Source organism: Tamandua tetradactyla, chromosome 21 (assembly GCF_023851605.1).
Source record: "Tamandua tetradactyla isolate mTamTet1 chromosome 21, mTamTet1.pri, whole genome shotgun sequence".
Taxonomy (NCBI): Eukaryota; Metazoa; Chordata; class Mammalia; order Pilosa; family Myrmecophagidae; genus Tamandua; species Tamandua tetradactyla.
The window spans coordinates 51645144-51717232 of record NC_135347.1 but is presented as its reverse complement, the minus strand read 5'-3'; the positions used below and the strand labels follow the sequence as shown (position 1 = coordinate 51717232).

General features: G+C 41.3%; 1 protein-coding gene across 2 annotated transcripts; it reads right to left on the bottom strand.

The window, feature by feature from the left end:
* Nucleotides 1–27163: 27163 nt before the first annotated feature.
* LOC143665379 (uncharacterized) lies at nt 27164–48590 on the bottom strand. Of its 2 annotated transcripts, XR_013166923.1 has the most exons (5): nt 48546–48590; nt 41491–41739; nt 38822–38906; nt 37576–37692; nt 27164–27244 (listed from the first exon to the last, which is right to left on the bottom strand). XR_013166923.1 is itself a non-coding variant. In XM_077138717.1 (4 exons), exons 2-4 carry the CDS (start codon nt 41635–41637, stop codon nt 38380–38382), a joined length of 375 nt encoding a protein of 124 aa, XP_076994832.1. In that variant the 5' UTR covers nt 41638–41739; nt 48546–48590; the 3' UTR covers nt 38262–38379. The 2 variants fall into 2 exon arrangements, 1 of the variants encoding a protein (XP_076994832.1); XM_077138717.1 differs by lacking the exons at nt 27164–27244; nt 37576–37692 and adding an exon at nt 38262–38522.
* Between the last annotated feature and the right edge of the window lie 23499 nt (nt 48591–72089).

Below are 72089 nucleotides of genomic sequence, written 5' to 3'. Positions count from 1 at the left end.
ACTGTCTGAAACCACTATCTTGAAACTTCAGAAGCCAGAAGAGCCCTGTACAGAATCCAGGGAAGAGTGTGAGGAAGAGGTTAATAAAACTAAGAGTTCCCTTACTTAGTTTTTCCTATTGTTAACATTTTGCATGAGTTTGGTACATTTGTTACAATTGATGAACCAATATTATTACCTAAAATTTTATTAACAAAATACTGAATGAAGCTGCATGTGAGGTATAGGTTTTTTGTTTTTGTTTTTGTTTTTTTTTTTCTTTCTATTATTGTTTTAATTCTTATTCTGTTGTCTTTTTATTTCTTTTTCTAAATCAATGCAAATGTACTAAGAAATGATGAATATGCAACTATGTGATGTTATTAAGAATTGCTGATTGTACATGTAGATTGGAATGATTTCTAATTGTTTTGTTGGTTCTTTTTTTAATTAATAAAAAAATTTTATTAACAAAATAGTTTATTGTGATAACATATTTACAACATAAGTTTTTCATCTTCATCACTTTCAAGTGTGCACTTCAGTGAAGTACATTCACAAAGTCGGGCTACCATTACCACCATCCATGGCCAAAAATTTTTTATCACCGCAAACAGAAACTCTGCCATCCCCCGTTCTCTTCTGTGGTCCTGATAACATATAATCCACTTTCTGTCTCTATATGATATTCGTATTCTAGTTATTTCATAAAAGTGAGATCATAAAATATTTGTTCTCTTGTGTCTGGCTTATTTCACTCAATGTGATATTTTCAGGGGTGGTTTCTTTTCACTGATTGGAACCTGACGGCTTCAAAGGAATATTATTTCATAAAGGAGAAATTGGTTTGTTGTATGAAATAATGCCAAGAGATCAAGCAATACAAGGACTGAAAAATGTCCATTGGAGTTGGAAATTTAGCTCATTGGTCGTCCTGGCAGTAACTTCTTGAAGCCTAAAGGAATGTGCACTCATCAAGTCTATCTCTCCACTTCAGTCAAGACCTCCAAGGAAGGTCCACTTCATCATGACACCCATGTTCTAGGCTTCATCTTGTTACTGTCGGGAGAAGTCAATGTGGTGCAGTTGCTTAGCCTCTCATCTCTTCAGCCAGGGGTCTCATTCCAGATCCTGCACCACTCTCACTCCCTCCTGATCCTTTCTCCCAGCTGGCACTGTAAATTCAACCAGGGCATAGCCAACAGCAGGCAATGGTGTTTAAGAAAATGTAAAAGGCTTAAGGACAAGATAAGGGAATTACAAGGTAGAAGAAGTAAACTTCTGTTTTCATCAGCTATGTCGCTTCAGAGAGGGTCTCCAATGGGTTTCCTCTTAACACCACCTACCAATTGCCCTGGGAAAGAATTCCTTTGACCCTGTCCCAACACTCTGGGTCCAGACTCCCAAATCCTTGTTTTCCTCAGGAAAAGAAGGAAATCCTCCCCTAGAGGATAATAAACTCTGCATCCACATACTTAACCACAAAGAAGACCATTCAATAAGATTTGGCAGAGCAGTCAATGTCTTCATTCTCTCCACTTTGCTATTCCAGAAAAGGTTTTATACTTTATTTTGCAATAATCAAAAAGCTCATGAATGGTTTGGTTCTTCAACCTCAAGGCAGTCTTCTCCTAAATTTGAATGCTGTCACCTCCCTAGAGAGGCAGTAGCCGTTTAGATCGTATTTCCCCCCATTACAAAGAAAAGATAGAGAATTCCTGCCATTGTAATTTCATTGGGATTATATTATAAGAATTAAAAATGGATTAGAACATAAGATCAAACTGCATAGAACTACACACACACACACACACACACACACACACACAAGTGCATGTGAAATGGAAAAACTAAATACAGCCTGTAGTGTGGTTATCAGTGTTATACCACATCAATTTCCTGGCTTTGATAATTGTACTAGAGTTACATAAGATGTCAACATTGGGGAAAGACAGGTGAAGAGTTCAAGAGACTCTGTGTACTATTTCTGCAATTTCCTGGGAGTCTATAATTATTTCAAAATTAAAAATTAAAAAAGGTGGATTAGAGGGAAAAAGTCTGAATTATATTCCCCCTTGATATGATGGCATATAATCTGTGTAATGTTAACAATCACGCATTCTTGCCAAAAACGTATGACCTGTAGTTGATCCTTTCAACTTATCTTCCAGTTCACATGAAATATCAACGAAAAGGAGGAAGTAGAACTGCATTGTGAAGAAATGATCAGGCAATTAAAGGATATGGAATATTATACAAGCCCTTCAAAAGCAGTCTTCAAAATAAGGAATAATAACAAAAGACATTTAAAAAAGGAGTGGGGAGATATTATAGATTTTAAAAAGCTAAAGGGTTGTAACCAAGTGCAATGTGATTCCAGTTCTAAAAACCAGTGGGTTGGCAGGAACCATCAAATTGTGCCTGTCTGCTTTAAAGATCTCAGAGCTAGTTGAGATGGTGTGACTTCACTCACTTAGATGCTGTAATCTTCAGGTCCCATTACACCATACTGAAGAGTTTCTATGTCATCTATGAGCAAAGGGAAGCCCTTGAAGAGTTTTAAACAGAAGAGTGGCACGCACATTTGCATATTGTAGAAAGATCATTCTGGCTGGGGAACGGTTGGGAAGATAGCAAGGTGGTGGTGGTGAGATCCCTCTCATGGTTGTTGATCAATCCTCTTGGCAAATGATAATGGGGCCTAAACTAGTCAGTGACAGTTGAGGTGGAAAGAAAGGGGAGAGATGCAGGAGACACTTAGCACTACGGAATAAAAACTTTAAGTCTCAAACTTCAATTAACCTCAGTTAAAACTGAATATATAGGCCACAGTGATATTTTATGAGAAGCTTTGTGAAGAGAAAAAAAATCATGGTGTTGACATAACTGGTGTTTTAGTTTCCTTGGCTCCTCAAGCAAATATCATACTTGTTAACAATCACGCACTGCAGCTGGCTTAAACAACGGGGATTTAATGTTTCACCGTTTTAAGGTTAGGAAAAAGTACAAATCAAGAAATCATCAAGGCAATGCTTTCTCCCCAAAGACTGAGGCATTCTGGAGATGGCTGCTGGAGATTTTAGGTCCTTAGCTTGTCAAATGGCAAGGCACATGGTCAAGTCTCCTAGTCCCTCCCTTTCCTTTCAGGTTCCATTAATATTCAGCTTCTGGCTGCTCCCCTTGTGGTTCTCTCTGTGTGTCTGAATTTCATTCCGCTTATGAAGGTATCCAGGAATAGGTCTAGGACGCTTTCTCACTGAGGTGGGCCACACCTCTTACCATGGTTTCACACCCATAGGAATGGATTAAGTTTAAGAAGATATTTTTCTGGGGTACATACAGCTTCACCAAACCACCACAAGTGCTTTAAGAAGCTAGGTGCTGTGTTATTTATTGCCCTCTTCAACAAAATAAGGAAGAGTTTATAGAATATTCCATATTTGCATCCTAATGACAATAGAATACAATGAAAAATAATCCATGTGAGGCAACGGTTTCCAATAAGATTAAAATATACTCGATCTGTACTTGAATCATGATTCCAGTTCCTCTCAGATTTTCAGTGAGAAGAAGTAAGGAGTTCTCCAATATAAACAAATGTTTGCAAAGTCTTTATTTATTTAATCTTTCAGAAATGTTACCTTTAAAGGTCTATGACAATCTCAGAGAAGGTAACACACATTCTTTGAGAAATTGTAAATGTGTTTGTTATGGGAAACAATTTACTTGCTTAAGCTGCAAGAGAACTTACTAATGGTTTTAATTAATCTACCACCTAACATGTTATTTTTGATAGCAAGCACCTGACTACTTAGGCTGTTTTTTTTTCTCTGAAAAGTACTTGAAGTTAAAGTACACCTTGGCCAATTCTGATCCAAACACAAGATAAAGTTTTATTCTTCTGTAGGTAGAAAAATAGTAAGGATTTGGTGATTAGCTTTAAAGATTGGGGAAGGAAGAAAGAATCTACCAGAATGATGCCCAGGTTAAAGTCCCTTAAAGGATGTGAGAAAATATATGGAACTATCCTGATACTATGTCAAACACCAGGGATACCCAAATCAATAGGCCAAGCCCTTGATCTTCAGGCTTACTCTTGTGAAGCTTATGTAGGTAGCAGAGAAGCTTAGTCTAACTACAGATACGCCTAAGAGTTACTTCTGGAGGACCTCTTTGGTTGCTCACATGTGGCCTCACTCTCTCTAAGCCCAACTCTGTAAGTGAAATCATTGCCCTCCCCCTACATGGGACATGACATCCAGGGGTGAAAGTCTCCCTGGTGGCATGGGAGATGACTTGCAGAGATGAGACAGGCCCTGGCACTGTGGGATCAACGATTCCATCCTGACCAAAAGGGGGAAAAGAAGTATAACTAATAAAGTATTAGTGGCTGAGAGAGTTCAAATAGAGTCTAGAGGCTACTCTGGAGGTCACTCTTATGCAAGTTTCAGTTAGACATTGCTACCTATCATACCTTGCCAAAAACCCAACTAAAACCATTCCAGTCACTCCTAAGGATACCTAGAGCAATATATAAGATTCTACAAAGTTTCCATGCACTAGTGTAACTTTCCTGAAATTTACAACTTCTCATGGGTTCCTGGACCACATAAGTCCTGAAACCTAGAGGGCCCAGCCTCTCCAGAACATCAACTAGTTCCATCTCCCTATCTCATATTAGCGACAGAACCTTCCAAAATGAAAAAGTTAGAATGGCCGTATCCCAAACACCCCTAAAAAGGGGGATAGAAAGATCAAAGGTAGTAGAGTTATACAGAGAAAATAGGATTTAACAAACGAATATGATTGCTGAATCATTAAACTGATTATTTCTTTTAGTCTCCAGTATCTTAGAACAGCTAGAAGTAAACCTAAAACTGTGGAATTGTAACCCATACCAAACTCTGAAATCTGAACTAATTGTGCTGTGCTTTGAAATTTATTGTTTTTGTGTATATATATATGTTAATTTTCACATACACACAAACTAGATTGTGATGATTAAAGAAACATTTATTCCTTCTAGCCTCCTATATTCTGCAGCAGCTACAAGGAAAAATCTAAGAGATGATGGTATGGTAGTCCATGACAAACTCTGGGATCTGTCCTGAAGAGTGGTTTGAAAACTACTGCTTTTTTCTTTCTTTGCTTTGTATATATGTTATATTACCCAATAAAAAAAGTTAAAAAAAACAAAAAACAAAAAAAGAATGATGCTCAGGTTGCTAGTTTGGGTAATCAGGCAGATGGAGAAGCTCTTCAGTAAGATAGGGGTATGGGAGGAGGAGCGTGTTTCCAGGAAAGACGATGAGTTTGACTTAGAGCGTGTAGAATTTGGGGTGCCTGTGGGACATCTGAGTAGAGATGAATAACTGGTAAATGGAGAAAAATGTATGGCACTCAAGAGAAAGAGCTGGTCTGGACATTTAGATTTGGGAGTCAGCTGCACGTGATAAAAGGTAGAGCCATTTTCAGCTAAGTTTGGGTCCCTGATTATATAACTTGACTCAGAAAGGGGCAGGTGTTCTTAGCACCCTAATGCATTTCTCATTGAGAACAGAATGTGAGCGTTTCAGAGAAAAACAAAACAAAACAAAACTATATTCACTATGGTGGGTATTGCCCTTGGGTAATTAGGAGAAGACAGCCTTAGCGTTGATAGCTGAGAGGCTTAAAGGGCCTGAGGAATCTTCCTATCTTGCTCCCACCAAGGTCCAGAACATAAAAAGTTCTCAAAAGGTATTTTTTGAATAAACAAATGTTTGAATATTCCTATTTCCCAGAGCCTGCCCAACAGCACGTACCCATCACCTAAAGACACTGAAAATGCAAAGGTTAGTGCTACTTTTTTTAAAAAAATTAAGGATTTTATTCCAAGTACTTTTGGGAGCAGTAACACAGCAACCATTAAAAGTCAAATGATTCGCCAGAAGAATAATTTCGGGAAAAAAAGGGAAGAGGAACAAATATGGGGTGAAATGGGGAAAGAGAGGTTGTCAGGAGAGAAAGATGCCAAGGAGTCAGGCTGCTTCCTTCACACATTTTCCTGGTGTTAATCTCTCGCCTGGAGGCTTGAGGTTCTCCACCCAGGCGCTCTTAATGGTACCAAAAAGTTCTTTCCAGCCTTTCCATTACTTATGATCAAATGTGTTTCTGTGAACCCCCTGGGACCATCAGCAGAGTCTGAAGGTCATCCTACCACCTACACATATTTTTTTTGTTACTTCACAGCATTGATCTTTGTGACTAAGTTGCAAGTTGAAAAGAAACAAAGAACAGAGTGCCTCCCCCAGGAGTAATTTTGGAGCCTTGCAGGGGATTATGGCCATCCCAGCCTTTGCCATGGGTGCCATGTCTTCTCAGGGTGGGAAGTGGTGTGGCAGCGGCAGAGATCTTTGCAAAGGCCCTCATTTCAGCTGGACTGAAAGGAGTTACAAATCTGGGTAGGAAAACTGCTCTCTCCACCCCCCACCCCCACCCCTGGCTCCAATTTTGACTCTTGCTTCTTATTATGTTTCAGCTTCTTCGCTCCTTAAGTCACTGTTGGCTTTCGTCTTGATGAGCAGCAGTTCAGAAAGAGTAAACCTGTCCCTGGAACAGCATCCTTTAGAGATTGAAATGGAATATTTCTGGAATAACCTTTCCCCTCATGTCTTCCCACAGCCCTAGGATCAGAAATTCTGCAATAGGGAATAGAGAATAATGCCACTACTCATCATTGAGGCCTCCAAAATGCTTTCCCCTTTTACAAAATGATGAATAACAAACATATTTGGGAAAAAGGGAGAGTCCTGAATAATCAGATTAACAACCTCAATTAGAGGTCACTCTCTCCCCAGCTGCTCTCTTTAGATAGGCAATGCTAGCACATACCTGCATTATGTACTGTGCATTCAGTTACATTCACAGGATCAACGTGAATTATTAGCCAATCCATCTCCTTGTCTGCTTTGTTCCAAGAGCTCAAGTGTCTTACCTTTCACAAGAGTTGTGAAGAAGCCTTCATGTTTCTTCTCCCCATTCTTCAAAATCCTAGTGAATTCATTACTTGAATTAAAATGATCATCCTTTTTGTCAAGCAGAACCCATGAAATTGGGACTCCCACTTTTTTTTACAACCAGAGCAAAGGGACTTGATTTAAATGGATGAGAGAGTGCTGGTGGTAAAACTCAATCACACTAAAATGATCAAAGGAAGATGTTTTAGTGTCCCAACTGCTAAAACAAATATTTTTTAAAAAGGTTGGCTTAACAACAGAAATTTATTGGTTTGTGGTTTCAAAAGCATCTTTTGGCTGACCAACAATCTTTGGGGTTCCTTGCCTTTTCCATCACATGGCAATGCATGTGGCATCTTTTCCTTTCTCTCAGAACAGCTAGAAGTAAAAACCTAAGACTGTGGATTTGTAACCATGCCACTGCTACTCTCCGAATAGTGCTTCTCAGAAAATGTAGTGCCTGGGGGGAGGGCGGTGATAGGTGTTAGCCATTCTAAGCAACACGCATTGTTTGGGAACCAAACTTTGTTTGCAGAAGTGTATCTGAGGAGTCTGATTTGATTTTTCTGCTTCCATTCCAGGCTCTGGTGCATGATTTTTTTGTGTGAGGCTCTCAAGGGGCAGGTGCTTCCCATCTGCTGACATGTCATTGGCTCTGAGGTGACATATTCTCGTTAAGACTCCTTCCATTTAAATGTGCTGTTTTTTTTGCTGTTGACATCTATACAACTTTCTCCTTTTCCGTTTTCTTTCCTTTCATTGGTCCTAATGGACTCAAATGGACTACTTGACATTCTCCTGCTTTCAATCCTCCACATGTATTCTATCAATAGAAATATGGCAATAATTTGATTTATCTTTTAATTCACTGGACTGTAACAGGAGCCAGGGAGAGCCAACAACTCCATTTTCCATTGGAAAAGGCCCAGGGACTGGTTAACAATAGAGATGCTCACAGGAAAGGAAATTAACAGTTTGATACAATTACAAGATATGAACTGCGGAGGATCAGCCAACAGGAAGCCTCTTACCTGATGCTGAGACTATGAGTGTACTCTATAGCAAGGCAGGATGTGAAGTGCAGAACCACATTTGTACCTCATATTTCCCTATAAAAACCATTTTAAAGCATTCTCTTAAAATATGGGCATTTAACTGTTAGGGAATTTTGTTCCTAAAGTGGCATGAGGTGGGTACAGGAGAAATTATGTCATTATCATCATCATCATCACCTCATTTTATTGAGTTCTTACCAAATGGCACTTTCTGTATGGAATGGGGATCCCAAATTTATACACTACACTCAACTACACAAAGAAAATTTTCCTCCTTCAATTGATTTATTATCTCATAATCTTTATCTTCTCTTTCAGTTGCAGGGTAGTGGGAGGAAAACAGAATTTAAACTTCACAATTTATATTCTATGTCTCTTTCGGTTTAAACTCTTTAGCTACTTCAGACCTCCGGGATGGCTAACTCTGAAGGTGGACGTTGTTCCAACCTATGTTGGTCAAAAGTGGCAGAGGAGACTTAAAGACAGTATTCTTCCTAAAATATGGAAAAGAGTAAAAGGACTGTGTTTTCTGGGCAAGTGTCAAAACAGAAAAAGATAGCCTCAAAGAGCTACAGGGGACTATCCTAGCTTATTAGCTGGTCCCTCCCTCACTTTCTTCTCAAGATAGTGTGGAACCAGTCGGCACCTCTGTTCCCAGCCTTGTTCCAGCTAGGAAAGATTAACCTGGGAATCTCCTCCCTGGAATTCCACCCCTCCCAGAATTTTACCTTTAGGCAGGAGAAGTTTAAGATGGCAAAAGTGGAGTAAGAAACAATTGAGTCAGGTGGCCCAGGGAAAAGGAATACTTGCTTTAAGTCCAGCAACAGGGCACTTAGGAGAGGAAGAAAGTCTGTTTCCTAGACAGTAGAGGACATTCAAATTCCTCTAAATAGGGGAAGTCCTAAGGCCACTAGCAAGCATAAGTGCAGAACAAAAAACAAGCCTAGAAAAGACAGGGAAGACTCTGAACTTTGTGTCTACCTTAGGCTAAACTTCTTGATAGGAGCACTGAACTCTGAAGAAGAGAACCAGCCAATACAAAGCCGAAATACAAAGACTGTGAAAGGTGTCTTTTTTGCATTGGTTTGTTTGTTTTGTTAGCTCCTGGCACTCAAGAAAACCTCTGTCATATCACTAGCTCAATACAACACAAGAAACAGACACCTCAGGAACTAAACACCAGCATTCTTAGTTACAGATTTTAAAATGTACAATGTACAGCAAAAGATTACAAGACAAACAAGGAAATAGGAAATGATGGCCCATTCAAAGAAAGAGGATAAAAATCCAGAAAACATTAACAAAGAAGACCAGGCTGTGAATATACCAGCAAAGACTTAAACAAACAAAAAAAGATCTCAGTATGCTCAAGGAGATGGAAGGAAATACAGGGGAAGAACTAAAGAATATCAGGAAAACAATGAATTAACACTATGAGAATCTCAATAAAGATAACTTTCTTTTTTAAACTTCCATGCACTACTTTCAATAATGAATGAGATACCTAGAAAGAAGATCAATAAGAACAGTGAAGACTTGGCTGATACAATCAACTAGAACTAATGGACATACATAGAGCATTTCACCCAACAGCTGCAGAATATACATTGTTCTCTAGTGCACATGGATCATTCTCCAATATAGACCACGTATTAGGTCATAAATTCAAAAATATTTAAGTCATACAATGTATCTCCTCTGACCAAAATGGAATGAAGTTAGAGATCAATAACAGAGGGAGAAATGGAAAATTTACAAATATGTGAAAATTAAACAAATCTTGAACAACCAATGGGTCAAAGAAGAAATCACAAGGAAAATTAGGAAATATATGGAGATGAATGAAAATTAAAACACAGCATATTAAAACTTAATGGATGCAGCAAGGGTAGTGCTGAGAGGGAAATTTAAAATTTAAAGGCTTACAATAAAAAGGAAGAAAGAACTCAAATAAGAAACCTACCCTAAAAACTGGAGGATCTAGAAAAAGAAGAGCAAACTAAACCCAAAGTGAGAAGAAGGAAGGAAATAACAAAGATTAGAGTAGAGATAAATTAAATTACAGAATTCAAAACAATAGAATCAATAAAACCAAAATTGCCTCAATGAAAAGACCAATAAAATTGACAAACCCTTTGCTAGACCGACAAAGAAAAAAAAAAGACAGAGGACACAAATAAGTAAAATCAGGGAGAAAAGGGGAGGGGGGAACATAACTATTGACCTACAGAAATGAAAAGGATCATAAGAGGATACTATGAGCAATAATACATCAACAAATTACCTACATTGACTCAAGAAGAAATAAAAGATCTCAACAAACCAATAACTAGTAAAAAGATAAATCAGTAATTAAAAACCTCCTGAAAAAAGAAAACCCAGGACCAGATGGCTTCACAGGTAAATTTATTTTACTGAACCACTTCTGCACAAACTCTTGCAAAAAACTGAAGAGGAAGGAATACTCTCTAACTCATTCTATGAGGCCAACATCCCCTCACACCAAAGTCAGATAGACATACCAGAAGAGAAGAAAATTACAGGCCAATTCCTCTTATGAACAAAGATGCAAAAATCTTCAACAAAATACTATAAAACAACATCTGTGCTGGTTTAGAGCTGTTATGAACCCCCAAAAGACCATGTTCTTTTAATCCATTCCTGTGGGTGCAGACCTGCTGTGGGTAGGATATTTTGGTTAGGTTATTTCAATTTGAGATGTGACCCACCTGTTCAAGGTGGGGTTTAATCCTTTCATTAGAGTCCTTTATAAAGGAAAAAGGACAGAAAAAGTCAAGAGAGCTTAGAAAGAAAAGTCCCTAAGAAGCTAAGAGAGGACCCACAGAAGCTCAGAAAGGAAGCCAGTAGACCCAGAAGCTAAAAGCATTGAAGCCTGGGAGTGAAGGACCAGAGACGTTGGCCATGTGCCTTGCTTTCTGACAGAGGAACCCCAGAAACAAGTAGTCTGTCTTCAGAGAAGGTATCATTCTGTTGATGCCTTCATTGAGATATTCCATGGCCTTAGAACTATAAATTTTGTAAGCTATAAATCCCAATTGTAAAAGCCAACTCATTTCTGGTATATTGTATTCTGGCAGCTTCAGCAAACCAAAATAACATTCAATAGCACATTAAATGAAATAATTTTACACCATGATCAAGTGGGATTTATCCCAGGTATGTAGGTTGTTTCAGCATGAGAAAATCAATTAATGTAATACATCCCTTTAATAGAATGAAGGAAAAAAAAAAAAAACATCATCACCTAAAATGATGCACAAAAGACATTTGATAAAATCCAGCACATTTTCTTGGTAAAAACACTTACAGTATTAAGAATAGAGGAAACTTCCTCAACATGATAAAGCGCATATACAAAAAACCCACAGCTAACATCAAACATAACAGTGAAATACTGAAAGCTTTCCTTCTAAGATCAGGAATAAGATAAGATGCCAATTTTCACCATTGTTATTCAACATTGTATTGGAAGTTCTAGCTAGGGAAATTCAGCAAAAAATAAACAACTAACAATTATCCAAATTGGAAAGGGAGAAGTAAAATGTACCCTATATGCAGAAGATATAATCCAATATGCCAAAACCCACAACAAAGCTACTGGACCTCATAAATAAGTTCAGCAAAGTGTTGGGGTACAAGATCAGTACCTCCAAATCAATAGTGTTTCTATAAACTAGTAATGAACAATCTGAAGAAGAAATAAATAAATAATTCCATTTATACTAACAACTAAAAGAATCAAATAAATGGGAATAAATCTAACCAAGGATATAAGGGACTTGTACATAGAAAACTAAAAAACATTGCTACAAAAAATCAAAAGAAGACCTAAATAAGTGGAAGACCATTCCATATTCATGGACTGAAAGACTAAATATTGTTAAGATGTGAATTCTACCCAAAGTGACTTGCAGATTCAATACAATCACAATCAAAATTGCAACAGCGGTCTTCACAGGAAAGGAAAAGGTAATAATCAAATTTATATAAAAGTGTAGAGGGCCCCAAATAGATAAAGCTATGTTGAAAAAGAAGAATAAAGTTGGAGGGCTTGCACTTTCCAATCTAAAAACTTATCACAAAGCCACAGTAATCAAAACACCATGGTACAGACACAAGGATAGAAATTTAGACCACTGGAATCAAATAAGAGCACAGAAATCAAAGGTCACATCTTATAGTCAACTGATTTTTGCACAAGTGCCAAGTCCACTCAATTGAAAAAGAATAGTCTCTTCAAAAGGTGCTCAGAAAAATGGATGTCCATATGCAAAATAATGAAGGTGGACCCCCCCTACCTCATACCACATACAGAAATCAACTCAAAATGGATCAAAGACCTAAAAACAAGAGCCAGAACTATAAAAGTACTAGAAGGTCAAAGGGAAGTATCTGCAGGCCCTTGTGTTAGCCTTGTGTTAGGCAATGGATGCTTAGACTTCACACCCAAAGCACAAAGCAACAAGAGAAAGAATTAGGTAAAGGGGACCTCATCAAAAATCTTAAATTTTTGTGCATCAAAGGACTTTGTCATGAATGTAGAGCAGCAATCTACATACTGGGAGAAAATATTTGGAAAATACATATCTGATAAGGCCTTAATACCCAGAAAAAATAAAGAAACCCTATAACTCAACAACAAAAAAAAGACAAACAGCCCAATTTTAAAAAATGGGCAAAAGACTTAAATAGACATTCCTCCAAAGAAGGTATAAAATGGCAAAAAGTGCATGGAAAGATGCTCAACATCATTAGCCAGTAGGGAAATGCAAATGCCATGAACAGGAATGAAGTTCTGATACATGTAACAACATGGTAAACCTTGAAGTCATCATGTTGAGTGAAATAAACCAGAAAGCAAAGGATAAATATTGCATGATTTATCTGACATGAAATTAGAATATGCAAATTCATGGAATCAGAAACTAAAGTATAGGTTGCCAGGGGCTGGAGTGGGGATAGGGAATGGGGAGTTTATGCTTAAATTATACATAGTTTCTATTTGGAATGATGGAAAAATTTAGATAGTGGGTAGTGGTGATAGTAGTGCAGCATTGTGAATGTAATTCACAGCAGTGAAATATATATTTCAATGTGGTTAAAAGAGGAAATTTTAGGTTATATAAATGTTACTAGAATAAATTTTTTTTTAAATATCCATAGTACTATACCACTCAAACTGTGAACGCTAAAGTAAATCATGGACTCTAGTCAATTGTACAATTATGAAAATGTTCTTCATATAACATACTAATGGAAATTGTTAATAACAGGGTAGTAAATGGGAAGTATGTATTTTATACATGATTTCTCTATAAATCTGTAACTTCTGTAATTTAGAATAATTTTTAAAGAAATAGCACAGCAACTAAAGAAAAAAATAGGTGAATTGTATTCTTCAAAATATAACACTTTTGTGTTGCAAATGATTCCCTAAAGAAATACAAGGCACTTATATCCAGAATATATAAAGAATCATATGACTCTGAAATAAAAAGACAAATGTCCCAATTACAAAAACAGAAAAGGAAGAATAGGGGACAAAAAATTTGAATAGGCATTTCTTAAAGAAGATCTAAAAATGACCAATAAGCACAAGAAAAGATGCTTAACACCATTACTCATTAGGGAAATGTAATTTAAAACTACAATGAGATATCACTTTACATCCACTAGGAATGACTATAATAAAAATAAGGATAGACAACAAGTGTTGCCAAGGATGTGGAACAACTGGAACTCTCAAACATTGCTGGTGATTATATAAAATGGTGTAGTCACTTTGGAATACAGCTTTGCAGTTGCTTGAGAAGTTAAACATAAAGTTAACATATGGCCTAGCAATTCCATTCCTCGATATTTACCCAAGAGAATTGAAAACACATTTTCATACAAAAATTTGTACATGACTATTCTGATAGCATTATTCATCATAGTCAAAAAGTGGAAGCTACCTGAAAGTTCATCAATTGATCAATTAATGAATGATTAAATAAACATAGTATATCCCTACCATGGAATATTTTTCACTCAGAGAAAAATAAAGTACTGATATATGCTATAATATGGATGACACTTGAACACATTATACTAAGTGGAAGAAACCAGACACAAAAGACCACATAGTATTTGATTCCATTTATATGAAATGTCATATAACAAACGTACCACACTGAGCCAATCTGAAACTGTCAAGCCCACCAAAAAAAGCTATGCTCCTTAACCCTCATTCAGTATTGCTGGATGGGATCTTTTTTGATTGTTCCCATGGAGATGTGACCCACCCAATTGTGGGTGGTAACTTTTGGTTCGATGATTTCCATGGAGGTGTGATTGCTTACTGACGCCCTCTAAGAGGGAAACATTTTGGAAAAAGCTCAATGCTGACAGAACCCACACAGCCTGAGCTCTTTGGAGATGCAGAAGGAAAACACGCCTGGGAAATGCTTCTGAAATGAAGAGAGAAAGCTAGCAGACATTGCTATGTGCTTTCCCAGCTAAGAGGGGTATCAAGAAGCCAGAGACTCCAGCAGACGCCAGCCATATGCCTTCCAGCTAACAGAGGTGTTCCGGATGGTATCAGCCTTTCTTGAATGAAGGTAACCTCTCATTGGTGCCTTAATTTGGACATTTTCATGGCCTTAGAACTGTAAACTTGCAACTTAAATTCCCTTTTTAAAAGCCATTCCGTGACTGGTATATTGCATTCCACAGCTTTAACAAACTAAAACACACACCAATACTAAGGGTTAATAATAGCGAGGGAAAAGAGGTGTGGTATGTTTTGGGTTTTCTTTTTTCTTTTTATTTCTTATTCTGGAGTAATGAAAATGTTCTAAAATTGATCATGGAGATGAATGCATAATCATGTGATGATACTGTAAGCCTTTGATTGTATACCTCAGATGGACTGTATGGTATGTGAATCTATCTCAATAAAATTATATTAAAAATTAATGTAAAAAACACTCAACTGTACACTTAAAATATATAAATAAACAAAATTTTGAGTTTTTATGTAATACATAAGTAACTAATTTAAAAAAAACAGAAAATACTTATAAACAGTGAAGTTAATTATCCATTACTCTACTACTCAGAGCTATGCACTGTTAATACTTTGGTTTACATTCTTCCAGATTGTTTTAAAATTTGCTTTTAGTATGTTAAAGTAGTTGTGATGGTTTATGTCATGTGTCAACTTGGCTAGGTTATGGTGTCCAGTTGTTTGGTCAAGCACTGGCCTGGTTGTTTCTATGAGGGTATTTCACAGATGGGATTTGCATCAACAATTAAAAAAAAGAGAGAGACTGCTGTTAACAATATGGGAAATCTCCTCATCTAATCCATTGGAAGTCTTAAAAGCTAGAATTGAGGATTTCAGAGATCAGAGGAATAATTTCTGCCTCACTTTCAGCATTGGCCTTGGTGAGAATTTCTTTAGCCATGCAGCTTCTCCTGGGGAATTTGGACAAAGGACTTACGTCAGCATCATCTTGATCAGAGTTTCCATCTTGTGGCCGGCCCTGTAGAGTTTAGGGCATGACCACATGAGCCAATTTCTTATAAGTCTAGATAAGTAGATTATATATATTCTGTTGGTTCTAGTTCTCTAGAGAATTCTGACTAACATAGCAATAAGCACAGAGTTCTAAATGTCAAATATTTAAATATTTTTAGATGGCTTATGTTTGAAATAAAATATCTTTAGACCTCTGCTCAGCTGTCATCTCAGACTTCTCTCCACTATCATCCTTGGAATTCCTTCTGCTGGTCTCATGGTTGTATTCCCTGCTTCCTAAATCTTATGTCTTTCTCTTTCTTGCTTTAACCCCTTGCTTCTTTCAGGAGCTTACCTTCACCACAAATCAAAGTTTCCCCAGTTGAGATCTATGTTGGATTTTATTATTGGGTATTTTTGTGAGTGCCTGTATCTTTGAAAAGCCACAGTGTGACGGGATCAAAGAGTAGCATTTGGATCAATATGATTTGGTCAAAACAGATTTCTACTTATGCTTGCCATTTCATATTTTATTCTAAAAATCAAAAGCATTTCTAAATCTTTCCAGCAAGATCACCAAAAACTTTTTAAAAGCTTGTTTCAATGATTGAAACAAAATATAAATTCCAAGTTTGTTTTTATAAGAGAAAAAAATGTTATTTCCCCCCTTGTATTAGAAGAAAAATAAGTATATTTACAAATACGAATTCTGATACTAAACCAATACAGGCAAAAATGTGACCATTGCAAAGTTATTTTACTGTTTTAATAGTGTTGTACTATACACAGGGCAAGTTATCTTCATTAGTTGGAAGAACAAACTTAAAATCATATGCAGAGTTTCTTAGCAATTCATTTAATTTCCTGTTTTCTATCTTTTTTGGTGACTTCTGTAAAAGGGCTGGTTTAGAAGTTTCCTCTTTGAAAATGGCCCAAGAAGCAAAGGAAATTTCTATTTTAATGTTTTGTGAGTTGGTGAGAGGAATGTGCTCCACCAAGACTGTTATTCCAAATAGTGACCTGAGTGAGAGAACAGAGTGAGGCAGGGCAGGCGGTGGGAAGTGACATTAGCTCCCATCTGCTTTATAAAAAATAAGTGATGATGTGCTTTCCATGTTTTAAAGGCTAGAAGGAGTGATGTGAAGTCCCGTCGTGTTAACAGTCAGAAAAAATAACTGACTTCAGCAACTAAGTCATAGGTAGTTTGTACACAGCAGAAAAGAAAACGTAGCACAGCAAAATGCACTCTCAAAAATAAGATATCTCTTCCCCTCGTTTGAAAAAGAAAATCTGGACTGGGCACAGAAACAGACTTCAACCCTGTGACCCTTCCCTTCCAGCCCCCTCAGCATCCCTGTACTGTGCCTGTAGGTTAGGGAAGCTGTTGGCTTTGGTCATGAGGACTGTTGAGATGAATAAACCAGCTTCATCCTGGATACCTGTGCAATGCAGTACGAGAAGAAGCTGCGCTTTCCAGCTGCAGGATCCACCCCTTTCCCCTTACTTTCCTCCAGGAAAAATAGGAGGGAACTAGGGAAAGAAACCATGGGCTGCTGGGAACACTCTGTCTCCACTAACAAAGCAGAACCTTTCAAAAGGTGAACTTCATTGATCTTATTAAATATATGCTATCCTGTGAGACGCACGGGCTTGTCAGGCTTTGAAGTCTGAAAGTTGATTTCAAGAGGAGTGGCATCTTGGCCAAGAATAGAACAAAAAGGTATATGCGCCTCTCACCCTCAACCTCACTCCTTTAGAAAAGAACCGGAACGCAAGTAAAGGGCACATGTCAGAACATCTGATTTGGAGTCTATGTGATGAAGTTTTAGCCTCACGAAAAGAAAATGTTCTGTTTTTCCCATTATAAATGCCTTGGTTCCTGCCAAACCTCTGCATTTTCCACATGACTTAGAATAACTTAATATAACAGTACAAGATAGGGCAGCAGAAACACTGTCATATTTTAATTCAACCATACACTCATTCTATTTATCCTAAGCACACCTTCTAGAAATCCCTTCCTCTACCACCAGTAAAATAGTATTTGATATTAGGAATCTATTTTTTAAATTTCCCCATTAAAGGAGACAATGCTGTTTCCATTTGGACTTTGCCATAGGTGCACCGGGCTGGTCGTGGAAAACGTGGTCATCCTTGCTTACCATGGGGCAAATTCTCATGGCTCAGGCCTGGCCACACCAGTTTGGGGATGTGGGTAGTGTTAGGGAATATACGGCAGAGCTGCCTGCCCACATTCGTTCCCAAATCATGTGGTTGTAGAAAACGTAGATGGCAGGGGCTACCAGTGCCGGCCATAGAGTAAGCCGTTGATACATATTGAATATTGACATAAGCACCACAGGATCTGAAATCAAGATGTGAATTGTCAACACCCTCTTTATTGGTTAAAAAAAAAAAAGATGCATCCTTTCATGGACTAGCTCAGCGTCTGAGGACTTGAGTATTTATATAATAGAGGAGGTTGTTTAAGATAGGCCAAGTTCTCTTCCTTTTCAAACATGCCGGTTCTTTTATCCTATTGCTCTTCTTCTCTTTAAAAGAATAAGAAAGAATAGAAGGGCTCCTGTGTGAGGCTCAGAGCCTTGGGGAGAAGGCTCTGCCCAGCTCCCCTGCTTTGCACGGGCCCCAGGCCACGGCGCCCATTCCCAGGGCGTATATCTGGGTCCAAAACTCTCTGGTGCCACCTCCACACCAGCTCATGCACAATTTTTATGTATCTACTAGTGGCACCCAAGGAGGGATTTGCACTTTGTATTCAAACTTATTTTTCTTCTTCCATTTTTCTTTATTAACTTTTTATTTTGAAATACTTTCAAACTTACAGTTACGAAAGGAATGAAACCGCATACAGAGAAATCTAACATACCCCTATTCCCCAAGATCCCCAGATCCACCAATTTTAACATTTTGCCACATTTGATACATCATTCTGTCTATGCATCTATCAATCCATGTATCTCTCTAACCATCTATCGATCTGATTTATTATCTACTGTGGAGAGCCGCCTCCCGGGTCGGGCCTAGTGGACACGCCGCAGCCTGCTCTAGAGTTCCCCCTGCCCATCGAGTGAGCCAAGATGGCGCCCGCATCCTGCCTCCGCGTATGACGTACGCGCCCGCCAACCCTGTCTACCAATCACCCTTGTATACGTGGCGTTAGCCCATTGGGTTTGGATTTTGTATATAAAGGCGTTACCCGGACGGGGAAAGCGAGACGACCCGCAGGGAGCCGTACCTGACGGCCGCATAGAGGTTGCTCCCCCGTGGGGTATTTTAGCCCGCGCGGAACCTGTTACAAAGAATGCAAGCTTAGCTCCAGTAAAGGTCTGTGCTCACAACCGCCGCGTGTTACGGATTCGTGTCTGCCATTCAAGTCGGTTTGTCTGCGTCTGTCTCTCTCTCCTCTGTCCCCTTCGCCGGCCGGGGGCTTGACGCTGAGCGAGAAGTCCCGGACAAGTGGTGGCCCGTACGGGGAACCTTCTTCTGCTGCCTCTCCCCGAGCTGGTGAGGACGTGCTTCTCGGGTTCACGGCGGAACCTCCGCGCCTGATCAACGTGAGAGGGTAAGTGCTTTCTGCTACGTGAGAGTTAAGGGCTGTGGGCGTTCAGGTAGCCCCAGTGAGTCGGGAGAGCTCCCCGATTGGTTAAGGTCCAGTGCCGACTGCAAGCATGGGGCAGTCAGGAAGTTCACCTTTGTTAGCTCCCTTAAAGACCCTTTTAGCGGACGGCTCCTGTGAAAGTGAGCCGCCCACTTGTAAGCCGCCAGAGTCAAGCACTAGTTCAGACACCTCTGACTCAGAGTCAGATGGTGATGAGACCGAGGGTGCAGACGCGCCTCCGCTGATCGATTGGGGGAGGCCCCCTGTCTCACCCACGCAGCCTTCCGCCCCGCCAGCGCCTGCTGCAGGGGCGCGGCGGTTTCCGGTGAATGGTTTTGGTGATCTCGCCAAAAACCCTCACCACGGGCTCCCTCTGGTGGCCGAATCAGGTAATTACAGTGGCCCTCCTTTGCGAGACCCGGAACCCCCTACAGGCTGGTCTAGGGAGGGGCAGTTACAGCTGTGCCCCCCGCCTGCGTACGCAGGCCCTCAGGGTCCCACGTCATCAAACAATAGAGGGAGGCATTTCTGGAATTGGATTCCTTTTTCAACCTTTAGACCTTTCGGTGTGCTGGGCGGTTACCAACCGCTTAAGCCAGAACCAGCTTCAGAAATGTACCCGGTTATTATCAATCCCCAAGGTAATAATCAGTATGAGTCATATGATTACAAAGTCTTAAAGGAGTTGAGGCAGGCCGTCCATCAGTATGGCCCCAATGCCCCTTTTACATTGAATATGGTTGAAAACCTTTCCGCCCTGAATCACACACCCGCAGATATATATCAGTTGGCCCGTGCTTCTTTGCCACCAGGCCGATACATAGATTGGAAAGCATGGTTTGAGGAATTGGCTGAGGAACAAGCTGCAAAAAACACAGCGGGGAGACGCGGCGGTTGGAGTGCAGATATGCTACTAGGGAAAGGTGCCCACTCACAAAACCAAACAGGGTTCCCTACAGAAGTCTATGGACAGATCTTTCGTTGCTTCATAGGCGCCTGGAAAAAGTTAGCAGGTCAGGGAGAAGCTCAAGCTTCACTTAGCAGCATACACCAGGGCCCCACTGAACCATTCGTAGACTTTGTAGCCAGGATGCAAACTGCAGCTGAGAGAATTTTCACAGACCCAGGAATAGCAGAGACTGTAGTTAAACAAATGATATTTGAGCAGTGCAATAAAGAATGCAAAGTAATTCTAGTACAAAATAAGGGAAAGAGCTTGACGGACTGGGTTCGGCTGTGCAGGGACGCTGGCAGCCCGTTAACTAGTGCAGGCCTAGCTGCCATGCTGGCCAGCTCCTTACGAATAAATGCAGTGCAAACCGAAAACCCAGGAGCAAAGCCTAAAGGATGCTACCAATGTGGCCGATCGGGACACATAAAAAGAAATTGCCCTAATAAGGACCAACCAACCACCGCCCAACAATCTAATAAGCCTCATGCGACAGCCAGACTCTGTGGCCGTTGCCATAAGGGACCCCATCGCGCAGAAGACTGTAGATCAGCCTTCGATGCGCAAGGTAAGCGCCTTTCTGGCCGTCCTGAGCAAATTCCAAAAAACGGGCAGAGGGGGTCCGCCTTTCCGGTGGGCCCCCTTACTGGCAGTGTGGCGACGCAGCACCCATCCAGCTCCGCGCCTCCCATGGATCAGCAGGACTGGACCTCTGTGCCACCTCCAGGCTCGTACTGACCCCATCTATGGGAGTCCAATCAGTGAGAACCTCCTTTAAAGGGCCCTTACCAACAGGTACTGTGGGGCTCCTATTAGGGAGAGCATCCACAGCCTTGAAAGGATTAACAGTTATACCAGGTATTGTAGACTCAGATTTCACAGGTTATGTCCAGATTATGGTACAATCTCAGCAAGGTACTCTGGTCATTGCAGAGGGTGATAAGCTGGCACAGCTCCTGCTCTTGCCCAGCTTACATCCGCTCTTTCCGAGTAAAGCCAGACAAAGAGGAGATAAGGGATTTGGGTCTACTGGAGAAGTTTTTGAGGGCCTCCATATGTCTCTGGAGTCTCGACCCATGTTGACTATTAAGGTACAAGGCAGACCCTTCCTGGGCCTGCTAGATACCGGGGCCGATCGGTCGATTATAAGACAACAAGAATGGCCCTCCGCCTGGCCGACGTGCAAGGCGGAGGACACCATTAGAGGAATAGGCCAGGTCTCAGCACCCATGCTGAGTGCAACTGCCCTTCATTGGGCAGATGAAGAAGGACATCAAGGTAGCTTTCAGCCTTATGTGTTAGCCCTGCCCGTGTCCTTATGGGGAAGAGACATTCTAGCCCAGATGGACGTTACTTTGACCAGTAACTGTTCTCCAACTTCTAAGCATCTGTTAAAAGGAATGGGATATGTCCCTGGCAAAGGCTTAGGAGCCTCATTGCAGGGGCGCACAACACCTATACAGGCTGTCTCCAATTCTGATAAACGAGGCCTGGGTTTTTCCTAGGGGCCACTGAGGGGAGATTCCCATCCACACCTATAAGACTAAGGTGGAAAACCGAAACCCCGGTTTGGGTGCCTCAGTGGCCCTTACCAAAGGAAAAACTCTCAGCGTTACACACTCTTGTGTCAGCACAACTAAAAAAGGGCCACATCATTCCTTCCACATCACCTTGGAACACCCCCGTATTTGTCATAAAAAAGAAATCAGGTAAATGGAGACTGTTACATGACTTAAGGGCTATTAATAACTGCATGGAGCCCTTAGGACCTGTTCAGATTGGGCTGCCCCTCCTCTCAGCTCTACCAAAACATTGGCCTGTTGTCATCTTGGATCTCAAGGACTGCTTCTTTTCCATTCCACTTCACCCTGAAGATACCCCAAAATTTGCTTTTGCTGTGCCCTCTCTTAACCAAGAGAAGCCCTGTCACCGCTTCGAGTGGACAGTCCTGCCCCAGGGCATGACTAACAGCCCTACCATGTGCCAGTTGTATGTTGCTGCAAAACTGGCCGATACCCGGCAGCACTTCCCCCAAGTAAAAATCCTTCATTATATGGATGACATTTTGCTGACTCATAAAGACACAGATCTCCTTAAGACAGCGCTGTCACATTTAGTCCTTACACTTAGAAAAGCCAACCTAGAAGTAGCCCCTGAAAAAGTCCAGATAGCAGAGATTACCACCTTCCTGGGGGCAAAAATTACACCTACTCATGTATCCCCCCAAAAGGTGTCTCTTAGGCTAGACAACATACATACCCTCAATGACTTGCAAAAACTCATGGGAGATATCAATTGGATTCGCCCGTACCTGAAATTACCTAATGCCAAATTAGCGCCTTTATTTGACTTGCTAAAAGGGGATTCGAACATAACTTCGCCCCGGCACCTCACTCCCGAAGCGAGGCAAGCACTATATCAAGTAGAACAGGCACTCAGTAGCGCTGCTTTAAAAAGAATAAACCCCCATGAGCCCTTTGAGGCCTGCTTACTGCCAACAGAGCTATAGCCCACGGCGGTGCTGTGGCAACAGGGACCATTACTCTGGGTCCACCCCGGAGTTTCTCCCAAGAAGAGTTTAGAGCATTATCCTACGGCGATTGCAGAGTTGGCCTTAGAAGCCATAAAAAGGGCCATACAACATTTTGGCCAACAACCTAAAAACCTCAGAGTACCTTACTCTTCCCAGCAACTTGAGACACTTACTGGATGTATAGATCAATGGGCCATTCTCCGGTGTATCTTTTTAGGAAGTATTGACAACCAATACCCAAAAGATCCCCTCTTGCAATTCGTTACCCGACACCCAGTAATCTTTCCTAGAGTGACTTCACCCAAGCCACTAGTGAACGCCCTCACCGTGTACACGGACGGTTCCAGCTCCGGTTCAGGAGCATACTGTGTGGAAGGGAGTACTCCCAAAACAGTGTTCTTCCAACCACAGAGACCTCAATGGGTAGAATTACAGGTCATTATTACAGTCCTGAAAGAAATTACCGATCCCCTAAATATTATATCTGATTCGATTTATGTCGTAAATTCTGTAAATATTTTAGAGACGGTGGGCATTATAAAATATTCCTCCTCAGTAAGACCATTCTTTATCAAACTTCAAGAGACAATATGTGCCAGACAACATCCTTTCTACATAACTCACATTAGAGCGCATACAGGCCTGCCTGGCCCCATGGCACAAGGAAATCACATAGTAGATGTAGCCACTCGACAGCCACACATCTTCCCTGCACTGACACCATATCAGCAAGCCCGAGAATTCCATGACAGATTTCACATCAATGCAGGTACCCTAGCTAGGCGGTTTAATATACCACGTGCGACAGCTAGAGATATAGTCCGAGCGTGCGGAAATTGTGTAGAACAAAGAGCAGTCCCTTCAGTTGGGGTTAACCCTAAAGGTCTCATCCCGGGAGACATTTGGCAAATGGATGTCACCCATCACTCAGAGTATGGTAAAGTTAAATACCTGCATGTGTCAGTGGATACTTGTTCTCAAGTTTTATTTGCCTCTGCCGAATCAGGAGAAAGAGTCCACCAAGTAATTGCACACTGCCTTGCCGCTTGGGCAGCTTGGGGTAAGCCGAAAATATTAAAAACAGACAACGGACCCGCTTACACCAGCAAAGCCTTCCAAAGATTTTGTGCAAATATGGAAGTGCAATTAAAACATGGTATCCCCTACAACCCTCAAGGGCAAGGAATCATTGAAAGAGCACACAGGTCTCTTAAAGACTTGCTCAAAAAACAGAAAGGGGGAATAGGCCACGGCCTGTCCCCGAAGGCTCAACTGTCTGTAGCCTTATTTACATATAATTTTTTAAATGAAAATTCACTAGGAATGACACCTGCTCTTCAGCACACTACTCCGAGTCCTCCACATAGAGGTCTAGTCCGTTGGAAGGATGTCCTGTCAGGACAATGGCAAGGCCCTGACCCAGTGCTCAGCTGGGCCAGAGGCTCTGTTTGTGTTTTTCCCCAGGAACCAGGACGTCAACCTGTGTGGGTTCCGGAAAGACTGGTGAGAACCGTGACGTCGCCCGAGGACGCCAAGGAACTGTTGCCCAGAAAATTGATAAGCCTCCAACCAGAGCCACCAGATCCGGTCTCCAACTCTGCTGATGATGGCGACGAACGACAAGATGACAACAGGAGCGCTAGTCACCCTTCTATCGTATAGAAAGGGGACCAGCTTTAAAACCTCCCTACCTTTACTAACCTCTCCCAACAGGTGGATTCAGACCTTCGAGTGCTTGGGGATATCAAGTTGACCCCCGTTGATTTCGACCTTTCCAAACTGGGCGAGACTGTACAAAGTCTGTGGAACCGAGTCACCTCATGGTTCTCTTGGCCCAATTTGACTACTTGGATCCTCGTGGCAGTGGGACTATTAGTGGGTTTAGTCACTGTTAAATGTTTGTTAGAACGCTTGCTCCAGACACAGCAGCAATTACGTGTCACTACCATGTTGGCTATGTCACTCGCCCCTGATGCTCCTGGCAACGACCGTCCCGCTACCCAGTCCTTCCCCTCACTGTATGACCCGTCCCGGCCACTCAGGGCGGGACGCTCGAAAACAGGATCTGCTGCAAAGCCCATGGCCGTGTCCCGGGTGTAAAAGGCGGCACCAGAAGTCACAATTTTTGTCTAAAGGATGATCTCTACGGCGGAGTCACGGTCCTGGCCAGACTAGACTCCGGCCATTGCACAGAGACACCTAATGACGCTCTCGGCTCTGGTTGCCGCTCTCCTGCCCCCCTACATAACCCAGTTGCGAGGCGAAGCACTGCAGGGAGAGTCACGTTGTTTCCAGTTCACGGGCTCTCCGGTCTCTATATGAGGAGGCATTCTGGTTGGTGCCTAGCAAGCCTAGTCCAGACTCCCCAAAGCACCAAAACATGTAGTGGGCCTGAGTGGCCCACGGGAGCTCACTCATCAATGGAGACACTGAGTCAAAATGAATAAAAAAGGGGGAGATGTGGAGAGCCGCCTCCCGGGTCGGGCCTAGTGGACACGCCGCAGCCTGCTCTAGAGTTCCCCCCGCCCATCGAGTGAGCCAAGATGGCGCCCGCATCCTGCCTCCGCGTATGACGTACGCGCCCGCCAACCCTGTCTACCAATCACCCTTGTATACGTGGCGTTAGCCCATTGGGTTTGGATTTTGTATATAAAGGCGTTACCCGGACGGGGAAAGCGAGACGACCCGCAGGGAGCCGTACCTGACGGCCGCATAGAGGTTGCTCCCCCGTGGGGTATTTTAGCCCGCGCGGAACCTGTTACAAAGAATGCAAGCTTAGCTCCAGTAAAGGTCTGTGCTCACAACCGCCGCGTGTTACGGATTCGTGTCTGCCATTCAAGTCGGTTTGTCTGCGTCTGTCTCTCTCTCCTCTGTCCCCTTCGCCGGCCGGGGGCTTGACGCTGAGCGAGAAGTCCCGGACAATCTGCTATCTATCTATCAACCCATTTTCTGAACGCTCACATGTAGGCTGTACACATCAGTCTCCTTCAACACTTAATAGTCCCATGTATTTTCGTAAGATCAAGGACACTCACTTATGGAACCACCTTAAGTGCAGTTACCAAGTTTAAGAAAGTTAACATTATTTTAAAGCTTATAGTCTATATTCCAAATTTTTCATATGTGCCAAAAATGTCCTTTTCAGCCTTTTCTCCTCCATTAAAAACGTGGCCAGGGTCACATACTGCACCTAATTGTCTTGACTCTTTAGTTGCTTTTTCTTTCTTTCTTTTTTTTAATCATGGGAACATATATACAACACAAATTTTTCCATCTCAGTCACACCCAAGCATACCATTCATGGAATACTTCACATTCTCCAAGTTACAGCACCCTCACCACCTTCCATTACTAAAACCTTCCTATTTCCCCAAATAGAGACTCTGCACCCATTATGCATTCCTCATACCTCCTGTTCCCTGCCCCTGGCAACCTGTATTGAACTTTCTGTCTCTACGATCTTGCATATTCTTCAGTATATTCCTTGTAGTTACTGTACCAGTTTGAATCTATTATGTGCCCCAGAAAAGCCATGCTTCAATCCTGATTCAACACAGTAGGTTGGAAACTTTGATTAGATTATCTACGCAGATGTGACATGCCCAGTTATGGGAGTGACCTGTCCATTCCATGTGGGTCTTGATTGGTTTACTGGAGTCTTTAAAAGGGGAAACATTTGGAGAAACCTCAGAAATGACAGAGCTGACAGAAATTTCAAAGCAGAGCTGACACAGATGCTGACATTTGGAGAACAGAGACATAGATTCATGAAGATGCTTGGAGCCCAGCAGACATTGCCATAAGATGTTAAGCAAGCCAGAACCTGGAGAGAGCCAAGGGGAGCCAAGAGATGAAAGCAAGCCCCAGAGAAGCAAAGTGAGGAACCCCCACAGAAACAGAGGCTGAAAGCAATGGAGCCTAGGAACAAGGACCCTGCAGATGCCAGCTACATGACTTTCCAGCTGACAGAAGAGTTCAAGATCCATCAGTCTTTCTTGAATTAAGGTATCCTTTCCTGGATGCCGTAGTTTGGACATTTTTATAGGCTAAGAACTGTAAACTTATAACTTATTTAATCCCCCTTTTTAAAAGTCATTCCAGTTCTGGTATATTGCATTCTGGCAGCTTATAAACTAAAACAGTTACCATAGGGCTAGCATTTAACATCCTAAAATATAGCAATCTGGTTTCCTTTAATATCACCTTAACTTCACTAGTATATACAATGTTCCCATACCCTCTGTCCTCCCACCTTTATGTAGTTCTTGTCATAAATTAGGTGCTTATACATCATGAATCCCAAACCACTGATCTATCATTACATTTTATGCATTTGCCTTTTAGATCCTGTGGGAAGTAAAAAGTGGAGTTACAAACCAAAAACACAATAGTACTGGGGCATTTATACTTACCCATGTCATTACGCTTACCTGAGATCTTTTTTCTTCATGATGACTTGATTTATTATCTAGTGTCCTTTACTTTCAACCCATAAAACTCTCTTTAGTGTCTCTTATAGGGCTGATATAATAGTGATGAACTCCCTCAGCTTTTGTTTATCTAAGAATGTCTTCATCTCTCCCTCATTTCTGAAAGACAGTATTGTTGAATATAGAATTCTTGGTTGGCAATTTCTTGTTTTTAGCACTTTAAATATATCACCCACTGCATCTTACCTCCATGGTTTCCAATGAGAAATCAGGTCTTAATTGGACCAAGTTTCCCTTACATGTGACACATTGCTTCTCTCTTGCAGCTTTTAGACTTCTCTTTATCTTTGGTATTTGACAGTTTGATTATAATATTTGGGCTATTTGGGCTTATTCTGTTTGGAATTTGTTCAGCAACTTAAATGTGTATATTCATGTCTTTTGTTAAATTTGGGACATTTTTAGCCATTATTTCTTTGAATATTGTCTCTGTCCCACATTGTCTTCTCCTGAGGGACTCTCACAGTGAATGCACTGTTGTATTTGTTGGTGTTTCATAGGTTCCACAGGCATTGTCCACCTTTCTTCATTCTTTCTTTCATATGCTCTTCAGTCTGGAGAATTTCAATGGCCTTGTCTTCAGTTTCACTGATTCTTTATTCTGCCAGCCCCAATCTGCTGTTAAACCCCTCTAGGGAATTTTAAATTTCTGTTATTGTGGTCCTCAGCTCCATTTGATTCCTTTTCATAATTTCCACCTCTCTATTGATATTCTCTTTTGTGCTCATCTATCATTTTCTTGACTTTGTTCAGTTCTTTGTCTATGTTTTCCTTTAGCTCTTTGAACATATTTGGAAGCGATTTTTAAAAAGTCTTTATCTGGTATATCCCAGGTCTGACCCTCTTCATTAATGGTTTCTAGTGCGTTAATCATCTCCTTTGCCTGGGCCATAACTTCCTGTTTGTTTGTCTGTTTTGTAATCTTTCATTGAAACCTGGACATTTTGATATTTTAATGTGTTATTGCTGCAATTTAGACTGTGAGGTGTCTGTTCCTTAAGGTTGTATCCAATTATTGTAATGACAGAGATTTCCTTGAATGTCAGGAACTAACAAAAAAGAAACCACCTTTCTCAGTCTTCGCAGATTGACCAGTATGAGTATACTCCTTCAGCGCTCATCCCTATAATGAGTTTAGAGAACAGCTCAAGGCCAAAGTGTAGGGACCTCCCTGATCCTCTCTGCATTTGTCTTTTCTTGGGCATGAACATCTGGCCCTAGGAATTCTCCCATTTACACAGATACAAATGTCTTCTCTATAAAAGTTTTCTCATGGTTCTTGGCACTACACTGTATACCCTACAGTCACCAATTCTTTTCCCTAGGCAGCCACTTGGCTGTTATTCCACAGTGATCTGCAGGAGAGTTCTGTGAGCTGCCTTGTACATGCAAGGCAAATTCTAGGACAGTGCCTCAGTCACCACCAGAAGATTGGGTCAGATATACATGTAAGTACACAAAGGTTACTCTGCTTCCTTTGGAACCAGGAGCAGGGATCTGTCCCTGGGAATGTGCACTGACTCTGAACCAAGCCATTGAGCAAAAAGGGAAGTGTCAGTCAGGGCACCAGGAGATTCTACTGCTTTTAGGTAGACTTTTTCTTGATTCTGTGCTTCTTCTATTACTGCAATTCTTTAACTGTTTTCTGGGACTTCAAGAAAGATATTTGCACCAATTCTTTCTGGTTGTTCAAAGCTTCTGTTGGGGGATGGAACCCTGAAGCTTCTTACTCTGTCGTGTTCGTCAGGGTGGGGCTTAAATTAATTTATCTTAATGTTTATACTGTATCTAGTGCTTTTAGCATTTTTGTGCATAGCCTCTCATCTCAGGGCCCTCTTATTGTAGGAAGTTTCTTCCATTTCTTTTACATCATTAGGAATGATTCCATTAAATTCTAAGATCATGTAAGAATAAAGTCTGAACTTTAAAAAATGAATTTCAATATAATTAATAGAGCTTACATTATAACAGAGTTTATATTGAGCATATAAACTGTTTCTTCATCATAGAATTCAAAAGCTAAAGCCTTCCTCCCCCACTGTCCCCAGTGGGTAGCACTGTTTTTCATAGGAAGAATTATATTTCTTACAATCATTAGATTCTAGCCATTAAAAAGAAACAGTCTCCAAGTGGCATATAACACAGATGAGTTACAGAGACTGAGGTGAGGAGTAAGACAACAAGGAGTGGTGCAGACCAGTAAAATTGATACAAGCCCCATCTAGAGGTATTCAGATTCCAATTAAAACAAACAAATGACCATGTAGGGCCAACACAATCCATGTGAAAGGACCCCGTGCTAATTGGTACCCAGTGCTAATTAGCCTAAAGTACCAGTCAGGGCAATGTTCCGCTCACTGTATAGTAGGTAACAGAGAGAATGAATCATTTGTTCAAGGTCATCTAACTACCTGTTAAAAAGCCAAGACTAATTTGATTGAACACCATAAGTACTTGGAATCTCAGGTAGGACATGAGATTTTGTTGGTTTGTCCACAGTGATGCCCCAATGAATCCCAGAGTGATTCCATCAGTGAGTGGAAAAGTATTTGCAAAGCCCCCTTCGGGGAATGGTGAGAACGGGGAGAAATTCAACTTCCCCAAGTTGAATTCTTGATATTCTCACAAGCAGTGGGGACAACCAAAGCTATAGGCTGAGCCCCCACTCTTGGGGTTTGTTCATATGAAACGTAACCCTACAAAGGATAGGTCAAGTCTACTTAAAACTTAGGTCTAAGAGTCACCCCCAAGAGAGCCTCTTTTGTTGCTCAGATATGGCTTCTCTCTCCAGCCAACACAACAAGCAATCTTACCACCCTCCCCCTGTCTACATGGGACATGACTCCCAGGGGTGTGGACCTTCCTGGCAATGTGGGACAAATATCCTAGAATGAGCTGAGACTCAGCATCAAGGGATTGAGAAAAACCCTAGAATGAGTTGAGACTTAGCATCAAGGGATTGAGAAAACCTTCTCGTCCAAAAGGGGGAAGAGTGAAATGAGACAGAGTATCAATGGCTGAGAGATTCCAAACAGAGGGGAGAGGTTATCCTGGAGGTTATTCTTACGCATTAAGTAGGTATCACCTTGTTATCCAAGATGTAATGGATAGGCTGGAGGGAACTGCCTGAAAACGTAGAGCTGTGTTCCAGTAGTCATGTTTCTTGAGGATGATTGAATAATGATATAACTTTCACAATGTGACTGTGTGATTGTGAAAACCTTGTGTCTGGTGCTCCTTTTATCTACCTTTTCAACAAACAAGTACAACATATGGAATAAAAATAAATAATAGGGGAAATAAATGCTAAAATAAATATCGTTTGAAATGCTAGTGATCAATGAAAGCGAGTGGTAAGGGGTATGGTAGGTATAATCTTTTTTTTTTCTTTTCTGTTTTCATTTTCTTTCTTTTTCTATTGTCTTTTTATTTCTTTTTCTGAATTGATGCAAATGTTCTAAGAAATGATGAATATGCAACTAAGTGATGATATTGTGAATTACTGATTATGTATGTTGATGTTTTATTTTGTGTCTTAATTTTTAAATTAATATATAAATTTTTTTTAAATATTAAAAAAAAAAAAAACCCTTACCTCTGCCCTCATCCTGGTTCTGGCTATTTAAAATTCCCCTTTAAAAATAATGAAGGAAAAAAAAATAATGAAGGGCCCAGGTACATGTTGTCCTCATTAAATTAAATGTGGCCAAACTCCTTTTCCCCAGATTTCCTTAGACAACAAATTCTGAATAGCAGCAGAATATGTATAAGGTGGTAAAGAGCCTGAGCAGTCAGGCAGACGCGGGCCTGTTTTAACGAAAATGCCTGATGACAATTCCGTAAGTGTGCAGCTCAGGTTTCCCCACCTCAGCAGTGAACCCTAAACAACCACAGAAGGTCTTATAAATCACTGAGCAAGTTAAAAACTCACACCTGTCTCACTCAGGCAAGGCTCCAGAAGCCCTGACACCATCACTTTCCAGTCACTGGGGGGCTAAAGGCCAGATTTTTGCCTACCAAGCACCCCAAGAAATGCTTTGGCCCAGCTAACAAGTCCCAGCTGGAATGACTTCTGACACGTAGAGTCCAGCCACACTGGAGTAGTCCCATGCAGGGCCAAGATTTGCTTTTTGGCTTTGCTGGCATTGGGTCTGTCTTGAAGGAGTTAGATTACACACACAAAAAATGTGTTGTGGTGTGGAGGCAAGAACATACTTTTGGAACCTGACAGACCTGCTTCTGAATACCCTCTCTACTGCTCCACTCATTCAGTCAACAAATATTTGCTGAATGTCTATCATGTGCCAAGCACCGTCCTAGGTCCCATGGAGACAATGGTGAACAAAACAGAAAAATCCCTGCCTTCATGTGATTACATTTTAGTGGGAGGAGACAGATAATAAATAAAATGATCAAACCACCTAGTATGTTAGAAGGTGGTAGGTGCTAGAGATAAAATTAAGAAGAGGGGGCATGGAGAATGCAATTTAAATAGTGTGGTCAGGAGAGCCAAACTGAGCAGGTGTGTTTGCTTGCTAAAGTTGCCAAAAATGGGTTGGTTTTTACAGTGGGGTTTTTTTTTTTTTGCATGGGCAGGCACCGGCATGACAGGCGAGAACTGTGCCTGAAGAGCCACCGTGGCCCACCCTGCAGTGGGGGCTTATTAACATATAAGCTTACAGTTCTAAGGCCATGAAAATGTCCAAATCAAGGCTTCAACAGGCAATGCTTTCTTCCCAAGACCAGCTAAGAGATCTTCAGTTTCTCTGACACATGGCAAGGTAAATGGCAGAGTTCTGCTGGTCTCTTCCTTCTCCCCTGGGTTTTGTTGCTTTCTGCTTCTGGCTTCTCCATCTGTGGGTTTCTTTCTTGGCTTCTGTGTGCGTCCTCTCTCAGCTTTTGTGCTTTCTCTCTATTTCATCCTCTTATAAAGGACGCCAGTAAGAGGATTAAGACCCTCTGGGATACAACTCAACTGAAATAACCTAATCAAAAGGTCCCACCCATGATAGGTTTATACCCGCAGGAATGGATTAGCTTTAAGAACATGATTTTTTGGGGTCCGTACAGCCTAAACCATCATAGCAGGTGACATCTGAGCAAAGATTTTAGAAAGTACCACTTCAAAAGAAAGGAGACTGTGTAGAAAGATGATTGTCCCAGAATTTCTAAGATTACATAAAACTTATTTTTAATAAAATAGGGAATTCTATGTGTATATATATATATGTAAATATATAAATTCTGTGTGTGTGTATATATATAGGTAAATATATTTATCAACAAGCTAAAAATGTGAAACTATTATCAGTATTCTGTATTTGCAATTGCGAGGTGGGCTATTATAATTTTCCTTGTAATTTTCTGTATATTTTAAAGGGCCAGGAAAAAAGTACATTCATTTGAGAAGAGTCCTCTGTAATACAGATATATGATGACCTGCTTAATCATCCCTTTTTGATGAATACTTAGGTGGTTTCTAGTTCCAGTTCAAACCTTTAGAAATGAGGGGGAAAGTTCACTTATTAACCTCATTATCAAGAAATATTGCTCCCCTTATTTTTACATGTCAAACTACTTTCAAGTTCAACCTCCCATCTTTCCAAAAGTCAAGAAATGCGGAGAAGTTCCTCTAAAATCTGTTCTCTTCACTTGCATCTGGGATAGCTCTTGTTTTGTCCAGACTGCTGATGGCATGATGACTGAAGAGAAGAGGGCGTAATTGTCGTGAAAATGCTTTCATATCAAGGATTCAGCAAATGTACCCACTACCTGGTGCTTGTGATGCTTTCAGAGGCAGGATGGAGGTTCCAATGGATCCCTTACTGCCCAGAAGATGAGGCAAACACCTCCATTTTGTTCCAAAGTGGTTTACTCTTGTGTCTGAATCAGTCTGCGTTCTGAGCGTGATGTCCTCAATGTTCATCATCTTTAAATCTTGCAGATTCTACACCAAAGGAAAGGAGGTCTGGCCTAGAGACATGAGAAGGACACCTGTCTCCTAAAATTGAGCCCCTGGTGAGTTTTGCAGCATGTGGAACAGTACTGAAATTCTGCATCACTGAGAGGTGGCTGGGGTTGACATGACCCTCTTCCTGAGTATCTGGATTTATAAGAGATTGTAACTGCTAACTGAAAATATGTAGATGAAGGGTTCATCCCAAAGCCTTGAGGTGTCCACATACTGCTGGTGCTGTTGGTCAAGCCGATGGTATGACTGCTGAGTTGATTAGGCTACAGGGCTGCGTCAGAGTGTCCGACCTGCTCCAATGTCCCGTTGGGAGGTTCCCATTCTGCAATCAGAACCAGGCGTGCCTCATCTCACCATTGCATAACGTAAAATATGAAAGGCATCTGCTCTTTTTCAGGCTCAAGCTTCAGGCTGAGAGGAGTCCTTTAACAGCTCTCCTTGCCAGTGTGCTTATTGTGATTCTGGCACGTCCCTTGGTACTGGGGCCAAAAAGAAGTCTGTGGATCTGAGATGTTCCTGCCCAGAGTCGGTGGAATTGTCAAGTGATTCACAGGCGATAAGGGAGTGTCAGAGTTCTCCCTTCCCTGTAAAGCCTTTGTGGGCTGAACCATGGTGATACATGATTCTCAGCCCTCACAGACCCCACCTGGTTGCCAAGTAACAAAGGACGCATCGGTTGGAGGAATAGTAATGAGAAATGTTTGGTTCTTGCAGAAGGGGGAAGAAAATGATGAGACCCGCTTGGGAGAGTGGACAGGTCCATGCGGTGCTGCTGAAGAGTCAACTCTGGCCTCCCACTTGGGCTATCTCCCAAGGAATTTATGGGTTCCCTTTGGCTCTGCCCTGAGTACTGATCTCTTCGGTTCAGAAAACATTTTTGAATTCTTGGTTGTGGAGTGTCTGTTGGTTTAGTCAGTTCTTCTGTGGTAGCAATATCAGAGATTTGGTTCCTCTCAGAGGGTTGGCCTAAGATACTTGTGTGAGATCTCATGGTTGGTGTCTGGAGCCTTCTGGCTTCTATGGGTAGATATGGTTGAGTGAAAGGCTGAGGCCTGCTCTGTTTCTGGTTTTAACCTTTTTGTAAGGAGCATCCAAATCCCCATCTTCTCTGTTTCACTCTGTGGTTTTTGAACCAAATCTTTTTTGCCAGATTCTGGCTTTCAGGGTCTTGGCCATGCAGAGATAGAATTCAAGGGAACAGCACAACATAGAATAAGCAGGCAGAAAATTTACTAGATACATATGTCAGAGGACATGCAGGCACTCTTGCAAAGATAGAGTTGGGGGAGGCAAGAGTCCAACTCCAACGTTTCTGGCTGGAGCAACTGGAAGAATAGAGGTGCCATTAACAGGGATGGGAATGCTGTATGAGGAACTGGTTTTGTGGGGAGGGTATGGATCAGGCGTTCATTTTTTGGACACACGAAGTGGAGATGATAAATTTACAGTTACATATGAGCCTACAGCACATGAGAGGGGGCTGGACTGAGGATATAAATTTGGAATCATGTAAGTGGTATTTAAAACCATGAGATGCAATGATTTCACCAAAGAATGATGATAGAGAAAAGGAGTGGTCAAGGAAACTTGAACATTGGAAGTGGACGCTGCCATTTAAGAGCCGTGAGGCTACAGCGGAAGTTGTGTCAGGACAACTCATTCACCCGGCGATAATGGTTAACAACCAAGCCCCTTTCCAGAGATTACACTCAGATGAAGGGAGCTGCTACCTCACTGAAGATTATACCCCCATCCCAGGATCAGCCCATATCCCGTGACTGGTTGATTTGGGGGCATAAACTCCAACCCTGTTGCCCCAACTCAAGACAACTCTGAGAGACCGTGCCAGCTCCGGAGCCATTCATGCTATCAGCTGAGGCTACTGCTGCACCTGCTTCACTGTTCAACTAGTCCTTCAACTGAATCTGGCTTTCCTCACTCCATCACAGGTATTGTTTTTGAGAACACCCCCTAGTAAAACCACCTGGACACAAATCTCCACCTCACAATCCACTTCCCAGGGAATCTATGCCTAAACAGTAGCTTTGGGCATAGAACTTAGTTCTCTAGTTCCTCATTTGTAGCCTGGTAATAGTCATACCTTGCTGGCAGGTTTGTTGTAAGGATAAGAGAGATCGTATGTAAAATACATAGGACAAAGACCTGGTTGATAGTCAGTGCTCAAAAAATGGTAGTTACTCTTGTCAGAATCAGATTTTCATGATTCCACCTTCTAGAACCCTAAAGAAGATCTGAAAAAGTGCCATCGTAGTGTCAGAAGGGCTGCCTGTCCTCTCTGTCAACTCCCTAGACTACATGCAGATGTTCTTTTATGTGCTCTGACAGCACCTTCCAAGTCTCTTTTATAATTATATCTCACACTGTTGTAATTGCATATTTAATTTTTTCCCTCCCATCTTTACTGTAGCTCCTTGTCTGTCTTAGCCATCATTTATCTTTAGGGACTAGCACATGGTAGGCACTCCATAAATATTTACCAAATTGAATTGTACTGGACTGATTTGAGGTCCACCTGAGTTTATGAGTGGCCTTTACAAGAAATTGTCTGGTCCTGTGAAGCCCAAGAAGATGATCCATCTATTAAAGCACCCATCTCTGAGTTAGCTCACAAATTATCTGTAGAGCATCACTTTGTGCCAGGCGCTAGGAACATATAACGAACAAGAGCTTATAGCAAATGGTGAGATAGGCAATGAACAAGGAATAAAGCAAATAATTAAAAGCTGCTGTGAAAGAAACAAACTAGGAAGACAGAAGGCTGGGGCAATCCCATTTAGATAGAGTGATCAGGGACTTCATTGAGAAGAGGAGATTTTGGATGTGACCTGGAAAATGAGAGGTCAGTTATGTGAAAGGTAGGGCTATTTCAGACCAAGAAAGATCCTGAGAGGGGGCAGTGTGTGGAGGAGAGGAGAGGCATGCAGTGCGAGTGGACCAGAGTGAAGGTTGCAGAGATAGAGCTGGAGAGAAGGGTCAGCTCACGCAGAGGCTTAGACATTTCGTGCAGAGCAGTACACAGTTTTAAGAGAATCATTCTTGCTACTGTCTAAGAGAATGGACTGTAGAGGAGAAAGTGGGGTTGGTAGGGTGAACTTGCTAGAGGTTGAAAGAGATGGCAGTGACTGTGGGGATGGAAAATAGGCAATCTCATCCAGATATTTTTGAAGGGAGAATTGACAGGACTTGTTGAAGCGGGAGGTGAGGAAAAGGAAACAAGGGTTCGGGGCTTGATCAACAGAGCAGATGGTGACGCCACTGACAGAAATGGAAAAGGATGAGGTAAGGGGACAGGATTTTAGAAGTGAACCAAGTCTCCCCTTTTGGAAATGCTAAGTTCTGGAAGCTCAAGAGCTAGGAGCAGGACAGGCAGCTTTCTCCCTGAGCCTTCCCTGGACAAGAACAAAGCTGAGAGTCTATTGGGATTTCCTGAAGTTCTTGGGGACTTAGGAAAGCCTGGGCAAGAAAGAGCCCACAGTGCTGGGGGTGAGAAACCAGCGAGAGAACAAAGCACTTTTCTCCAGCAAAGGGTAACACTCAATGTTCTTGGAAACCAAAACACATGAGCTCGAATGCCTGCTGCTAATGACCAGAAGGAGAGGTGTTACCCAATCAGGAAAATAGCTCCAGTCGTGCTCTCGGCATGTTGCCCTCGATTCCATGGAAAAGGGTCCCCTCATCTCACACACCACTGGAATGGAAACCGCATTTGAAAGCAAGAACAGGCCTGCCAGCTGGGTGCCATTCAGACATCTGCCGACAATCAGGAGCCTCCCTGTGCATTTGGTCCTGCTCACAACTGGCTTCACGCTAAGAAAAGCTAATTTCCCCTGTGATCACTGGTCTCTGAAATCCATGAAGAGTGCTTTGTGGCTTGGGGAGCATCTGAGGGTCTGAGATGGATGAGAAGGGTGCTCTGGGGCCTTGCTTCCTAGCTCAAGCCCAGGAGATTTGAGAGAGTGCTGAGTCCAGGAGCTACTTTTTTAAAGCAAAGTGTCAGCATAGCTCAAGTTCTTCGGCTGTAAAGCACTCAGAAATCCTGTCACTGGCTGGGCTGCTACACAGCCTGGGTCACAAGAGTTCTCCTTCCTTAGCCCTGGGGGCCTCCCTTTTTGCCACTGTGTTTTGGCCAGTTCTCAGTGCAGCCCAAGAGTGCATTCTCTACATCCATCAGGGATGAATGAAATCTTCTATTTACTTCCACTGTAGTGGGCCAGTGAGGTTTAAAACACTACCCCACCACCACCACTTCCCTTCTATTATAGGGTCGTTCCCATTCGCTATTTATTCACTTTTTCTTCAGGAATTTCAAAAAATAACATAGTAGAACATGTGGGCATTGAGTGCCAGTGAATAGTTAGAGTACAAGTTAAATAGCTGTAATAGAGACCCCAAAATACTGTGACCCAAAATATAATAGAAGTTCATTTCTTTCCCATACCTGTCTGGAAATACAGGGTGGTCCAAGCTAGGTGGGCAGCTCTGTTCCTTGAGGTCTCTCAAGGATGTAGTTCCCTTTCACTTGCTGCTCTACTGTTCCTTGGAGTATCGGCATCACCTATAGGATCGAAGTTGGCTCAGTCCCACTACATCTGTGTTCTGGCCACAAGAAGGAAGAGAAGAAGGTGAGCAGCTTCCCTTGCAAGGATCTGACCTGGACATTCCTCTCACAACTGGCCATGACTAGCTGCATGGCCACCACTAGTTGGCAAGGAGGCTAGGAAATGTAGTCTCCAGCTGGGTGCCCAGGTGCGTGGTGGAAATTTGGTCCCGTTAATGAAAGAGAGAGTGGAAGAGAGTGGCTACTGAAAGATAATTGACAGTCTCCACATACCCACATTATGCTGGGATAATACCCATATTATGAGGGATGCAAAAGGTGCACAGCTTTTGTCTTCAAAGAGTAAGAGTATGTAATGATTCACTTATCAGGCAAAGACTAGATCCTCTAGCCATGTGCCCTTAAAGCCCACCACACTCTGACTCTGACCTCTTTCTCCAAAAGATCTTTCCTTTCCCTTCCCTTGTCTTCCACCTCCTGTTATTCCACTCCTTACCCAGGTTTTTGGGGACAAGAACCTCTTCCGAACTCAAATCCAATTCATTTAAACATTCATTCCAGGTGGAGGGTGGCACAGCTGCTGCTGTCCATAGAGTATGTCCCGTGTCATAGCACCTACCGCACGGCATGGTCATGAACTCTTTACCTCCCTGCTCCTTGCCTGATGTGAACTCAAGGACCGAGTCATCCCAGCTCAGGCAATCGGGCGTTGTTGGGTGAGCAGGATGGTGCTTTGTCATCGAGGAAACCTTTGCAGGGACTGCGGACTACCGTTACCCGGCGCCACCCTCCTCCTGGGGCCAGGCCCTGGGGGTCCAGACAGAGCTCTGGGGAGGAATAACGAAGAGTTTCAGGCTCGGTCTACCAGAATCTACTTTAGCTAACAGGAACATCACAGTCTTGGAGGAATTGTGCCCACGCATGGGTTAAAGACCTGGGAATGCGTCTCCCTGCCGAAAGGGGAGTCTCAGGCCCGTGTGGTCTGGACATGGGCACGCGGCTCTGATCTGGTAGTCTGCTCCTCTGCCCCCGGGACTGCTGTTCCTTTCCTGTGTCCGGGGGCTCGTTCTGACGTGGCACAGTCCCTTACCCTCCCTTCAACTCAACAGCCAGCCCAGGGACTCACCCATCACCAGGCTGGGCCTCGCAGCCCTGTGGGTGTCCTGAGAAGTTCGGAATCTCTTCACGCCAGTGAGGGATGTATTCAACACCTGTTTGAGGACGAGGAGGAATTAGCAGCTGCATGCGGCAGGGGTGATGTGGAGGCTCTGGGCGCCCAGCACCTGGGCGCCTCCTAAACAGGAATGGAGCCCCGGGCATGGAACATCAGCTTCACCAGGACAAAGGTCAAGAAAGAAAACAACTTCCCTGGAGGGAAAAGAATGTGGTCACGGAGGTAAAACAGTGCTGATGGTATCTTAGTCTTCAACATTAATCTTCGCAAAGCGCCAGTATAATCTCTATGTATAGAGATTATACTATGAAGCCCCTTTAATGATTATACTAGAGGCCTGATGTCCTCATACCATACGGAATGTCTTCATTCTAAAATCACGTATATATTGCCCCCTGTACTCCCTGCCCCTCTGTGGGGCACTGTCTCTCCAGACCACTACCACTGGAGAAATTCTCTTCCTAAGTCCTTATAAATGTATGTCTGCTTCTGCGCCAGGCGTGTTTTTCGGTCTCATAGCAGCACCAGTTTGTGCTTTGAACGAACTCGGTTTGGGACTGAATAGAGGCATTCTGTCTCTCCTCTAAGGCAGTTCTGACCCCAACTCCCATCCTTTGCTCAAGCAGACAGCGGTCCCACATAACATTTACTTTAACAAGCCTAATAGCTCTCAAAGCCTTCCCTGTCCCCCTAAGCAATTTATCAAATGAACTTTCCCCAATCACTTCGTGAAAGGAGTTCTGGTAAATATGGTTTTCTCCATCTTGCTATATTTTCAGGAATATTTCAGCATTTCTGAAAGATCACTGGTATCTTACCTAACCCAGACCTCGCCTCAAGCAGCTCAACATCCACTGCTGCCTGACCAACCTGGCAACGCAGTTCTGTCCCCTCCAGTGCCAGCCAGAGACCCCTAATGCTCATCTCTCACACTCAGCCCCAGCCCCCAGGCCTGGATTTGGGATTATGTTCCTTGCATCACATGGTACCTTGGAATAGTGATGGGGAAACTCAAAAAGTGATTTGCATTCATGCCTCCTGGCCTCTAAAGAAGCAAACTGGGTTTTAAAACAACAAACTGGGCCTGAGTGGGACGGGAAAGACTGCCAATTATGTTACTTTAATTTGAGGTTGCTGGTAAAAAGACTTAAAGTGTTTCCATTTTTAAAGGAAGTGAACCTTTGGTGTTAATTTTGATGGAAGGGAGGGAGAGAGGGATGGAGGAAGGAAGGAAGGGAGGGAGGGAGGGAGGAAGGGAGGAAGGAAGGAAGGAAAGAAGGAAGGAAGGAAATGAGGAAGGTAGGAGGGGAGGGAGGGAGGAAAGAAGAGTTTATCCCCAAGAGTTGTGTTAAATTAAGCTCACTAAAGTGCTGAGGAGGCTATCTTTTTATTCAAATTGGACCCCAAACTGCTCTCCTGGACAAACCTAAGCGAGCTTGCATTGCCTTCCACAGACAAACCAAACCTCCCAGACTCCCTCCAGCTACAGCTTAGAGGAAGCTTTCCCAGCTTTCTCCACTCAGCCCTGGAGCAGAAGTTATTTAGCAGTTTCTTTACATTTAAATGATTACATTGTTCACATTTCAACACCTGCAAATATCAGTGAGCGTCCCAATCTATTCCAATTATCTCTCTATTAGCATTTTCAGCTTCTCCCATCTGCTAATAAGAACTGAGCTATGGGTTGAAGTAATCCCTTCAGAGGCTAAATTATTTTGTGTTTGCAGCACCCATTCTGGGGTTAGGACTGCACCGCATAACAGAAGCATGAAGATGATGAATAGAAGTTGCATGCTCTGCAACCACAGAAAATACTTTTGGCTTATCCTTCTCTCCAAAAAGGTTATACATTCCTTAATGTCTGAATTTAAATCAAGGACCAAGATGGTGGAGGATTTTTTAAAAATCACTATGTGTTTGGCATGAGTCCTGTTCTATGAATCATCGTGCTGATAGGAGCAGGAAGAAGAGGGGAGACGGTTAAGAGAAAATTGGGGAGTAGGTGGGATAGAAAAGAGCAACGTGTGGGCTGTATTAGGCTGTTTCAGGCAAGCACCCAGGATGAGCTACCTCTCAACCACACCCTGATACTTCATCATGGCAGGTGGAGCTTCCAGCATTTCCCTCTTGCCCACTTCCCTCACTGCTCCACCCACCACCGCATAATGATGTCAGGCTCCATTTGGGATGGGGGAGTAGTCTGCCTTTTGGCTCTTCAAGGAACCCTGGAAATAGTCTATCTTTTATCACTAGTCTGGCAGCAGTGTGCACCTCGCAAGAGGGAAGGTGGGTGTGGTGACTCATTCATGATGAAATTTTCACCAGTCTAAAGTGAAATGGGAAAAATAAGGACAATTATTTATACATGTATTGATGGTGTGAGATTGCCAACTAATTTTGGGAAGGGAGGAGACTGTTCTTTATACTGAGCTTATGCTCTTGTTTCTTATTTCCGGTAAAAACTCCTTTAATGAAAAGTAATGATGATAGAAAATATGATTTTTTTTAGTTAATCTGCCATTTTACAAGATTAAAAATTGACAACATGTATTAGTTAGGGTTCTATAGAACCAAAAGGAAATGTATATATTATTATTTTGTAAAAATAAGAATTGACTTACACAACTGTGAGGATGGGCAAGTCCAAATTCCTCCGGGCAGGCTGCAAGCCGGGAACAACTCTGGTGGAGGTTCTTGATGAATTCCCCAGGAGAAGCTGACTGGCTGAAGTAGTGATGGGAATTCTTTCTGACTGCTGAAATCATCATTTCTCCTTTTAAGGCCTTCAACTGATTGGATAAGACTTCCCTTATCCAATCAGCCTGCTCAGTGGATTGTGGATGTAATCCGCTCTGGATGCAGTCGATTTGCTGTTGGTTTAGAACCATGAAATATCCTCACAGTAACAATCAGGCCAGTGCTTGCTTGACCAAACAGCAGGACCCCCAAACCTGGCCAAGTTGACACATGAACTTAACCATCGCATTATCCTATGTAGGTCCCATCCCCCTTTCAAAAATTTTACTAATTTGGAAAATTAGATATGTGAGAAACTGCTGGTCTGGAGTTCCATTTCTCAAAACTCCCAACCCTGGAAGCCATGTGGTGGGTGCAGCACCCAGAAAACCTCAGCTTGCTGGACAGACACACTCCAATCCTGCCTTGGAGTAGGTCCCATCAGTCTGGAACTAGATGGTGTGATTGTGGAGTCTAGTCCCTCCTACTCTTTGTGCTTTTCTCACTCAATGTGAATCTCTTCTTCAGGGTCCTCTCGAACTCTACTAAGGTTTCCTCCCAACATGGACACAGCATTATAAACTCTTGGTGATCCCTTTGGGACAAGGGAAATTTCTATGCTCTGAGCTTACCTTTTCAGGATTCTGACACATTATCTAGCCTTGCTCAGGAACCCTTGCCTCCAGGACCTGGAAAAGTTTGTGTACTGGGAGAGCAGCCTTCCTTCTCCCTCTCCTCCATGCCCCCTTACCCTCCCTCCTGCTCTCAATAGCTGTCCTCTGCAGAAAGCTATGCAGTTAACCTTGTACACAACCAGACCTGGAGGAAATGGCCAGGCCACCAGCAGGTTACTGCAGACGACTGCCAGAGTGGCCATGGCCGAGTCTCAGGTACATAAGGACTCTCTTCAATGATGATGCCATCAAAAGAGCCCCTTTTCAACCCTAAATGTATATCTCGGCTTTCACCACATAATTTTAAACTCATTAATCAGATAGCCATGCAAGAACGTATGAGGAAATTAGGCCTAAGAGTCATCCCCAAGAGAAACTCTTTCGTTGCTCAGATGTGGCCTCTTTCTCCAGCCAACACAACAAACAAACTCACCACCTTCCCCTGTCTACGTGGGACATGACTCCCAGGGGGGTGGATTTTCCTGGCAACGTGGGACAGAAATCCTAGAATGAGCTGAGACTCAGCATCAACGGATTGAGAAAACCTTCTCGACCAAAGGGGGGAAGAGTGAAATGAGACAAAGTGTCAATGGCTGAGAGATTCCAAACAGAGTTGAGAGGTTACCCTGGAGGTTATTCTTACGCATTAAGTAGATATCACCTTGTTATTCAAGATGTAACGGAGAGGCTGAAGGGAACTGCCTGAAAATGTAGAGCTGTGTTCCAGTAGCCATGTTTCTTGAAGATGATTGTATAATGATAGAGCTTTCACAATGTGACTGTGTGATTGTAAAATCTGGTGTCTGATGCTCCTTTTATCTATCTTGTCAACAGATGAGTAGAACATATGGAATAAAAAATAAATAATAGAGGGAACAAATGTTAAAATAAAATTAGTTTGAAATGCTAGTGATCAATGAAAGGGAGGGGTAAGGGGTGTGGTATGTATAATTTTTTTTCTGTTTTTGTTTTATTTCTTTTTCTGAATAGATGCAATTGTTCCAAGAAATGATCATGATGATGAATATGCAACGATGTGATGATATTGTGAATTACTGATTATATATGTAGAATGGAATGATCAAAATAGGAATGTTTGTGTTTATTGGTGTTTTTTTGGTATTTAAAAAAATAAAATAAAATAAAAACATATGCGGAAGGTAGTAGTAGGGAGCTCCAGGACTCACTTCTGCCTCCAAAACAGCTAGGAAACAGGCATAAACTGAAACAACTGTTCTGGGGTTCTGGAGGCCAGAAGAACACTATGCAATATCCAGAGAAGCAAGGAGTAAGAAGCTGAGAGAAGGCGGTAAAGAAATGTGGATAGCTCACTCTGCAATGGCTGCAGTGCCCATTCCCCAGTCTTGCTTTGGACTGCCTTGGGGGTCCTGCCCCTGGCTTGCTGTGGCAGACAGAAAGGGACATAAAAATCCTCTTCCCTAAGAACAGGGATAGGCACAGCCAAGCACTGATCTTGGCTTTTAATTAGTAATTTGGATGGCTGGTTCCCAGCTCTGAGCTACTGTTTCAATCCTCCATTGAAAAATGGCCACAGCCATTTTTCAACCCTGCCCCCTAACAGGGGTGGAGGCAGTGGAGGTTAAAAGACATAGAACCTCCTTAAAGTACAGGGAACAGTTTACTGAAGGGCACCATCTACTGGGCAGTCCAAGAAAGCACAGCTTCAGGGAGCCATCAAAAGACTTTTTTTTTGCGTGTGTGCAGATTTTGTACAAATATAAGAAAGTTTTTTGTTTGTTTGTTTTATATGCTGTATGGCAGGGTCACAGTTCTTTATTTTTCCATGTGAGTATCTGTTATTGCAGCACCATTTGTTGAATTTTGTTTGTTTGTTTTTGCTTGTTTTTTGGGAAGTGCGTGGATTAGGTATAAGAAAGTTTTAAATGAACTAGAACAAATATATGTCACTATTGCAAGGTGTTAAAAATGGTTTTGTATGTGGGAAAAATATGATTAACATAAACTAAGATCTATAGTTAACAGTAACATTATAATATTATTTCATTAATTACAACAAAGACTGTATACTAAAGCTAAATGTTACTAATAGAGGGAGGGATATGGGCTTTTTTCTTTCTTTTTTGGAAGAAATGGGGATTTCTCATATAGATTGTGTTGGTGAATGCATAACTATTTGGCTATACCAGAAGCCACTATATACTTAGGATGGATTGTATGATGTGTGAGTAAAACTGTTCAAAAAAAAAAAACAACAGAAAACTACAAATGTTGGAGATGTGGAGAAAGAAGAATACTTATTCACTATTGGTGGTGATGTAGAATTGTTCAGTGGCTCTGGAGGGTAATGTGGCAGTCCCTCAGGAAGCTAAGTATAAAATTGCCATATGATTTGGCAATCCCATTACTATACTTAACATATACTTGGAAGAACAGGAAGCAGGGACATAAATAGACATTTGCACACCGATGTTTATGGTGGCATAAATTATGATTGCCAATGAATGGAGGCATACCAACTACCCATTGAATAATGAATGGAAGGACAAACTGTGGTATATACATAAGATGGAATATAGTAGCATATGATATAGGAAATAATGAAGTCATGAGGCATGCAACAACATGAATGAAACTTCAGGACACTAGGCTGAGAGAAATAAGCCAGAAACAAAAGGACAGATATTGTATGGTTTCACTAATATGAACTAACTATAAATGCTCTACTGCAAAACACATATTAATCAAAATATCAAATGCCAAATATACAGAGAGAATCCTGAAAGTAGCAAGAGAAATATAATTTGTTGCATGCAAGGTAACCACAATAAGAATAAGTGCCAATTTCTCATCAGACACTGTGCTGGTTTTAAAGTATTATGTACCCCAGAAAAGCCATGTTTTAATCCTGGTCCAAACTTGAGAGAGCAGTCATTTATTTTAATCCATATTCAATACTGTAGGTGGAAATTTTTTATTAGGTTATCTCTAGGGAGATGTGGCATGCCGAACTGTGGATGTGAACTTTTCATTAGATGGAGATGTGACTCCACCCTTTCCAGGTGGGTCTTGACTGGTTTACTGAAGTCCTTTAGAAAAGGAAACGTTTTGGAGAGAGCAGAGCTAACACAGATACCGACACTTGTAGAACAGAGACACAGATGTTTGGAGATGCTTGGAGCCCAGCCGATGTCACCATGAGATGTTAAGCAAGCCAGTGGAGAGCCAAGGGAAGCCGAGAGGTGAAAGCCAGCCCCAGAGAAGCAAACTGAGGAACCCCCACAGAAACAGGCTGAAAGCAATGGAGCCTAGGAACAAGGGACCAGCAGATGCCAGCCATGTGGCTTCCCAGCTGACAGAGCTATTCCTGACCCATCAGCCTTTCTTGAATTAAGGTATATTTCCCTGGATACCTTAGTCTGGATATTTTTGTAGGCTTAGAACTATAAATTTGTAACTTATTAATTTCCCCTTTTTAAAAGTTGTTCCAGTTCTGGTGTATTGCATTCTGACGTCTTACTAACTAATACAGATTTTGGTACCAGAGAAGCGGGGTGCTGCTGTGGTATGCAAATATCAAACATGTTGGACCAGCTTTCTAAATGGATAAGGGAAATATTTTGGAAGAGTTGTGAGGCGCTTGAGAGAGAAGGCCTAGAATGCTTTGAAAAGGATGTTGGTATGTTGGTAGAAATGTAGACTCTAAAGATACCTCTGAGACACATGCCATTGCCACCTGGAAGGAAGATTTTCTTTGTGGATGGAAGGCAGAATCTGAGAGTCATAAACTAGGATATTTAGCAGAATTTGAGGGTTATAAACTTGGAGAAGTTGGATATTTTCCAAACTAAATGTGGAGAATTCAGTGTGACTGCTCCTTGCAGCTTATAGTAAAATATGAGAGGGAAGAGATAAGGTAAGAACTGAACCCTTGGGTACAAAGAAAAGAGAAATTGATAGTCTGGAAAATACTGGGCTTCCAGAAAGTGAGGCCCAGTGAATAGGGCCCCACATGAGGATTTATTGAAACATGAAAGCAGTCAGCCATTTCAGAAAAAGCCAAGATTGGAGATTGAGTTTTCTGGAATAGATTGGTGGAAAGTCCTATTGTCTGATGGTTATGATCCCTGAATAGGAAACCAACAAAAGTGTTGTGGGATCTGTTTAAATGGAACCACTGCCAGTCTGGACTAAAAGGGACAAAAATGAGACAAATTGGAGTAAAAATGACTTCAGAGGCAGAACCATGGAAGTTAAGGTCTGGAGCCAGGAAAACACAGGCCAGGAGAACAGGCCCATCCATAGATGTGGAGAGAGTGAGTTTGTCCTAGAAACAGAGGGTGGGCCATCCATTTCATTGCTCAAGAAGAGTTGTGCCACTTCAGGCCTCAGAGAGGATGGAAGGCATAAATCAAGGTTTGGGGGAGCCTGGCTGCACCCCATTGTTCTGCAGGGGTTGAGTGCATACCCCAGAGATGGCAGAGATCCTGGGTGCTGCCCTGATGAATGAAAACGGTGGAGCTGAGAAAAAGGTGGTCCCGACAATGAACCCCAGTGTTGCAACACACCCCAGCATTTGGAGAGAGGGCAAGGCTGCTGCACAGGCCCTTGGAAAGGGTGAGATTGCCACTTTCTACAGCCCTGAGGATAAATGACTCTCAGATTTTGAAACAGAATGGATTTTGCCCTGCAGGTTTTCAGAACTGTTTGGGTGCAGTGACCCCTGTTTACCTTTGGATTTCTCCCTATGGAAATGGAAACATGTTTGCTATGACTGTCTCTTCTTTGTATATTGGTAGCAGATAAGTTGTTCTGCATTTCACTGGTCCAGTGCCAGAGAAGAATTTTTGCTCTAGAACAGACCATGCCTGTAGCTGACATCGATGAGTTTTTGTACCAGTTTTGACTTTGTATCATATTTGTATTGTTACTGAAATTGTTTAAGGCTTTTATGATATTGTGATAGAATGAATATATTTTGTATGTTGAAAAAAACATGTCTTTTTTGGGGTCCAGAGGGTGAATATGGCAGTTTGAAAGTGTTATGTATTCCCAGAAAAGCCATGTTTTAATCCTGGTCCAATCTTGTGGGGGCAACCATTTCTTTTAATCCTGATTCAATACTATAGGCTGGAAACTTTGATTAGATTATCTTCTCAGAGATGTAGTATGCCGAACTGTGGGTGTGACCTTTTCACTAGATGAAGACGTGACTCCACACATCCTGGGTTCGGTCTTGATTAGTTTACTGAACTTCTTTAGAAGAGGAAACATTTTGGAGAGAGCAGAGCTGACACAAATACCAACAGTTGGAGAACAGAGACACAGACGTTTGGAGATACTTGGAGCCCAGCAGACATTACCATGAGATGTTAAGCAAGCCAGAACCTGGAGAGAGTCAGAGGAAGCCAAGAGTTGAAAGCCAGCCCCACAGAAGCAAAGTGAGGAACCTCCACAGCAACAGAGACTGAAATCAATGGAGACCAGGAGCAAGGGCCAAGCAGATGCCTGTCATACAACTTCCCAGCTTACACAGGTGTTCCAGAACTGTCAGCCTTTCTGAATTAAGGTATCTTTTCCTGGATAGCTTAGTCTGGATATTTTTATAGGCTTAGGACTGTAAATTTGTAACTTATTATATTTCCCCTTTTAAAAGTCATTTGAGTTCTGGTATATTGCATTCCAGCAGTTTACAAACTAATACAGACAGCATGGAGTCAAGAAGACAGTGGTATGATATATTTAAAGTACTGAAAAAAGAAAAGCTGTCAGCCAAAAATCCTTTTTATGGCAAAACTGTTCTTTAAAAATGAGGGAGAATTTAAAATAGTCACAGAGAGGGGTCATCAACAAGAGACCTGCCTTATAAGAATTACTAAAGGGAGTTCTTCAGCTGAAATGAAAAGACAGGACAGAGACACTTGGAGTAGATAGTAGAAATGAAGATTCAGTTTATCAGTAAGGGTAACTAAAAGGGTTGAAAGAGAGATAAGAATAAGATGTAATATATAAAAACCAAAGGATAAATTGGTTGAAGTTAGTATTACCCTTAGAGTACCAACATTGAATGTTAATAAATTAAATTCCAGAATCGAAAGGCACAGATTGGCAGAATGGATAAAAAAGTATGCTCCAACTATGTGCTATCTCCAAGAGACTCAATTTAAATCCATTGGTTGACAGTGAAAGGTTGGAAAGCAATATTCCAAGCAAACGGTAACCAAAAAAGAGCTGAGGTAGTTTTACTAAAATTGGACAAAATAGGCTGGTTTGAAACTGTTACTTACCTCAATCTTTCAGTCCATTCTTGTGGGTGCAGAGTTATTGTGGGTGGAACCTTTTTATTAGATTGTTTCCATGGAGATGTGATCCCACCCATTCAAGGTGGGTCTTAATTAGTTTACTGGAATCCTTTAAAGAGCCGGTGGAGAGAGAACAAGCTCAGAGCTGACACAGAGAACAAACAGATGAAACCAAGACACAGATCTTTGGAGATGCTAAACTAAGAGATGAAACTCAGAGTCTGCCCCGGAGAAGCTAAGTGAGGAACCACAGAACCTTAAAGTGAAAGACACTGGAAACAGGAGCTGAGAGCCATTTGAAACCTGAGGCCAGGAGAGGACAGCTGATGTTGCCATGTGTCTTCCCATGTGACAGAGAAACCTGGGAGCCATTGCCTTACTTCGGACATTTTCATGGCTTTAAGACTAAATTTGTAACTTAATACATCCTCTTTGAAAAAGCCAATCCATTTCTGGTATATTGCATTCTGGCAGCTTTAGTAAACAGAAAGAGCACCTAACCATGGTGCCCAAAAATACATGAAGCAAACACTGGCAAAACTGAGTGGAAAAGCAGTCATCTCTACAATAATGGATGGAGACTTCAATACACCATTCTCATCAACAGATAGAATGTCTAGACAGAGGACCAATAAGGAAACAGAGAACTTGAATAATATAATGTGAAGTAGACCTAACAGATATATATAAAGCATTACACCCCAAAACAGTGGGCTATAGATTCTCAAGTGCTCATGGATCATTCTGCAGGATAGGTCACCTGTTGGGTCACAAAAGAAATCTCAATAAATTTAAAAGGATTGACATTATATAACACACTTTCTCTGACTACAGTTGAATGAAGCTGGTAATCAATAATAGGCAGACAACTGGAAAATCCATAAATATATGGAGATTAACAATATCTTCTTAAATAATTAGTGGGTCAAAGAAGAAATTTTAAGAGAAATCAGTAAATATCTTGAGATGACTAAAAGTGAGAACACAAAATATCAAAACCTGTGGGATGCAGATAAGGCAGTGTGAGAGGGAAATTTATAACCCTAAATGCCTACATTAAAAAAGAAAAGGGGGCTAAAATTAAAGGCCTAACTGCACACCTGGAGGAACTAGAAAAAGAGCATCAAACTAATACTAAAGCAGACATAAAGTAGTAAATAACCAAGATTAGAACAGAAATAAATGAAATTAAGGGTAAAAAAATAGAATTGACAAAACCAAAAGTTGGTTCTTTGAAAAGATTGATAAACTTGACAAACACTTAGCTGGACTGACAAACAAAAAGAGAGAAGATGCAAAGAAATGAAATCAGAAATGAGAGGGGGACATTACTGCTGATCCCATAGAAATAAAGGGAATAAAGAGGATAATATGATCAACTGTGTGCCAACAAATTAGTCAACATAGATGAAATGAACAATTTCCTAGAAGCACATGAACAACTTACAATTACTGTAGAAGAAATGGAAGACCTCAACAGACAATTGCAAGTAAAGTGATTGATCTGTCATCAAAAACCACACAACAAAGAAAATCCCAGGGTCAGATGGCTTCACAGGGGAATTCTACCAATCATCCCAAGAAGAATTAATACCAATCCAGTTCATGCTCTTCCAAAAAACTGGACAAAAGGAAACATTATCTAACTTATTCTATAAAGCCAACATCACCCTAATACCAAAGTCAGATAAAGATACTACAAGAATAGAAAATTTCAGACAAATATCTCTAATGACTACAGATGCAAAAAATGCTTGCAAATTGAATCTAACAACACATTAAAAGAATTATACCCATGATAAAGCAGATTTTATCCTAGGTGTGCAAGGGTGGTTTAATATAAGAAAATCAATCAATGTAATACACCACATTAACAAATCAAAGGGGGAAAACTACATGATCATTTTCATTGATGCAGAAAAGACCTTTAGCAAAATTCAGCATCCTTTCTTGCTAAAAACACTTTGAAAGATAGGAATAGAGAGAAACTTCCTCAACAGGATAAAGAACATATATGAAAAACCCACAAGTAGAATCATATTCAATGGTGAAAGAGAAAAAGCTTTCCCTCTAAGTTCTGGAACAAGACAAGGATACCTGCAGTTACCCTTCTTATTCAACATTGTGCTACAAGTTCTAGCTAGAGTGGTTAGGCAAAATAAATAAATAAATAAATAAATAAATAAATAAATAAATAAATACATCCAAATTGGAAAAGAAGAAGTAAAACTTGCTTCTTCTATTTGCAGATGACATGATCCTAGATATAGAAATCCTGAAAAACTACTACAAAGCTATTAGAACTAATAAACTAGTACAGTAAAGTGACAGGATACAAGGTCAACATGTAAAAATCAGTAATATTTTTATACACTAATAATGATCAGAGTGAGGAGGAAATCCAGAAAAAGCATTCCATATAAATAGCAACTAAACTAATAAAATACCTAGGAATAAATTTAACTAAGAATGTAAGGGACTTGTATACAGAAAACTACAAAACATTGCTAAAAGAAATCAAAGAAGACCTAAATAAATTGAAGGACATTCCATGTTCATGGATTGGAAGACTAAATATTGCTATGATGCTGTTTCTACTCAAATTGATTTACAGAGTCAATGCAATCCCAATCAAAATTCCAACAGCCTATCTTGCAAAAATGGAAAATCCAGTTATCAAATTTTATTTGCAAGAGTAAGGGCTGCATAGTCATAAAGTGAAAGATGTACACTCCCTGACTTTAAATCATATTACAAAGCTACAGTGATCAAAACAGCATGGTACTGGCATAAAAAATAGATATATTGACCAATCGAATTGAATTAAGAATTCAGAAACAGACCCTCACATCTATGGCCAAATGATATTTGACAAGGTAGTCAAGTCCACTCAACTCAGAAAGAATAGTTTTTCAAAAAATGATGCTGGGAGAACTGGATATCCATAAGAAAGAGGACCCTATCTCATACTTTATACAAAAATTAGCACAAAATGGATCAAAGACCCAAATATAAGAACCAGGATCATAAAACTCCTAGAAGAAAATGAAGGGAAACATCTTCAAGATATTGTGGTAGACAATGGTTTCTTAGACTTCACACCCAAAGTACAAGCAATGAAAGAAAAAAGCAGATGAAAGGAACTTCATCAAGGTAAAGAACTTTGTGCTTCAAAGGACTTTGTCACGAAAGTGAAAAGGCAAACTACTCAATGGGAGAAAATATTTGGAAACACATATCTAATAAGAATTTAATACCCAGAATATATAAGGCAATCCTACAACTTAACAATAAAAGACAAACAACCTAATTTGAAAATGGATAGAAGACTGGAATAGATATTTTTCCAAGGAGGAGATACAAATGACTTAACAGCACATGAAAAAACGCTCAACATCACTAGCTATTAGGGAAATGTAAATTAAAACTACAAGACATCATTTCACACATATTTGCCACTATTAAAAAAATGCTACAAGTGTTGCAGAATATGTCAAGAAATAGAAAAACTCATTCGTTGTGGATGGGAATGCAAAATGGTGTAGCCACTGTGTAAGACAGTTTGGCAGTTCCTCAGGAAGCTAACTGCAGAATTGCCCTGTGATCTGGCTGTTCCACTACTAAGCATATGCTCAGAAGTACTGACAGTAGGGACAAAACAGACATTTGTAATAGGTTTTTTGACTACAAGGGGAGAGAGGAAGCCAAAACTCGATCAAAGGTACTTTATTGTGAGGCTATGCACAGGTGGACTGAAGTCTAAGATGTCGACAGCCCCAAGCAGAGTAAGGGGTACAGGTTATATAGGATGGTTTGCAGGAAATAGGGAAAGGGAGGTGGTGGATTTTCATTGTCAAGTTTGGATGTGGGAAATTGGAATGTTCTCATTGGTTGGTTTAGAAGCTGAGGGCTAAGTGGGGAGTTGGCAGCTTTTCGTTGGCAAGGTTTAAAATTTAAACTTCACCATAGTCATGCAGGGTTGCAACTGGCAGAGGGCGGATGTTGGGTAAGGGGAGCTTATCTCAAGATTAAAAGGGTGTGGGTGGGGGTGGGCTTAGTGGGTTTCCTGGAAATCATAGGTGGGGAAGCTTCTTGGAATATTTGCTAGGGGGGTGGTCACATCATGAGGAAAGGGGTTCTGCCTAACGTTCCAGCTTTTTCCTTTTAATTTTCTTGGGATGCTGGAGGGTGAAGGTCTATTTTCAGTATCTGCTTCCAGATGGTGGAGGGCACAAAGTTGTCCCTACATTTTGTTACAGGGCAGTGGCTGATATGATGTTTTTGCTGGAGGAGTAACATGTCACTAAGTTTGATTCATCATTGTTTGTTCTGCAAATAAAGCTGGTTGAGTTTTACCAGACAGGGCCCAAAACTGAGGAGAACTGTAATTATGAGAAGAGATGTTAGAAGTGGGATTAGAATTGTCTTCAGAGAAGAAAAGTATGACAGAATAGACTCTAGCCATGACAGGCTGTCATATGAGACATTTTCTTGGTACCCTCTTTATTATTTCTATGTGATCTTTTAGGACTTTTAGGGTTTCTTTGACCTGTTCTCAGGTGTTAATGTAAAAGCAACAGGTCTTGTTTAATATTGCACAGGTAAATCCTGCTACTGCAGGTAGGACATCTAGTGCTCTTCCGTTTTGTTAAGACTACAGAGGCGAAGCTATCAATTTGACCTTTGCTGGTTTTCTATAGCTTGTACTGTGGTGTTCCAGGATTGTAGCATCATGATGGATGTAATCTAGTATGGATGTTCCTGACAGTGGGGTTCCAGCAAACCAGAAGAGACTTCAAAAGATACGTGTCCTATCCCAGGCTCTTCCAGAATTGGGTTATGGCACGCCTGATATTGACATTCTGGGTCTGCTGACTATGGGTCTCCTCTTTTGTGTCTTGTGGATTTGCAGGGAAGGAGGGAGGTTTCAAGAAAGGACCCACGGTTTGGGATTTGTCCAGAGGAAGCCATGTCTTTGGTGTCCAGGATTTCCATGTCTGGGAGTAGTGAGACAGCTGTGCAGGTACCAGACCATTGCTTTGAGAGCGTAAGGTATGCTTTGTCTGCTTAGAAAATAGTATCCTGTTCCCATGAGGGAGAGTGAAGTTGTGGGTCCTTGGGGTCTGGAATATTTAAAGGAGTGTAGCATAAACAGGTCTTTAGGGTTTATAATTTGCTCACCTGAGAAGTATTCACCCATGCAAAAGGGGAAATAGGTTGGCTCTAATTTATTGTGTGAGTACTGTGGACTTTGACAGAGTAAATTGTGAAAAATGAGTTGGAGAAAGTTAATTTGGGGGCCTAGGATAGGGACTGTCTTTTTTGGTGTGTTCTCTGAAATACTGAAGAGCTGGCCTGACTGTTCTCCTATGCCAAGGAGTTTAACTCCATGTTGAGAACTGTTATATGACAGAACTTCTTCAGTGTACTTTTTTGAGGCATTTCAGGAGTTACCTACTAAGAATAGTAGAGCAGTATTGTTGTAATAATCTGTTGAGGGAATTGGAGGTCCATAGAGGACCCATTTTAGGGGTGTTGCATTGAAAAGTATTCTTCCTCCAATAAATTTCCCTCACCACCCTTCCTCCTTAGGAGATTGCATCCCAACACTTAACCTTATCCAACACCTCCTAAGACAATAGGCAGACAAACTTCTTCCCAAACCCACAGATGCACCCCCACTAATACCACCTCTCCAGCCTGGAGATTGGGTCCTACCAAAAGACCACCAAACTGGAAAACTATGAGAAGCCCGATGGCTCAAGAGGTGATGTAGCTAGGTGTCCTAAGACAGTAGCTTTGGGATCCTGAGATAAATATATGAAGAGAGGCAGGCTTTATCCATTAGGTTGGTGGTAGTCCCTATTGGTTCAGGAGTTTCTGGAAACTTTGTGTTTGAAGGTTTTCAATTCCTAGTAAGGGGAAGTTTATTCCTGGGAGTGCTCTATTACTGAAACTGATTCTAAATCCATGGAATAGGGGTGTTATGGAGAGAAGGGTTTCTGGACTTAAGGGGAAGGCTGAGAGAGATAGAGAGGTGTTGTGAGTGGGATTGGACAATTCAGCAGTTGTTGGTTTAGCTACTTTGGTGATGTGTTGAATAGTGGGGGTCAAAGGGTGAGGGGTTATGGAATTAGTGTAATGAAGAGGTTTATTCTTGTATTATATTGATTGATTTCATTCTTCTAGACATTCAGTAATCTGCTCCTAGGTGAAATCTATTAGGTCTCCTCCAGGTACGCTTCCCAGAGAAAGAGGCTTGAGCTATGAGATTAAGGACCACAGAGTAGAAGGAATCAGGAGTTATTGGGGGGAAACATAAGAAGTGATTCCACCCTTTTAGGAGGACACAGAGTTGCATAAGAGTGTAATAGATAATGAAGATTATCAAAATGAGAAGAAAAGCTAGAGCGTATGGCCAGGCGTCTCAGTCACTTGCCATAGGAGAAAGGTGGTGTGAGGTGTGAAGGCTTTATGTATTTGGGGGTGGGGCGATCATATCTTTGGCACATGTGGTTCTCTTTCTTCTAGGATATATAACAGCTTTAGTTTCAGTGGTGCGACTGGGTACTCTGGTAGCAGGGGCCTTTGAAGGCTTTGCTGCCAGATGGTGCTTTCTTAAGTTTGGGAGTGTGGAACCAGGGAGCCATAACCTGTAGTTTGGATGCAGTGGGGGTGAGTAAGAAGAACTTGATAGGGGGTTGACCATCGGGTTTCTAATAGTTATCCAGTTTGGTGGTCTTTTAGTAAGACCCAATCTCCAGACTCGAGAGTTGGGGGTGCATCTATGGGTTTGGGAAGAACTTTGTCTGCATGTTGTCTAAAGAGATGTTCAGTAAGGTTAAGGGTTGGGATGTAATCTCCTAAGAGGGGAGGGTGGTGAGGGAAATTTCTTAGAGAAAGGGTCTCCCATACATAGGTTCAAAGGAGCTAAGGAATGTGAGAGCTCATGGTGCTGCTTACATGTGCAAGAGCTAGTGGGAGTAGAGTGATCCAAGTTTCTTTTGTCTCCACGCTTAGTTTAGCTAAGTGTGTTTTAAAGATGGACTTTGCTTTCTCTACTTTTCCTAATGATGGGATGATAGGAAATATATAGATGCCATTGGACGATGCATGACTTTTTGCATTGCCTGAGAAATGAACACTGGACTGTTATCTGACTGTAGGGTGGAAGGTAGGCCAAAGCATGGAATGGTATGATCAGTGAGGACTTCGGTTACTTCTACTGCTTTCTCAGACATTGTCGGGAAGGCTTCTATCCAGCCTGAAAAGGTGTCTATTAGAGTGATTAGATATTTGTGATGGTGACAGGGGACATGTAGGTGATATCTGTTTGCCAATCTTAACTGGATACCTGTCCCCTAGCTTGGTGTGTGGGGAAGGAAGGCAGAAGTTTGATTCTTCCTTGAGGGGAGGTTTGGCTACAGATATGGCACTGTTGAGTAATGTTTTGAAGGGTAGATGTTAAACTAGGTGCCGGTTTGAAAGGATGTGTATGTACCCTAGAAAAGCCATGTTTTAATCCTAATCCCATTTTGTAAAGGTAGCCATTTCTTCTAATCCCTATTCGATACTATATGCTTGAAACTTTAATTAGATCATCTCCCTGGTGATGTGACTCAATCAAGAGTGGTTGTTAAACTGGATTAGGTGGAGATGTGACTCCACTTATTCTAGGTGGGTCTTGATTACTTTACTGGAATCCTATAAAAGAGAGATTCAGAGAGAGCAGAGAAGGATGACAGAATGCCATAAAACCACAAAGCAGAGAGTCTACCAGCCAGCAAATTTTGGAGATGAAGAAGGAAAACGCCTCCCAGGGAGCTTCACGAAATAGGAGCCAAGAGAGAAAGCTAGCAGATGATGCTGTGTTTGCCACGTGTCTTTCCAGATGAGAGAGAAATGCTGACTGTGTTTGCCATGTGCCTTCTCACTTGAGAGAAAAATTCTGAACTTCATGGCCCTTCTTGAACCAAGGTATCTTTCCCTGGATGCCTGAGATTGGATATTTCTAAAGATTTGTTTTAATTGGGACATTTTCTCTGTCTTAGAACTATAAACTTGCAACTTATTAAATTCCCCTTTTTAAAAGCCATTTCATTTCTGGTATATTTCATTCTGGCAGCTAACAAACTGGAACACTAGGGTATATAATCATAGATGTGAGGAACTGTAAGAGTGGTTTGAATGCTACATGTATGGCATTGTGAAACTGGTGCAGAATTTGTTTGTGTTGTGAATTAAGAAGAAGAAAGAATTCATCTTCCTTCCAATGTTAGCCATTCTACTCCCATTTTGCACCAGCCTCTTCTAGAGATTGTGTTTCTTTAAGTGTGCATTGAGAGATGATAATTCTGGTATTTCTGGAGTTGATGCTCTTGTATTTCCACAATTGCAGCTTTTTTGCTATTTTGCTGTCCTTTTCATTTCCTTGGGCAATTTCAGAGGAGGACCCCTGATGTCCTTTCCAGTGGATGACTGCTATTTGGGTTACTTCTTTGGCTTTTGGTAAGAGTTTAGAGATTAGGTCAGCATTGGAAATGGGTGGCCCTTAACTGGTGAGGAATCCTCTTTTTGCCCAAATGGTTGCATGTGAGTGCAGAATATGATAAGCATAGCGAGAGTCAGTGTATATAGTGATCCATTTGTTTTGAGCCAGTGCTAGGGCTCGAATCAGCACAATTAATTGGCCGGCTGGGAGGACGTTCCCGGGGGAAGGGGCTTTGCTTCTATTGTTTGTGAGATGATGGCCTAACCTGCTTTCCTCTTTCCTGTGTTTGTGAAGGAACTATCATCAGTGAACCAGGGACAGTGAAGTTTAGGGAGGGGTGTTTCTGAGATATGTGGGAAAGGGAGAGAGGAGGTTGGAGAGGATTTCAGGGCATGAGTGGGGATTATGTGTAGGTGTAGAAAGTGGAAGGAGAGTGGCAGGGTTGATGGTAGAGCAGCGGGAGACAGCCATGTGAAGAGATTGTAGTGGTGAGGAATGTTTGCTGAAGTCGGGAGGGGTGTAAGAATTTTTCTGCCTAGTTAGAAATAAGATTGACGATGGCATGGGAAGAGTATACTGTGATGGGTTGGGAGCAAGTTAGTTTTTGAGCTTCAGGAGAGATGGCAGTTGCTGTGGCTAGCATTCTACGGTACGTAGGCCACCCTCTAGCCGTGGGGTCTAATTGTTTAGATAGGTATTCTATAACTTTCAAATCTGGGCCAGAATTTTGCCTTGGGAGATCTAGGGAGAGTCCCTGCTTATCAGTGTAAAGGATGAAGGATTTGTTAAGGTTAGGCAAAGTGAGGGCTGGGGTGCTGAGAAGGGCCTGCTTTAGAATTTTAAAGGAACTGTTCATTGGTTTGTTAGGTGGTAGAGGTTCTTGTAAGGGCTTGGCCAGGAGTCTCAATTTTGGGACCCAGCTCCTAAAGTAACTGGCTAGCCCAAAGGAAGAAAGGAGGTCCTGTTTGGTTGTGGGGGTTGGCATAGAGTTTATTGGGGCTCATCTGTCAGGTGTCATTGCCTTTTCAAAGGGAGTTAGGGAAAATCCTAAGTCGGTGACTAAAGTTAGGGAGATCTGGACATTTTGTGCTGTTAAACAATACCTGAGGTGTCCTAAATGGTTGAGAAGCTTAATAGTGAGCTGCTAGAGGTCTAGGAAGGAAGGAGTGCATAGAAGGAGGTCATCCTTATATTGCAGAAGGGTAGAAGGAGAAAGGTAGGTAGAAAATTTACTGAGCACACATGCAGAGAAGCAGCGTGCAGGCACCCTCGCAAGATGATAGAGGCAAGAGGCCCTCAAAGTTAGGGCAATCTGCTTTTATAGATTTGTATTCCTTTTATTAATTTTATTAACCATTTTACTACCCTCCCCTTTCTCCTCCCCTTTTGATGCTTGACTTTAGATGACTCACTCAGATGGGGTCAACCCCAGGTGCTAATTATTGCTGCTCTTCTCAAAGATCTCTTTCTCCTTGGAGCCTGACTGCTTTTTGGAATTTGCCCTTTGCTCAGCCTGCCACCGCCCTGATTCTAACCCCGCCTCAGTTGTACTCTATTGTGAGTGCAGTCAATTGCACTGTACTGTACAGGTGAATGTGGTTAAAAGGAGGAAACTTTAGGTTGCATATATGACTAGAATAAAAATTAAGAGAGAATCATATTGTAGATGATAGATTACAGTTAATAGTACAAATGTAAGAATATTCTTTCATGGGTTAAAACAACTGTATGATACTGTGCCAGTTTGAATGGATTTATGTACCCTAGAAAAGCCATGTTTTTAAATTTTTATTTATTTATTTATTTATTTATTTATTTATTTATTTATTTATTTATTTGGTGCATGGTCAGGGAATTGAACCTGGGTCTCCTGCATGGGAGGTGAGCATTCTACCACTGAACCACCCGTGGACCCCTGAAAAGCCATGTTTTAATCCTAATCAATCTTGTGGGACCAATGGTTTCTTCTAATCCCTACTCACTACTATAGGTGGGAAAGTTGATTAGGGTATCTCCATGGAGATGTGACTCAATCAGTTGTGGGTATTGAACTTGATTAGGTGGAGATATGTCTTGGGTCTTGATTCTACATAGGTCTTGATTAGTTTACTAGAAGCCTATAAGAGAGGAGACATTTTGGAGAGAGTCCTTTTGAGAACGAGGAGGGAGCCGCAGAACCACGACAGAAGGACGAGAGAACCACAGGTCCACCAGCCAGCGACCTTTGGAGATGAAGAAAGAAAACGCCTCCTAGGGAGCTTCATGAAGTAAGAGGCCTGGAGAGGAAGCCAGCAGATGCTGCTGTGCTCACCCTGTGCCCTTCCAGCTGAGAGAGAAATGCTGAACATCACTGGCCTTCTTGAGCCAAGGTATCTTTCCCTGGAAACCTTAGATTGGACATTTCTATAGACTTGTTTTAATTTGGACAATTTCACAGCCTTAGAACTGTTAACTTGTAACTTATTGTGTTCCCCTTTTTAAAGCTTGTTCCGTTTCTGGTATATTGCATTCCAGAAGCTAGCAAACTAGAACAGATACTAATACAAGGTGGTAATAATAGAGTGGTATATGGGGGAAATATACCTAATTTAAATAATGTATGATAGATAGAACTATCTTAATAACCCTTCATCAATTGTAACAAAGGTAACTCTACACCAGTGCAGGGTGTTGGTGGTGGGGATGGTGTATGGGAATCTTGTATTTTACACATGATTGTTTTGTAAACTTACAACTTCGCTAATTAAAGAAAAAAGCCAATCAGTCTTTATCTTTCTTTGGTGGTAGGGAGGAGGGGCTTTTAGCATTCTTTTGAAACTGGAATTGATAAAAACGAATTCAGTTCTAGGGGAGGTGGAAAAATAACTCCAAAAACCACCCCCAAGGGTTTCTGCTGCACATGCAATCAAAGAAAAGTGGAGATTTTGCAATTTATTTTTCTAGAGCAATGACGGTGAAGTTGAACATATAGTCAGATTGCTTTTTCACCTGCTCTATTTGGGTTTAGCACCCAAAAGAGAACAAATAAATGTTGTTTATTCAGAGCTTACTGTATAGCAAGGGAGTCAGCCACCATCACTGTCATTTGTCAGAGATTCAGAAACAGTGTGGGAAAGCTTTATAGAGGCAAAAAGGAAAAACTTCAGGGATGCCCTGATCAGAGGTGTTGGCACGAAGAGGCTGGAGGCAGGCGAACTAGAAACAAGGCATCTTATGTGATTGGTTAGGGGAGCATATTTGGCTTTCTCTGGTTGACCCTGTGTTGAATGGGGGGCAAAAATTAGGAAAGCTATCTGTTATCAATTAAGTCCTGGTTATTTTGGATCAATTGTTACATGGATTGTGGTTTGACTTCCTGGGATGCTTGCCATAGATAACAGCCAGCTGCTTGGACTGATTGTTTCAGGTGTGGAATGGCCAGGATGTCCTGGTTGTTTTCCATTTGTATGAACAGTCTCTCTCTGCAGTGGTTCTGCTCTGCTACTTCCGTGTCATTCTCCTGTAGGCTAGTGTGGGCAATTTCATAGTGACTACGGAGGATGAAGAGAGGGAGTGGAAGGGCACAGTACCGTTTCAAGACTCTTCTTGTCTCACATTTGCTAAAATTCCAGTAGCTAAAGCAAGACACAGGACCTAGCCCAGAATCAGACGGAAGGATCTAAAAGGTTGCCTGGCTACAGGATATGAGATGGGGAGGGGAGATGTGGTGGATACGAATTGGGACTACTAAAGTAATGTGTCCGCCACATTAGACTTTATAAGTTTCTATTTCAGAATGTGTGTGAATTTGGAGAAAGAAGGGAGGATGGACATATTTCAAAAACAATGCTTTTTCTTCTCAATTCCCTGCCACACATCTGCACACTCCAACAGGCAGGCCTGTGAAGCTTACACAGGCTTTGGATGTGTTTTTGAATGATTATTAATAAATAACAACAACAAACACCTCTGTAGAATCCCTCCAGTTAGGGAGAGGTGATGCAGCCTGCTGTTTATGTGAAAGGAAGTTGTGCTTCCCTTACCCACACACCATTTGTGAAGTGTTTACAGCCAAATAAATATGATTTGAGCAGAACATCTGTTGCCACAGCCTTCTGCAGCTGTGTTATTGTAGCAGCACAGCTCTCTTCTCCCACTTCTGCATTACCCTCAATAGAAGCCCTCAGTGCTTGGTGACAGCATTTGTGAAGAACATGCTACTCCAGTGGTGGAGAGATTGACACAGCGGAGACAGGGCCAAAGGGAGAGCGAGGGACTTGCAATGGGTGACCTGGTTTGGCTCTCTGGTCTCTCACTTCTCTGGAACTCCTTTATTTCAGGGTCTTGGACATCTTGATTTTAAGTAGGTGGTGCCAACTTCCAGCTAGGTTAAGATTTGGGAGTGTCTCAAGGAATCCAAGAGTGGTTCAGCTGCTGAGCCTCAGGAAGTAAACTTGTGAAAAGCTGGTAAGAAAGAGCAGGGCCCTTTGCTTTTCCTCACAGCCCCTCTCAGGGTCTGCTTCATCGTGGCAGGCAGATGATGACTGGGGATGTGCATTCTTGGGTTTACACGTCATAGGTCCAGCCACATATAGAAAGTGACTGTCAGGTCCAAATTCTGTTTCCTGGGAAGGAACATGCCATTGATTTAGCTTGGGTCAGGTATCTGCTCCTGTATGCAGCGACACAGGAGGCACAGAGCTGCTGTGGACTCAAACCGATGGATGAGGGGTTCAGTTTCCAGAGAAAGTCACTTCTTGTTAACAGGGCAGTTAGCCCCAAATAGCAGCTAAATCTGTGACCTGGGGCTATTTCACCTCTCAGAACTTGTTTCTTTACCAGCAAAATGGAGATGTTAAAGCTCACCTCTCTGGACTGTTGTGGAAATTGAATCATTTCAGTACATTAATAAAAGAGAAACACTTTTCATGAACTGTATTTCTCCATCTATACATACACACACACAGGCAGATTTGTGATACGTGTGTCATTGGGAATTTTGTTCTCAAACCTTTGTGTGTGTGTGTGTGTGTGTGTGTGTGTGTGTGTGTGCATGGGCACAGGTCTTCCACATGGCAGGTGAGAATTCTACCACTGAATTACCCACGCACTCCCACTTTTCATGGAGCGTAAAACACTATAAAGTTTTAATGTAATATCCCACGTAGTCATTCCCTTTGTTCATATCCTGTGGAACTACTAAAAGTGTAAGAAAGGGCAGGTCTAACATCATAGAAGGCCCAAGAGGGGCCTGTTGCTTTTCCTAAATCCCTGACATGTCATTTCTGCTGTTCATTCCAGACATTGCAAAAAAAGCAAAACAAGAAACTACTGAAAGCTACAGAAAGTATTTTAAAGTTGTCTTTATTGAATTTTTCTAATTATAGAATAATATATTCTTTTTGTTTGTTTTTATTTTTTATTAATTTTTAATTTTTTAAAAAACTATAATAACAAACACATTCTTAACTTATGATCATTCTGTTCTACATATATAATCAATAATTCACAAGAACAGTATATTCTTTTATAAATCATTCAAATAATACAGAAATTTATTCAACAATAAGTGAAGTATTCCCCATTTTTCATTCCTCCTCCCACCTTAGAAAAAACAATGGCATTAATATAGTTTGATATTTATTCTTGTAAGTGTGTTTTATATGTGTGCTTATACACATACACTGACTCAGAGTTATTTTTCTACAAAATGCAATCAAGTGATCCATAAGCCTTTAAACTTGCTTTAGATTAACGTTTCTGGGTCAGAATATATAGCTCTAGGACCTTTCTTCCAACCACTGCCTAGTATTCCTTTACATGGCTGTACCCCCAAACTGTATGTTTTTTAGGTATAAGCAGTATCTATTTAGATACCACTAGAGAATACTGAAGTCAAAACAAATGTCTTCTTCATTTTTTTTTTATTACTTAATGGAAAAAAAAGAAATTAACCCGACATTTAGAAATCATACCATTCTACATATGCAATCAGTAATTCTTAACATCATCACATAGATGCATGATCATCGTTTCTTAGTACATTTGCATCAGTTTAGAGGAACTAGCAAGACAACAGAAAAAGATATAGAATATTAATATAGAGAAAAGAAATAAAAGTAATAATAATAGTAAAAAAAAAAAACAAAAAACAAAAAAACCCTATAGCTCAGATGCAGCTTCATTCAGTGTTTTAACATGATTACTTTACACTTAGGTATTATTGTGCTGTCCATTTTTGAGTTTTTGTATCTAGTCCTGTTGCACAGTCTGTATCCCTTCAGCTCCAATTATCCATTATCTTACCCTGTTTCTAACTCCTGCTGGACTCTGTTACCAATGACATATTCCAAGTTTATTCTCGAATGTCCGTTCACATCAGTGGGACCATACAGTATTAGTCCTTTAGTTTTTGGCTGGACTCACTCAACATAATGTTCTCTAGGTCCATCCATGTTATTACATGCTTCATAAGTTTATCTTGTCTTAAAGCTGCATAGTATTCCATCATATGTATATACCACAGTTTGTTTAGCCATTCTTCTGTTGCTGGACATTTGGGCTGTTTCCATCTCTTTGCAATTGTAAATAACGCTGCTATCAACATTGGTGTGCAAATGTCCGTTTGTGTCTTTGCCCTTAAGTCCTTTGAGTAGATACCTAGCAATGGTATTGCTGGGTCATATGGCAATTCTATATTCAGCTTTTTGAGGAACCGCCAAACTGCCTTCCACAGTGGTTGCACCATTTGACATTCCCACCAACAGTGGATAAGTGTGCCTCTTTCTCCGCATCCTCTCCAGCACTTGTCATTTTCTGTTTTGTTGATAATGGCCATTCTGGTGGGTATGAGATGATATCTCATTGTGGTTTTGATTTGCATTTCTCTAATGGCCAGGGACATTGAGCATCTCTTCATATGCCTCTTGGCCATCGTATTTCCTCTTCTGGTAGGTGTCTGTTCAAGTCTTTTTCCCATTGTGTAATTGGGTTGGCTGTCTTTTTGTTGTTGAGTTGAACAATCTCTTTATAAATTCTGGATACTAGACCTTTATCTGATATGTCATTTCCAAATATTATCTCCCATTGTGTAGGCTGTCTTTCTACTTTCTTGATGAAGTTCTTTGATGCACAAAAGTGTTTAATTTTGAGGAGCTCCCATTTATTTGTTTCCTTCTTCAGTGCTCTAGCTTTAGGTTTAAGGTCCATAAAACTGCCTCCAATTGTAAGTTTCATAAGATATCTCCCTACATTTTCCTCTAACTGTTTTATGGTCTTAGACCTAATGTTTAGATCTTTGATCCATTTTGAGTTAACTTTTGTATAGGGTGTGAGGTACGGGTCTTCTTTCATTCTTTTGCATATGGATATCCAGTTCTCTAGGCACCATTTATTGAAGAGACTGTTCTGTCCCAGGTGAGTTGGCTTGACTGCCTTATCAAAGATCAAATGTCCATAGATGAGAGGGTCTATATCTGAGCACTCTGTTCGATTCCATTGGTCGATATATCTATCTTTATGCCAATACCATGCTGTTTTGACCACTGTGGCTTCATAATATGCCTTAAAGTCCGGCAGCGCAAGACCTCCAGCTTCGTTTTTTTTTCTCAAGATGTTTTTAGCAATTCGGGGCAACCTGCCCTTCCAGATAAATTTGCTTATTGGTTTTTCTATTTCTGAAAAATAAGTTGTTGGGATTTTGATTGGTATTGCATTGAATCTGTAAATCAATTTAGGTAGGATTGACATCTTAACTATATTTAGTCTTCCAATCCATGAACACGGTATGCCCTTCCATCTCTTAGGTCTTCTGTGATTTCTTTTAGCAGTTTTTTGTAGTTTTCTTTATATAGGTTTTTTGTCTCTTTAGTTAAATTTATTCCTAGGTATTTTATTCTTTTAGTTGCGATTGTAAATGGGATTCATTTCTTGATTTCCCCCTCAGCTTGTTCATTACTAGTGTATAGAAATGCTACAGATTTTTGAATGTTGATCTTGTAACCTGCTACATTGTTGTACTCATTTATTAGCTCTAGTAGTTTTGTTGTGGATTTTTCCGGGTTTTCGATGTATAGTATCATATCGTCTGCAAACAGTGATAGTTTTACTTCTTCCTTTCCAATTTTGATGCCTTGTATTTCTTTTTCTTGTCTAATTGCTTTGGCTAGAACCTCCAACACAATGTTGAATAATAGTGGTGATAGTGGACATCCTTGTCTTGTTCCTGATCTTAGGGGGAAAGTTTTCAATTTTTCCCCATTGAGGATGATATTAGCTGTGGGTTTTTCATATATTCCCTCTATCATTTTAAGGAAGTTCCCTTGTATTCCTATCTTTTGAAGTGTTTTCAACAGGAAAGGATGTTGAATCTTGTCAAATGCCTTCTCTGCATCAATTGAGATGATCATGTGATTTTTCTGCTTTGATTTGTTGATATGGTGTATTACATTAATTGATTTTCTTATGTTGAACCATCCTTGCATACCTGGGATGAATCCTACTTGGTCATGATGTATAATTCTTTTAATCTGTTGTTGGATACGATTTGCTAGAATTTTATTGAGGATTTTTGCATCTATATTCATTAGAGAGATTGGTCTGTAGTTTTCTTTTTTTGTAATATCTTTGCCTGGTTTTGGTATGAGGGTGATGTTGGCTTCATAGAATGAATTAGGTAGTTTTCCCTCCACTTCGATTTTTTTGAAGAGTTTGAGGAGAGTTGGTACTAATTCTTTCTGGAATGTTTGATAGAATTCACATGTGAAGCCATCTGGTCCTGGACTTTTCTTTTTAGGGAGCTTTTGAATGACTGATTCAATTTCTTTACTTGTGATTGGTTTGTTGAGGTCATCTATTTCTTCTTGAGTCAAAGTTGGTTGTTCATGTCTTTCCAGGAACCCATCCATTTCATCTAAATTGTTGTATTTATTAGCGTAAAGTTGTTCATAGTATCCTGTTATTACCTCCTTTATTTCTGTGAGGTCAGTAGTTATGTCTCCTCTTCCATTTCTGATCTTATTTATTTGCATCCTCTCTCTTCTTCTTTTTGTCAATCTTGCTAAGGGCCCATCAATCTTATTGATTTTATCATAGAACCAACTTCTGGTCTTATTGATTTTCTCTATTGTTTTCATGTTTTCAATTTCATTTATTTCTGCTCTGATCTTTGTTATTTCTTTCCTTTTGCTTGCTTTGGGATTAATTTGCTATTCTTTCTCCAGTTCTTCCAAGTGGACAGTTAATTCCTGCATTTTTGCCTTTTCTTCTTTTCTGATATAGGCATTTAGGGCAATAAATTTCCCTCTTAGCACTGCCTTTGCTGCGTCCCATAAGTTTTGATATGTTGTGTTTTCATTTTCATTCGCCTCGAGGTATTTACTAATTTCTCTTGCAATTTCTTCTTTGACCCACTTGTTGTTTAAGAGTGTGTTGTTGAGCCTCCACGTATTTGTGAATTTTCTGGCACTCCGCCTATTATTGATTTCCAACTTCATTCCTTTATGATCTGAGAAAGTGTTGTGTATGATTTCAATCTTTTAAAATTTGTTAAGACTTGCTTTGTGACCCAGCATATGGTCTATCTTTGAGAATGATCCATGAGCACTTGAGAAAAAGGTGTATCCTGCTGTTGTGGGATGTAATGTCTATAAATGCCTGTTAAGTCTAGCTCATTTATAGTAATATTCAGATTCTCTATTTCTTTATTGATCCTCTGTCTAGATGTTCTGTCCATTGATGAGAGTGGTGAATTGAAGTCTCCAACTATTATGGTATATGTGTCTATTGCCCTTTTCAGTGTTTGCAGTGTATTCCTCAAGTATTTTGGGGCATTCTGGTTCGGTGCATAAATATTTATGATTGCTATGTCTTCTTGTTTAATTGTTCCTTTTATTAGTAGATAGTGTCCTTCTTTGCCTCTTTTAACTGTTTTACATTTGAAGTCTAATTTGTTGGATATTAGTATAGCCACTCCTGCTCTTTTCTGGTTGTTATTTGCATGAAACATCTTTTCCCAACCTTTCACTTTCAACCTATGTTTATCTTTGGGTCTAAGATGTGTTTCCTGTAGACAGCATATAGAAGGATCCTGTTTTTTAATCCATTCTGCCAGTCTATGTCTTTTGATTGGGGAATTCAGTCCATTAACATTTAGTGTTATTACTGTTTGGACAATATTTTCCTCTACCATTTTGCCTTTTGTATTATATATATCATATCTGACTTTCCTTCTTTCTACACTCTTCTCCATACCTCTCTCTTCTGTCTTTTCATATCTGACTCTAGTGCTCCCTTTAGTATTTCTTGCAGAGCTGGTCTCTTGGTCACAAATTCTCTCAGTGACTTTTTGTCTGAGAATGTTTTAATTTCTCCCTCATTTTTGAAGGACAATTTTGCTGGATATAGGAGTCTTGGTTGGCAGTTTTTCTCTTTTAGTAATTTAAATATATCATCCCACTGTCTTCTAGCTTCCATGGTTTCTGCTGAGAAATCTACACATAGTCTTATTGGGTTTCCCTTGTATGTGACAGATTGTTTTTCTCTTGCTGCTTTCAAGATCCTCTCTTTCTCTTTGACCTCTGACATTCTAACTAGTAAGTGTCTTGGAGAACGCCTATTTGCATCTAATCTCTTTGGGGTGCGCTGCACTTCTTGGATCTGTAATTTTAGGTCTTTCATAAGAGTTGGGAAATTTTCAGTGATAATTTCTTCCATTAGTTTTTCTCCTCCTTTTCCCTTCTCTTCTCCTTCTGGGACACCCACAACACGTATATTTGTGCGCTTCATATTGTCATTCAGTTCCCTGATCCCCTGTTCAAATTTTTCCATTCTTTTCCCGATAGTTTCTGTTTCTTTTTGGAATTCAGATGTTCCATTCTCCAAATCACTAATTCTATCTTCTGTCTCTTTAAATCTATCATTGTAGGTATCCATTGTTTTTTCCATCTTTTCTACTTTATCCTTCACTTCCATAAGCTCTGTGATTTGTTTTTTCAGTTTTTCTATTTCTTCTTTTTGTTCAGCCCATGTCTTCTTCATGTCCTCCCTCAATTTATCGATTTCGCTTTTGAAGAAGTTTTCCATTTCTGTTCGTATATTCAGCATTAGTTGTTTCAGCTCCTGTATCTCATTTGAAGTATTGGTTTGTTCCTTTGACTGGGCCATATTTTCAATTTTATGAGCGTGATCCATTATCTTCTGCTGGCATCTGGGCATTTAGTCAGATTTCCCTGGGTATTGGACCTAACAGATTGAAAGATTTTTCTGTGAAATCTCTGGGTTCTGTTTTTCTTTTCCTGTCCAGTAGGTGGCGCTCGTGGCACACGTTTGTCTGTGGGTTCCACCAGTAAAAGGTGCTGTGGGTCCTTTAACTTTGGAAAACTCTTGCCATGGGGGAGGTTTGCCAGCCGAAGGGGCTTGGAAGAGTGCCAGCCGGCCCGGGGTTCCGAACGTGGGGAGGGTCGCCGGCCGCCACAGCCCGGGAGAGTGCACCGTTCCCAGCCAGACCGGGGAGCCACGTGTTTGGAAGGGACCCCACCCAGTCACTGTTCTCCGCGGTCTGGGGATTTCCGATCCAACTCTCTCAGTTGGTCCGGGGGCCTCGCTGGTGGGGGCACCAGCCGCCGCGGCCCGAGGGGACCGCCTGCCCAATTCTGCCAGCTGGCCTGGGAAGGAGGAAGGGAGGGACTCCGGCCACTTGCCGTCCCGCCCGGAAAAGCCTGCGCCCCTTGGCGATCTCACCGGAGCTGGTTCTCCCAGACAGTCAGCCATTCCAGGATGGGGTACGCCATCCCTTTGATCTCCGTCGTGGCTCCGGGAGCTGCTCTGTATCGTCTCCACTCCCCCAGTAGCTGTTCTGGAGGAGGAAAGGTGAGGGTGGCAAGGCTGTCGAGGCTGGTGGCGGAGGAGCTGGTGAAGGCGGAAGAGGGCATGGTGGTGGTTGGAGAGCCGCCGGAGCAGGAGGAGAAAGGGAAGGATAAGATGGCAGATGGAGCGCCGCCGGAGCAGAAGGGGAAAGAGAAGGGCAAGATGGCGGTGGGAGCGCCACCAGCGGAGAAGGGGGAAGAGGAGGGCTGGCTGGCTGGCGGCGGGAGCACCACCGGCGGAGAAAGAGGGAGAGGAGAGCTGGCTGGCTGGTGGCGGGAGCGCCACCGGCGGAGAAAGAGGGAGAGGAGGGCTGGCTGGCTGGCGGCGAGAGCGCCACTGGCGGAGAAAGAGCTGTCTTCTTCATTTTAACCTCTTGCTCTCTTTTCACAGAACAGTCCAAAAGCCTCTGGAAAAGAGAGAAGTGTTCGGAAATGCAAACAGAGACAAAGAAGCAAAAATGCAGTCCCTCATCTGATATATAGCAGAGCTAGGTTGACAGTGTCTGGCCCAGTGTGGTGCTGGTTGACCCCATTAGAACCCCAGCGCTCAAGGAATTCATGTTGAAAATATAAATGGCTTCAACTTCATCTTTAGATCTAAGAGCCCAGAATAGTGTCAAGACGTTTAAAGACAGAGTTCGAATGACTTGTCTGGAGGTTTCCATACAAGGTGGTATATGTATTCTGATATCCACAGCTTCACATTCTGAATCAAACAGAGTATAAAGAACTGCAAGACTGCACTTGTGGCATGATGAGGTTTCTCTCCCTCTGCCAACCCACGCTGGAAGCAGAGTAGTTACTGAATTCCCTTCTGGCGCCTTGTCCTTATCAAACCAAGATAGCAGAAGAGGGTCTTTGGTAAGGAAGAGGAAACTTAACATGTTTACAAGTGTAAACATTCTAACCCACCAGAGTTATACTAAAAGAGAAAAGTGATTCTCATCCATTCATTCCTTCAACCAATATTTATTGGGTCTTTGCACCATCGGCCAAACGCTACTCTACGCACTCAAGATTCAGCTCTTGGTTCATGGAGCTCACATTTTATAGGGCATGAAGACAGAAGCTAAATAAGCAAATAAATTACATAGCTTATACAAATGATATATGTTATGGAAAACAGACTAGGAAAGGTTTTTTTCTAATTTCAGTAGGTCATTAGGATGGTCTCGTTGAGAGGGTAACATTTGAACAAAGTCTTGAAGAAGTGAGAGAACAAGTCATGCAGATATCTGGGGGAAAAGAGTTCCAAGGAGAGGGAATAGCAAGTGCAAAAAACTGTGACTGGAATGTTCCAGGAACAGCAAATTGGCCATTGTGGCTAGAACAGTGTAAACAAGGGTGAGAGGAGCAGGCAGTGAGGTCACAGAGGTAAAGGGTCGTACCGGATATAGTTTTGAGCTGAGAAGTGACAAGATCTGATGAGTTTTTAAAGGATCTTTCTTGCTGCTGTGTTAAGAACGACTGAAGGTGGGAGAGGATGGAAGCAGAGTCACAAGTAATAACAGAAAGGTTTGTTCGCCTCACTTGGAGGCACCCGAAATAGCTAGAGCAGCTCTTCCCATTCTGTTCCAGTAATGAAAAAACAAAAAAACAAAAAACCACCACCGCCAGTTGGAATGATGACTGAGAGCTGGAGTCCTTGGCCAAAGAGGAAATGGCCAACAGACCACAGAGGTAAGCAAGCTGGGAGGAGGGCCCCCAGGTATCTCTCCACGTAGAATTTGATACCAATTAACTGAGACAAATGAGGGAAATTTTATGTAGCTGGAATATCAGTGCCTACAAAGGCAGTAATTTTTGTTCTTTTGTTCACTGATGTATCCCAAACTTATAGCCAAATATCTGGCATATAGTAAGCATTTAATGTTTAATATTTGTTGACTGACTCATTGAATGAATGAAGGTAAAGAGCTCTGTTTTTCCTATCTCCCAGACTCTGTGGTTGCTTGTCTGTAATAAGATTTTTTTTCTGGACTATACAGTTAAGGATAATTAAGACCTTACAAAAACAAGGGTCTATGTAACAATAAATAATTCTAAACTTCAGCCAAAGACCTATTATTTCCAGCAAGAGTTGATTTTTCATAATTCCCTAACAAGGGAAAAATTGGTACCATTCCTTGGACTTGGTATAAGGACACTTCAGGGATGTGCATGACACAGAATGGTGACACACCCAGACGTTCTCCCTAAGTCTTCACACCATGTGCACATCAGTATCAGCAAGGTGGAGAGTAGTGCAAGAAAACTGAGAAGTGAAAGACAAAAATATAATGCAATTCCATAAATATTTTTGAGCCAATAAAAACTAATACTATGAGAAAATGATGGATACATTCGTCTCCATTAAGAAAACACACGACACTTCTGTACCATGAAAGATAACATTCATGGGTTAAGGATAAGGCAAAGACTGAAGGAAGATTTTTACAATCCATATAAAAGACAAAGGATGATTATTTAGAACCTCTAAAAGCCAATAAGAAAAAAGACCAAAAAAATTAAAAGGAGAGATAAATTTTAAAATATGTATGAATAGGCCATTTATACAAGAGGAAATACAAATAAACTTAAGGGAATATGCTCAAACTCTTTGATAAGGCAAAAAACAAAATAATTATGCATCATATCCACCAGACTGACAAAATTTAAAAGTTTGATATTATTAAGTGTTGGCAGGCATGCAGGGAAACAGGTACTGTCATACAATCCCAGTGGAAATATAAATTGGTATAGGTACTTTAAAGAGGAGTCTGGTAATATTGCTAGTATTAAAAAAAAAAAAAAATTCACAGACCATCCAACCCAGCAATTTGACTTCTCAGTAACTGCCCTCAAAACCACCCTTGTGCACAAGGAGGAACAATGAAGATATTCATTGCCCGTAATAATGAAAATTTGGAAAAAATTGCTAAAAAAAACTGTAACTCACCAACTGTGGGGAATTACCAAACATACTATGGAATATTATGCAGTATTTAAAAAGAAAGTCACGCTGAATGGATAGATCTTCAAGATATATTATTGAGCAAAAAATAAAATAAAATTGCAGAATCTGACAATATGATTCTATGTATGAAAACAGAAAAGAAAGCAAAAGAAAACAAGTCACTATATAGTATCTGGGGGTTTTATAAGTAAGTGCATAACAAAAAGATCTGGAAGGAAATATGCCAGTTGGTAATAGTG

Bases quoted from the DNA above. Each gene is read 5' to 3' on its own strand.
- LOC143665379 (XM_077138717.1), bottom strand. From the start codon at position 41,637: ATGATGATTTCAGCAGTCAGAAAGAATTCCCATCACTACTTCAGCCAG. The intron at 38,907-41,490 runs GTAAGTCAATTC...GTCCTCAAACAG, and splicing joins TTGCCCATCCTCACAGTTGT to GTGTTGAATACATCCCTCAC. The intron at 38,523-38,821 runs GTGAGTCCCTGG...ATTCCTCCCCAG, and splicing joins GAGGCCCAGCCTGGTGATGG to AGCTCTGTCTGGACCCCCAG.